The sequence below is a fragment of the Manis pentadactyla genome, chromosome X (assembly GCF_030020395.1).
Source record: "Manis pentadactyla isolate mManPen7 chromosome X, mManPen7.hap1, whole genome shotgun sequence".
Lineage (NCBI taxonomy): Eukaryota > Metazoa > Chordata > Mammalia > Pholidota > Manidae > Manis > Manis pentadactyla.
Genome location: NC_080038.1, coordinates 140,812,443 through 140,884,531, shown reverse-complemented (window position 1 = coordinate 140,884,531; position 72,089 = coordinate 140,812,443). Strand labels below are relative to the sequence as shown.

The window sequence follows — 72,089 nt, the reverse complement described above, 5'->3', positions numbered from 1 at the left end:
CATGGACTTCCTGCATGCTGAGTTCATCACTATTGGTATCGTTTAAAGACCACTTTCCAGGAATGGAAATCACACAAGAGATTTTAAATCATAAAGGAGACTAGACTAGATGATCTCTAAGATCCTTTCTAATGCTGAGCTTCTGTTATTTTATACATAAATTGCATATAATGGACTTTATGCCAGATGCTAAAATTAACTTTCAGACTCAAATAACTAAGAGACACGTGTTATTTTGAAGAATAAAAAGGGTAGAACAATTTTTATCATGTATAAGTATATCATTTTGTCCAAAGGGAGATGGACAAACGAGATGTGATCTCCCAAGCTTCTCTGCCAGTCTGACTGAAGGTTATCATTTTAATCTGCAAGAGATAAATCTTTTACAAACAGCCTAATGACAAAACGACAAACTATTACTTAGTGCGTAAGGGGAAAGAATGTTCACTTTCAATTATACAGGGAAGAAGTAAATTGGTAAAAGTATTTCACATTTTATGAACTTATAGTTATTCTTTTCAAAGGAGACAGTATATACATTTTATAAATATTTAATCACCGCTGTGAAAGATTTGAATCCGCTTAGGTCAGATGTTTCTCTTAAAATGGCACAGTTTGATTTTGTTGGGCCAAAATGTTATCTCCTACAATTGATTTTGACTCAATGCACCAGGTTGGAGGAATATTTTGGAAATGCAGATATCTTATTCAGACTATTTTTAAAGGTGGCTTCAGTGTTTATATAAGGTAGTTATTCAGGTAACTATGAAACAGTTTACATCTGCTATCTTCATGAGCTCTAAAGCTTAAACATCGTTTGTTGTTGTTTATGACCCACCTTTTCACTCATTGGAACATTTTGTCAGCTTTACAACACACCACCTTCTCAGGTTTCTCTTTCCCTACTCAATTTGACCATGGTAGTATTTTTTATCTATTTAAGGAATTCATTTATTTTGCTATTCTCATTGGTAGTAGGTATTACAATGCCTGTTTTGTATTTGATGAAACCAGTACAGAAAATCATGAAGAGATTTATGCAAGGTCACAGAAGGATTCAGTAGGAGAGCCTGCAATTAAACAATGGATATAATTTTGTGCTTATATATGTACATCGAATTTTGTTAGAATAAATTCTGCATTATTTTTAATAAAAGCTCCGTATTTGTAATTCGCATGTCAATTTATTTGAAGTTTCTCCTTGAAAGGGAACCACATGCTGTACAAAATGAAACGTGTTTATTTGTGGTTAATAATTCTCAGGAGTCATCATCATGTGCTTGATAAACACATTATATATAGAATCACAAAAAGACGATGTGACTTGAAACCTGAACTTTTTATCATTAAAACAGATGGGAAAACATCTGGCATATTCCATAGCACCAGAGCTACAAAGCACCTCAATTAATGCTACAGGAGACATTGATTCTTCAATACTGGGTCAGTGACTAAATTTCAGGCAGTGTCATTAAGCTGAACTGAGAAAGGTTTGTATATTTGTGAAGAAATGTATTTTATAAAGAGTAACAAACATTTATGGAATGACTTAAAAATACTGCTTCAGTTCATCCTTGCAATTCTTTGTGGTAAATATTTTCATTTTAAAGATGAGTACATTGAGGATCAGAAAGGTTCCTTGCCTAAAGCACAGGACAGTCAGGATTAAACTCAGGTCTGTCCCACTCCAAAGCCAACAGATCACACTGCCTCCTACATGTGACTACTGTCTTCAAAACAAGGACATTGGGATGACAGAAATCAAACAACTTACTTGTTGGAAAGAAAAAACTTGACAGAGCTTCCCTTACAGAAGTTTTGTCCAGAGGTCGTCCATTAGCATTTTGATTGCGCCACAGACTATATCCACTTGGAGGCGGAATATCCACAAACCCTTAAGGAAAAGGTGAAATTATTAATCCAACATATAAAGCATTTATCACTTTCTAAGACCCTTTAATAGTAATTACCTTTCCTTTAATTAATTATATATTGAGTCTAAGCACTAACAGATATTATACTTACATCTTATAACAGCTTAGGTCTCATTAATACTCAGAATGTGATTCTGCTGTGAAACTGAAAAACTGAGTATTACATTTAAAATATTTTAATTAAAAAATCAATTTTAAAATGCTTAAGCTATAGGAAGATGCATGCCATTGTTGTGCTATAAACTGATTAACAATAGCGAGCTTTTTCTCTGATGCCTCTGACAAACAGCATGGACATTCAGAGGTCCAATCAATGAACAATATGGGAACAATATGTATTTCAATTAATCAAAGCCCATCATAGAAACTCTTGGCAAATACATTGGCTTTTTTACTTGATGACCGTAACACCTTCCTTATACTTCTTCCTCACTACTTCAAACCTACGTTTAGTTTTATTTGCATGATTCCTTCCCATATAAGAGGATATCATTTTTGCTCCCATTGCATGGATTTGTCCATATCATTAAATATTTTTCAACACTATCTTTAATAACTTCACAGTATTCCATTATATGGCTCTATTACAACTGACTTAACCATTCCCCCACAGAAAGACATTTAGGTTGTTTACAATTCATTGATATTATAAAGAACACTGCACAGAACTCATAGATACAGAGAATAGATTGGTGGCTTGCGAGGAGGGGGCAGGGTGAGGTTTGGGAGGGAAGGGGCGGCAGTCAAAAGGTACAGACTTCCAGCTATAAAATAAGTAAGTCATAGGGACGTAATGTACAACATGGTGACTATAGTTAAAAATAATGTATTGCATATTTGAAAGTTGCTAAGGGAGCATATCTTAAAAGCCCTCATTAGAAGAAAAAAAATGTATGGGGACAAATGTTAACTATACTTCCTATGGTGATTATTTGCCAATATATACAAATACCAAATCATTATACTGTACTCCTGAGACTAATACAATGTTATGTGTCAGTTATACTTCAATTAAAAAATAGAAAAAAAACTAAAAAAAAAGAATACAGGAATGATTTTCATTGGAGCTATGTATTTGCAGATATTCATGAAAAATTCCTTAGACTAAATTCTTAAGGAATGGCTCTTGACTTTGGCCAAACTACCCTCCAGCAAGACTACCCCAAGTTATACTTTGGCCAGTAGTGAGGGCAAGTGCCAGTATTCTTGCACCCTCGCCTTTTCGTTGTTGTTTGCCAGTATGATGACAATGGTATCTCTTTATTTTTCACCTTCAGTTATCAGTGAGCTTACCTCTTTCATGTATTTGTTGCACAATAGAGAATTTAACCTCTAATCTGCCACATACATTGCAAAGATTTTTCAAGGTAGCCAGCTATCTTTATCATTTTTATGGTGTTTGGGAAGTTCAAAATTTTAAATATTTTATGTAATTGAACGGATCAATCTCTTCTTTTGCTATTTCTGCCCTTTATGTCATGTTTAGAAAGACATTTTACACTCTAATATTTCCTTCTACCACTTTCCTAGTTTCTCTTATTTACTTAAATGTTTAATCCACCTGGAATATATTTTTGAGTATGTTAGGAAGTGGGGATATACATTTTTTTCCAGTTGTCCAAATACATTTACTAAATCCATACTTTCCTACTTATGACATCACCATCATATTCTATTACATTTGTCACTATCATATTCTTAGTTATAGATCTGTTTCCTGACTTTCTATTCTGTTTCACTAATCTGTTCATGCACTAATATCACTGTTATATTATTACATGTTTTAATACCTGATCTGGCAAATCTATCACTAGTCTCCATTGTCAAAATTTTACTCTCAACTCTGAAGAATGAACCTTAGAATCATTTTGTCAAGTCAAAAGAGTCCTAATAATATTTTAATATAATTATGTTCACTCATTTATTGTTCATTCAAAAAATACTTCTGTGTGTCTCATATGCTAGGCATAAATTCAGTTAAATGTTGACTTATTTGAAGAGAACTGATAATTCTGTGAAATTTTCTCACCCAAAGCTTATTTCTCCCCTCATTCAAGTCTCTTTTATGTCTGAGAGCAGGGTTTATAGCTGTATTCATACAGGTCCTGTACCTCCCCTATTGCATTCATCCCCTTATATCATATATGTTTTGTTGTTGTGTAAATATAATCTGTGTCACCACAATTTCTAGCTGGGTACTGCTGGTATGTAAGAAAGTTATTGATTTTGGTTCATGTATTTTCTAACTTACTACTTTACTTGACACTGGTTAGCCCTCATTGTTCTTCACTTTTATTCCAGGTCTATTCAATCGATACTCTTTTGCCTCTTTTCTTCCCAGCATTAACAGCTCATTTCTTTTTCTTCTCCCATTGCATTGCCTAGAACTTCTGAAACTATGTTGACTAATAGCTATGATGATGGGCATTCTCAAGTTGATCCTGACTTTAATGGGAATGCACTAGTGTGTTTCATCATGAAGTAAAACTTTGGCTGCTGGCTTAACATAGACATTTTTTATTAAATGAAGGATGTATTCCTCTAGTCCTAGTTTACTACTAATTTTCTGTTATTTTTGTTTCATTTTTAATAAAAAATAGAAGTGGGACTTACCAAATGCTTTTAATGCTTTTACTGCCATGATGATATTTTCCTCTGCCTGCTAATTATTGAACATTAATATATTTTCCCACAGTGCTAATGCTTTCTGTGAGATCATGGATCAGCATTCGTAAGTGAAGTGTGTCCACAGTTTTCTTCTGTGTGCTGTCTCTCTAGGTTTTGGCATGTCTCTGTAGGTTATAACTACTTCACAAAATAATCTGGGAAGCTTTCCGCCCGTTTTCTATACTGAAGCAGTCTAAACAGCATAGGATCCATTAAAGATTGGGGAAGACTCATCCATACATAGTCTGAGTCTATATTTTATGAAGAGTGGTAGTTCTCTAACAACTTTTCACCTCTTCATGCTCATGAGTCAGTTTTACTTTTAATTTTCCTAGGAAATCATTTACTTACAAATAAATACTAGGATGGAATCATAAAAATGTTTCCTTACAATTTTTAAATCTCCTTTATATCAATGGTAATATCCTCTTTCTCACTTTAGTGAAACCAACTTCCATGTACACACACTTGAACGTGTATTCTCAACCTGCAGGGCACTTTACTATGGGATGAACTTTACTATGTGAATGTGAACTTTATTATATATGTTAAATCAAGCTAAACTGTATTATCAAATGCTCAATATCTTTATTTTTTCTGTCAAGGACTAAAAGATAATGTATTATAGTCTCCCACCACAATTGTAGTTTTGTCCATTTCTACTTGAATTTCTAAAACCATTTGTTTTCTATATTTCAATACAATGCACAAACATTCATTCATTGCAGCTTCATCTTCACTATATATTATATATCTTGACAATATTAAAAATAACCCATTTGGTCCCGTTTGTTTTCTCCTAACTCCTACTCTTTCAAAATATGTGTATTTAATCAACATCTAGTGTAATTCTAGGTTTGGGGCATACATTAGTGATCAGATAAGATCCCTGCCTTGTGGAGTTTACAACATAATGGAAAAAACAGACAGAAAAGAAGTAAATGAACAAATTAAATAATTACAATTTGTAGTGAGTCCTATGAAGAAAGTGGATACCAAGACAGTGTAAGGTAGGGGACCAACTTTAAATAGAGGATGGCCTCTCTGAGATGACATTTAAGCTAAGAAAACAAAGGTTAGAAGAAGCCAGCCACACAAAGGGCTCAGAAGAGTGCTTTTAGCACAGGGGACAGGAAACAAGATCAGTATTACTAGGCACACTTTGCCAGCTTAGAGGGCTCACTGCCCTACACCACACAGGACAGGAGCTACAGCTGGAGGTGTTAGGCAGAAAGAAAGAAATGAGTGGGATGAGAAGGAGAGGGGGCCCCCCAAAGATGACTCAGGGAGTTGATCAGATAGAGCCAGAGAGCCTGAAATGACTCGGAGAGTTAATCAGATGAAGCCACAGGGTCCAGGAGTGACTCAGGAAATGTCCAGGGTCCCCCCAGATAAGAAACATCAGAGGCACAGGCACAGCATAGCCCCTGTCCTCATTTCACCAATCAGAACAAGCCTGGAGGGCTGACAGCTGTCAGTCAAGGACCTCTGTGCACTGCCAAAACCACATGAAAGAAGCTTCAGAATGAGCAGTGAGGCCTGTCTCCCCTTAGGCAGGCCCGCTCTGTTACTCTCTGCAGAGGGCATTAAACTTACTTTGCTTTCTTGACTTTGGTTTCTTGCCTCACTATATCTGACTTCCCTGCGACATGGAGTCAAGTTCCTTCCTAACAGCAGTGGCTTTGAAAGGACGTGTGCTCTGTATTGCTCTCTGTTCCCTCGGGGACCCCCTTCCCCAGCTGGCTGTCCCAGGTAGCGTACCACCTGAAGGGCGCGCTGGCTGGCCATAGCAAACTGCAGCCCGCGACTGCACTCAGGGTTACCTTCTGCAGGTGGTGCCCTTTCCAGAGTCCTTCCAAGGGAGACACTGATCCCCAACTCAGAGTGCGCTAGCCTCCAGCCCCTACCAGACAGGCTAGGCCTGAGCCTAAGGGACATACAGGTTGCTGCAACTTCTCTCAGTAGTGTCTGGCCTGGCCTTCTTTCTTTCAGAAACCCCTCCAAACTTCTGGCACATAAATAGCAGACAGCACCCATCTTGGTCCTCTGCGTTTTCAGCCATTGTAGATCTTCTGGTCATTTCACTGGGCATTTAAAGTGGAGGACACAACCAGACACTTACTCAGACATCATCAGTGGCTGCCTGAACCAAAAGTCGCCAGCATGTTTTAATCTGCCCTCTGCCACGGGTTTCCTCCCTACTCTGAAAGAAAATTATTTACAAGTTACCCTGAACAGAATTTCCCAGTGTGGTACCACTAGTATTACATGAGATTATTCTAACTGGAACACAGTTGAATATTTATGGATGTATTTACTCTTTGTTATTTATGTATTTATTTTAAAAGGATAGAAAAAAATATGACTAGCATATCAAACCTACCGTGACACCAAACAAGGGTGACATCACTCACCACATGGCAAACCTTTATAAAATCCCCTTTAACATCCCTGTTATTTCATTCCTAGGAGCAACTGTCCTTTCCTCTCTCCAGAATCTCCCGTCAGCCAGTTCCCAAGTCTCCTCAGGATCTTCCTCTTCACCCTATTGGGCTTCCATCTCTTTCCCTTTCATATGCAGACTAATCCCATCCTCTATGTCTTAATTTGTATCTGTACACTTATTAACATGCTGAGCAAACAAAAGATTAGGAGCCAGCTTCCTTAAATGGCAGCAAGAAATGGTAAAGAACCAATTGTGTTTCCGTGTTACAAAGAATTTTTGTTTTTTTAATTTCCCTGTGCAAAAAAAAAAAAATGAAACTGAAATCTAACTACATTTCAAAGGGAAAAAGAAAACCAGACTCAAAGGTACAGGCTTCATGGACAATGTGACCTGTGCAATCTAAAGTCTGGCTCTTAGAAGGGTCCTAATCTTGGTTTAATGCTCTGCTATCATCTTGAACTTCGTAATACATTTTGAACAAGGGACCCTACACTTCCATGTTGCAAATTACGTTGCTAGCTCTGCTCTGCAGCAACTTCTTTTCAGATGAGGGACTGGATTAGACTGAGGAAACAGAGGCAAGCAGTTGCTAATGGTGTCAGCTTGAGGAGGATTCTGCTGGGGCTTTAGTAAACTGAGGATCTACCTATGCTGCAGTCATTCTGGACCCTGGCCTCAACTAGACCTGAATTTGTATGCTGGCTCTGCCACATCTAGGTGGTGAACTCTGGCAGGTCAATAAACTTATCTTTGCCTCAGTTTACTCATCTGCAAAATGGGGATACTATTTAATTTGAAAGATTATAAGGATTAAGTAAAGTCATATGTGAAGTGCATACTATAATGGAAAATGAATAACTATTTTGTCATATGACTTTCATTGTTTATTTTTATTACTTATAATTTTAAATGTAATATTCCTTTGTTCTCAGGATAATTATTTTCATAAATAATTCTCTGACGTGAGCATCCAACATGGAGTTGCATATGCCAGGCTTGCCTGCTTTTGTGCCAGCTGCCTTTGTGAACACACCCCACCCTAACAGGCGTGCCGGTGAACGCCCGACCTGGGTAACACGTGAGGACTGTCCCCTCTGATCTCCGACCCCCGGGTGGATGGACTGGACTGCATAAGGGACTGCACACAGAGCCCCTGTGGCAAGCTCGTCCCAGAGGTCCCTGACGCCGGACCACAGACATGTGCTCCGAGGCTTGCTCCTGCTCCTCTGCCTGCGCTCCTGGGCCGTCATGGATTCGTCACTCCGCTGGAACAGCCTCGGCTGCATCGCTTTCCCCTCGGGACAGACGAGAGGCTGACTGGGACAGCCCGGACCCGAACCATCCGTCATGACCGGTATGAGATGTACTGATCCGTGATATGTGTGATTTTCAGATGCTTTATTTCCACTTTGAACGTTGTGTGAAAGGAAATTGCAAAATCAACCGTGTGATTTGTGCAACCTTAAGGGAGTTAAGTTCCTTACTCCATCGCCCTGTGGATCCAACACTTCCTGACCAGTTCACGTCATTCTCTTAATAGCAAATATGACCAGTTTTCCATTTACAACTGTGCTACAGTTTCCTTTAAAATAAATACGTTTATATAAAAATGTGACATGCTTTAAAGAAAAGTACAAATAACCTGTAGCATTAAAATAAGCAGAAATTGTGAAGGTGTTATACAAACCACTGAGATGGAAGAAACACCCATCTGGTGAACTCTTCTCAATTTTTAGACAAGGTAACAGAACCCTGAAGAGGTACAGTGACCATCAAAGTTCACACAGCAAGTCAGTGGCAGCATAAAGACAACTTAGGTCTCCTAACTATTAGTTCCGGGCTCCTCCAACTACACCAGATGCACAAATGGTTACAACGACATCAAGCCTAATGCTTAATGAAGGACATGGCAGGCAGCCACAGACATTCTATCTGGGCACTGCCTCATTCATTCTCCGAGGACAACAGAGAAATCAAGTGTTCTAATATAATAATACAGACACTAGTCATGTGGTTTTTTCCATGGAACTAAAGCATTCTGAAAATATTACCTATTAGTCAATCTTTATTTCTCACTTTGTTTTATCTCCCTGAAAAGGATGTGCAGGAAAGACTAACGCAATAGGTTACAGAGAATAGGTGGAGGAGGTGGGATCAAACTCCCAGTCCCCAGTCTGCTCGTCTCTTCATCCTATATGCCAGTAGTCTGTGTGGCTTATGCAAAAATATTTCCTGAAAAGCAACATGGCTTGGGAGTCTAAATGACAATACAAACTGGAGATATCCCAGAGTACCCCAGATCCCTCAACCTCAATTCCCCTGGGTGGCATAAGTCTAAGAGAATTCAGAAGGGACCGTCTAGGAAGGAAAAGGGGAATTTCAGCTCTAGGTCCATGTGCCCTGCTTTCACCATAATACTCCAGGGCCAGGGCCAAGTTGCCTTACCTCCCAATGTGTATTCGTTTGCTAGGTAATCGAAACAAAGCACCACAAACTAGGTAGCTTAAAACAACAGAAATGTACTGTCTCACAGTTCAGTCTCACAGAAAGTCAAGATGTCAACTGGACTGGTTACTCTGAGGATGGCAAGGAAAAGGCTCTCTCCTTGGCTCGCAGATGGTTATCTACTCCCTGTGTCTAGTCATAGAGTCTTTCCTCTATGAATGTCTGTCTGTGTCCAAATTTCCCCTTTTAATGAAGACATCAGTCACGTTAGATTAGAGCTCACCTCTTTTTAACCTGATTATAAAGACCTTCTCTCCAAATAAGGTCAATTCTGAGATACAAGGGGTTAAAATTCCAACTTCTTTTTGGTGGGGAGACACAATTCAACCCATAACACAGTGCATTTAGCTACATGAAGTTAATAATTTTAAATGCAAAATGATATTTAATCCATCCAGTCACATATTACCTCCTAGGAATCTGGGAAATCTGACAATATAAAGAATGAATCATGAATTACTGTAGGAGAAAACATGTCAAACCTATATTATAGGGCAAAGTCCTCATGGAAATAAAGAAGTCACACTGAATAACCATATTCTTTTTCTGTAGGAGTTTTGCTCAAAATAGAAAAAGAAAATGAACTCACAAACTTTCAGAAAAAATATGTACAATTAAGTGTTTTGTTTTTTACTTTTTCAAAGAATGAAAAAGCTCTCTGTAAGGTTCTCAACTGTATCTGTACCTGACATTTACCAATGCAGCAGTAGTAATTCAGAAATACTTTGGTATTTTAGACAAATGGGAAAAATAAATATGAATAATTTGAAGCAATATGACCTGCAAATGATCATTAAAAAGTATCTTAAATATGTTTCAAAGGGCAGAAATCATATGTTTCTAAGTTCAGATAGTTGGTAACAAGAACGCATAGCATAGATTTTATTTAACTTTGAATTTCACCCCTCACACAGTTATAAACCCACCCAGTTATGGCATAGCATGTAGAGGTATCTGTTCCTTTTACTTAAAACAACTTTGAACTTTTTGCCTCCTCCTTTGACTGTGGGAGGACTTTGGTTGGGGGGATGGAAGGCCTTTGGGGAGGGCAGTGAGAGAGAAGTCATTAAGATTAGAGGTAGGGATGGCGTTAGGTCTCTGGGCTGGAAGCTGAAAGTGGAGGGAAGGAAGAAGACTATGGGAAAGCCAAGGCTTTTCTGCAAATGAGGACGTAGAATAGCACTGTGAGGGGTTGGGGAGGGAGGGCGGGACATGGAAGGTAAGGTAGAGAAGGTCCTTTGGAGAAGGCCATCTTGGCACTAAGGAGAGAGGGCTGTGGAGAAAGGAAAAGTGTTTGAGTCAGGATAAGAAATATTCAGATGAGGAGGTGGGAAAGACGTTGAATGAGGACAGTGAGGCAAAAAGACCAATGAGTAGGAGGCGGAAAAGAAGACTTTGAGGGAAGAAGGAGAGTACCTTTGGGTGGTGACAGAGAACAAGCTGTGAGTGAGGGCAAGGGAGGCCTTTGGAGGGCTGAGAGAGTTACCTGAGAGGAGGGTAAGTGAAGGCCTGGAGGAGGGTAAATGAGGCGGTAAGGGAAGGACTCTGGCTGAGGGAGGAAAGGCCTTTGTGAAGACAGGTTAGAGAGAGAAGGACAAGTGAGAAGAGATTGAAGGCATTTTAAAACGGAGGTGAGGGGGTGAAGACCTTGAATGAGGGGAGTAAAGGGCTTTATGAGATAAAGAAGAAATGCTTTTGAGTGAGGGGAGAAAAGGCCTGTAAGATGGGCAAGGGAGAATCATTGTGGAGGGGTGAAGAATGAAAGGACTTTGGAAGTTAAGAACTTCTGAAGTGGTGATGAGGGAGAGACAGCATTTGTGAAGTGAGACCACAGACAGAAGGTCTTTGTGAGTTTAAGTAAAAGAGGGAAGTTTTTTGAAAAATGAGGTGAAATCATTTGGTACTCTGTGAGAAGAGGGAGGTTTCTACTTTGTGAGAAGACTTGAGGGAAGAAGGCCTTTGAGGGAAGAGGCAAAGGAGGGAAGTTAATTGTTAGCGTAGTGGAGGGAGCAAAAGCAACTGAAAGAAGGGAAGGCCTTTGTGAGGGGAAGTGAGCAAGAAAAGCCTTTGTGAAGGGTGGTTATGGAGAAAGGAATTTTGGAGGTGAGGTAAGGGGGGTTAGTAAGGGGAGGTTATAGGTGAGAGAGCTTTAAGGGAGGAAGTGATGAAGGTTGGTACTTGGAAAGGTGAGGGAAGGGAAGTTAGTACCTTGTAATGAGAGGTAATGAAAAGAAGGCCTTGAGAGAAATGGGGGTGGGGAGAGTCAATCATGTGGGAATAAAAAGGCATTTGTGACAGTTGGAAAGAGAATTTGTTAGTCTGTGAGAGGAGGTTAGAGAGGAAAGATCTTTCAGAAGAGACCTGTAACAAAGAGATCGAAGCGCTTATCAAAATCTCCCAACAAAAAAAAGTCCAGGAACACACAGCTTCATTGATGATTTTTAGTAAATATTTAAAGAATTAACACTAATCCTTCTCACACTCTTATAAAAAACAGGAGAATGCTTCTTAACTCATTCTATGTTGTCAGTATTAACTTGATACCAAAGCCAAAGACACGGCAAGAAAACTACAAACTGGTATCACATATGAATATACAGTAGACCTTTGAACAATGCAAGGGTTAGGGGCACTGACCCCACACACAGTCAAAATTCCACATACAACTTTTGACCCCCCAAAGGGTAACTATTAATAGACTACTGTTGATGGAAAGCCTTACAAATAACAGAAAATGTCAATTAACATATATTTTGTATGTTGTATGTAATATACACTGTATTCTTACAATAAACTAAGCTAGAGAAAACATTTTTTCAAACTGCCAGAAATCTCCAAAAACTTTCCCATATATTTATTGAAAAAAATCCACATCTACGTGACCCATGCAGTTCAAAGGTCAACTGCAGATGCAAAATTTCCCCAAACAAAATGCTAGCACACCAAATGCAACAACATATTAATGATAGTATACACAACGACCAAGGGGCAGGGGGTGGTTGTCCCAGGAATACGTGGGCAATTCAACATAAGAAAATCAATGTAATATGCCACATTAATAGAGGGAAACGAGTGATGATCTGAATTAGTGCAAAAATGCATCTGACAAAATTCAACACCTTTCATGATAATATCACTCAGCAAACTATGACAAGAAGGGCTTTTCCTAAATATGATAAAAAATTATAAAAAATCAACAGCTACATTATCAGAACTAATAAGACTGCCTCACTGTGCCTAAACTGTGGAAGCAGTATGTTTTATGCTGAACATCAGCTTTCCTTGTGGAGCCTGGAATTTGGATGCACGCCAGATAGAGGGTGCTTCTGTGATCTGGCACTGAGTCTCTAGTGAGCTTATCTGGTTGGCAGCATTTCTTATATGCTGTTAGAGCTTGTCAGAAGAATGAAGCATGCCCTGCATGATTCTGTGGCTTCACTGGGAAAGGATCCTCGGAAGTGTGCACCTGGTTTCCCCAAGACACCCTACAGTGCTCCTTTCCTTTTTCTGGATTTGCTTTATATACTTTTGCTGTAATAAATCATAACTGAGTACAACTATTAATAAAAATCAACAGCTATCATCGTAATCAATAGTGAAAGAATAAAAGCTCTTTTCCTAAGATTAAAAACAAGACAAGAATGCTCACTTTTACCACTCCTATTCAACACTGTACTAGAAGTTCTAGCCAGAGCAATTAGGACATACAATTAAATAAAAGACATCCAAAATGTAAAGGAAGAAGTAAAGCTATCTCTCTTCACAGATAACATGATTCTGCAAAGAGAATATTTTAAAAGTCCATAAACAGGAGGAGAGGAAAAGATGGCGGCGTGAGTAGTGTGGCGGAAATCTCTACCAAAACCACATATACTTTGAAAATACAGCAAATACAACTATTCCTAAAAGAGTGACAAGAAATAACAGTATACCAGCCAGTCTACATCTGGGAGAAGTCAACATCTCATGGAAAAGGGTAAGGTAAAAAGCCGTGACCCAGCAGGACCCGAGCACTCTGCCGACCCCAGCTCACCAGCAGGAGGAAGAGAATCAGAGCAGGGAGGGAATGGAAGCACAGGACTGCTAATACCCAGCCCTAGAAATCTGCCCCAGGAGCACAGACCCACACTGCATTGTGCTCTGGAGATTAGACGAGCTGAAAAGCAAAGTCTGAGACTAACACTGTGAACAGGTTCCCACAACCAGATTCCCTGGGACAAAAGAAAAGCAGGCACTTTAAAATTCTTAAAGGGGCAAGGGTTTAACAGGTGGACAAAATAGTCCTGGCACACTCAGCCCAGCAGGCTGGGAACTTTCAAGAGCTTCAGGCTCTCTATCCCCCTGGTTGACAACGCAGCTATGAGGACCCTCACCGCGATAAGCAGATTGCCATTCCTCCCTCCACATCGGCACCTGTGTGTAAACGGGCTGTGCCCGCCATTGCTGCAGACCAGCAGGTGTTGCAGATCCACCTACAACAACTACACAGTTTAACAAAGAGGCTGCTCCCTACACGCGGATAACCAGCCCAGACCCAAAAACCACTCATTGTGTGCAGTTGACCGGCACAGACAGTGGAGACGGTACTGAGACTGTGAGCCTCAGAGGGGGTTTGTTTTCACAACAGAACACGTGCTGCTTGCCTGAGACCCCTGCCAGCACCCTAGGCCATCCCGAGGGCTGCCCGGCCATGGCAGATTAGGGGATCAACCCAGAGGTCACTCCCTGCACATGGTTAACCAGCACAGACAGCAGAGACAGGCACAGTGACTGGCAAGCAGGAAAGGACTTTGTCCTCCCAGCTGACACCCACGCCACTCACTGGCAACAACTCCCATTGCTCCAGGACCATGAAAATGCAGAAGAACCTTATTCAATCCAAAATCCCCCAGAAAGAGGGCTTGGTGAGAATGAAATCACCAATCTTCCTGAAAAAGAATTTAAAAGAATTCCATAAGCATGCTGATGGAGCTACACAAAATATTCAAGAGCTAAGGGATGAATTCAGGAGGGAGATAACAGAGATGAAACAAACAATGGAGGGATTTAAAAGCACATTAGATGAGATGGAGGAGACTGTTAATGGAATAGAAATCAGAGAACAGGAATACAGAAAAGCTGAGGCAGAGAGAGAAAAAAGGATCTCTAGGAATGAAACAATATTAAGAGAACTGTGTGACCAATCCAAATGGAACAATTTTCATATTATAGGGGTACCAGAAGAAGAAGACAGAGAAAAGGGGACAGAAAGTATCTTTGAAGCAAGAATTACTGAAAACTTCCCCAAACTAGGGGAGGAAATAGTCTCTAAGACCATGGAAGCCCACAGAACTCCCAACAGAAGGGGCCCAAGGAGGACAACACCAAGACATACAATAATTAAATGGCAAAGATGAAAGACAATGACAGAGTATTAAAAGCAGCCGGAAAGAGAAAAAAGATCACCTACAAAGGAAAACCCATCAGGCTATCAACAGAATTCTTAGCAGAAACATTACAGGCCAGAAAGGAGCAGCATGATATATTCAGTGCAATGAAACAGAAGGACCTCAAACCAAGCAGACACTATACACCAAGATAATCATTTAAATTTGATGGAGGGATTAAACAATTCCCAGATAAGTAAAAGTTGAAGGAATTTACTTCCCACAAACCATCTCTACGGCGTATTTTAAAGGAACTGCTCTAGATGGAAGTATGCTTAATGCTAAATAGCTGTCACCAGAGAAAATAAAACCACAGCAAATAAAGTAGACCAACTAAATACTAATCAAAACCAAAATTAAATCAGCTACCCACAAAGTTAGTGAAGAGATACACAAAGAGCACAGAATATGACACCTAACATATAAAGAGTGGAGGAGGAAGAAAAAGAAGGGAGAGAAAACAGAATCATCAGACTGTATTTATAATAGCACAATAAGTGAGTGAAGTTAGAAAGTTAGATAGTAAAGAAGCTACCCTTGAACCTTTGGTAACCATGAATCCAAAGCCTGCAATGGCAATAAGTACATAACTATCAATAATCACCCTAAATGTAAATGGACTGAATATACCAACCAAAAGACACAGAGTTACAGAATGGGTAAAAAAGCAAGACCCATATTTATGCTGCGTACAAGAGACTCACTTCAAACCCAAAGACTAAAAGTGAAGGGATGGAAAAATATATTTCATGCAAACAATAGAGAGAAAAAAGTAGATGTTGCAGTACTTGTATCAGACAAAATAGACTTCAAAACAAAGAAAGTAACAAGAGAAAAAGAAAGACATTACATAATGATACAGGGGTCAGTCCAGCAAGAGGATATAACCATTATAAATATTTGTGCATCCAACACAGGAGCACCTACATAAGTGAAACAAACACTAACAGAATTAAAGGGGGAAATAGAATGCAGTGCATTCATTTTAGGAAACTTCAACATACCACTCACTCCAAAAGACAGATCAACCAGACAGAAAATAAGAAAGGAGACAAAGGCACTGAGCAACACATTAGAACAAATGGGCCTAACACACATCTACAGAACTGTACACCCAAAAGGAACAGGATACACATTCTTCTCAAGTGCACATAGAACATTTTCCAGCATAGACCACATACTAGGCCACAAAAAGAGCCTCAGTAAATTCAAAAAGATAGAAATTCTACCAACCAACTTCTCAGACCACAAAGGTATAAAACTAGAAATAAATTGTACAAAGAAATCAAAATGGCTCACAAACATGTGGAGGCTTAACAACATGCTCATAAATAATCAATTGATCAACAACTAAATTAAAATAGAGATCAAACAATATATGGAAACAAATGACAACAACAACACAAAGACCCAACTTCTGTGGAACGCAGCAACACCAGTTTTAAGAGGAAAGTATATAGCAATCCAGGCATATTTAAAGAAGGAAGAACAATCCCAAATGAATACTCTAAAGTCACAACTATCAAAATTGGAAAAAGAAGAACAAATGAGGCCTAAAGTCAGCAGAAGGAGGGACATAATAAAGATCAGAGAAGAAACAAATGAAATTGAGAAGAATAAAACAATAGAAAAACATCAATGAAACCAAGAGCTGGTTCTTTGAGAAAATTAACAAAATAGATAAGCCTCTAGCCAGATATTAAAAGAAAAAGAGAATCAACACACATTAACAGAATGAGAAATGAGAAAGGAAAAATCACAATGGACCCCACAGAAATACAAAGAATTATTAAATAATACTATGAAAACCTATACGCTAAAAAGCTGGAAAACCTAAGAGAAATGGACAACTTCCTAGAAAAATACAACCTTCCAAGACTGACGCAGAAAGAAACAGAAAATCTAAACAGACCAATTACCAGCAATGAAATTGAAGCAGTAATCAAAAAACTACCCAAGAACAAAACCCCTGGGCCAGATGGATTTACGTCGGAATTTTTTCAGACATACAGAGAAAACATTAATACCCATTCTCCTTAAAGTTTTCCAAAAAATAGAAGAGGAGGGAATACTCCCAAACTCATTCTATGAAGCCAGCATCACCCTAATACCAAAACCATGCAAAGACCCCACCAAAAAAGAAAATTACAGACCAATATCCCTGATGAACATAGACGCAAAAATACTCAACAAAATATTAACAAACCGAATTCAAACATACATAAATAGGATCATACACCATGACCAAGTGGGATTCATCCCAGGGATGCAAGGATGGTACAACATTCGAAAATCCATCAACATCATCCACCACATAAACAAAAAGAAAGACAAAAACCACATGACCATCTCCATAGATACTGAAAAAGCATTTGACAAAATTCAACATCGATTCATGATAAAAACTCTTAATACAATGGATATAGAGGGCAAGTACCTCAACATAATAAAGGCCATATATGATAAGACCACCACCAACATCATACTGAACAGAGAGAGGCTGAGAGCTTTTCCTCTGAGATTGGGAACAAGACAAGGATGCCCACTCTCCCCACTGTTATTCAACATAGTACTGGAGGTCCTAGCCACGGCAACTAGACAAAACAAAGAAATACAAGGAATCCAGATTGGTAAAGAAGAAGTCAAACTGTCACTATTTGCAGATGACATGATATTGTACATAAAAAACTCTAAAGACACCATTGAAAAACTACTAGAACTAATATCGGGATTCAGCAAAGATGCAGGATACAAAATTAGCACACAGAAATCTGTAGCTTTCCTATACACTAACAATGAACTAATAGAAAGAGATATCAGGAAGACAATTCCATTCACAATAGCATCAAAAAGAATAAAATACCTAGGAATAAACATAACCAAGGAAGTGAAAGACCTATACCCTGAAAACTACAAGATACTCTTAAGAGAAATTAAAGAGGTCACTAACAAATGGAAACTCATCCCATGCTCCTGGATAGGAAGAATTAATATCGCCAAAATGGCCATCCTGCCCAAAGCAATATACAGATTCGATGCAATCCCTATCAAATTAACAACAGCATTCTTCAATGAACTGGAACAAACAGTTCAAAAATTCATATGGAACCGTAGAAGACTTGAATAGCGAAAGCAATACTGAGAAGGAAGAATAAAGTGGGGGGGATCTTGCTCCCCAACTTCAAGCTCTACTACAAAGCCACAGTAATCAAGACAATTTGGTACTGGCACAAGAACAGAGCCACAGACCAGTGGAACAGATTAGAGACTCCAGACATTAACCCAAACATATATGGCCAATTAATATTTGATAAAGGAGCCATGGACATACAATGGAGAAATGACAGTCTCTTCAACAGATGGTGCTGGCAAAACTGGACAGCTACATGTAAGAGAATGAAACTGGATCACTGTCTAACCCCATACACAAAAGTAAACTCGAAATGGATCAAAGACCTGAATGTAAGTCATGAAACCATAAAACTCTTAGAAAAAACATAGGCAAAAATCTCATGGACATAAACATGAGTGACTTCTTCATGAACATATCTCCCCGGGCAAGGGAAAAAAAGGCAAAAATGAGCAAGTGGGACTCTATCAAGCTAAAAAGCTTCTGTACAGCAAAGGACACCATCAATAGAACAAAAAGGTATCCTATAGTATGGGAGAACATATTCATAAATGACAGATCCTATAAAGGATTGACATCCAAAATATATAAAGAGCTCACACGCCTCAATAAACAAAAAGCAAATAATCCAATTAAAAAATGGGCAGAGGAGCTGAATAGGCAGTTCTCTAAAGAAGAAATCCAGATGGCCAACAGACACAAGAAAAGATGCTCCACATCTTTAATCATCAGAGAAATGCAAATTAAAACCACAATGAGATATCACTTCACACCAGTAAGGATCGCCATCATCAAAAAGACAAACAACAACAAATTTTGGCGAGATTGTGGAGAAAGGAGAACCCTCCTACACTGCTGGTGGGAATGTAAATTAGTTCAACCATTGTGGAAAGCAGTATGGAGGTTCCTCAGAATGCTCAGAGTAGAAATACCATTTGACCCAGGAATTCCACTTCTAGGAATCTACCCTAAGAATGCAGCACGCCAGTTTGAAAAAGACAGATGCACCCCTATGTTTATCGCTGCACTGTTTACAATAGCCAAGAAATGGAAGCAACCTAAATGTCCATCAGTAGATGAATGGATAAAGAAGAGGTGGTACATATACACAATGGAATATTACGCAGCCATAAGAAAAATACAGATCCTACCATTCGCAACAACATGGATGGAGCTAGAGGTTATTATGCTCAGTGAAATAAGCTAAGCGGAGAAGGACAAGCACCAAATGATTTCACTCATATGTGGAGTATAAGTACAAAGGAAAACTGATGGAACAAAACAGCAGCAGAATCACAGAACCCAAGAATGCACTAATAGTTACCAAAGGAAAAGGGACTGGGGACGATGGGTGGGACGGGAGGGATAAGGGCAGGGAAAAAGAAAGAGGGCATTACGATTAGCATGTATAGTGCGTTGGGGGCACGGGGAAGGCTGCCCAATACAGAGAAGACAAGTAGTGATTTTATAGCATGTTACTATGCAGATGGACAGTCACTGTGAAGGGGTATGTGGGGGGGACTTGGTGAAGGGAGGAACCTAGTAAACATAATGTTCTTTCTGTAATTGTAGATTAATGATACCAGAATAAAAAAGAATAAAAAGAAATTAAAAGGAAAAAAAAAGAAAACAGGAATAAATCTTCATGACTTAGGATTTGTTGATGGATTCTTAGACATAACACTAAAAGCACAAGAGGAAAAATTAGAAAATTTTTGATTAAGTTTGACTTAATCTAAATTAAAATCTTCCATGCATCAAAAGAGCATACTCACTAAACTGAGGACAGCCTACAGAATGGGAGAAAATATTTACAAATCGTGTATCCAGAATATACAAAGAACTCTTACAACTAAATCCAAAGATTTACAAATGTACAAAAGCACATGAAAAGATGCTTAATATTATTAGTTATTACAGAAATACTATCAAAACTACAATAAGATAGCATTTACACCCACTAGGAGGGCAATAAACAAAAAAGGGAGGGGGTTAACAAGTGTTAGTGAAATTGGGGCCCTGGTACATTGTTAGGGGGAATATAAAATTGTTCAGTCACTTTGTAAAACAGTTTGGGACTTCCTAAAAAAATTCAACATGCAATTCCCATATGACCCAGCAATTGCACTCCTAGATACATGTGCAAGAGAACTGAAAGCATATTGACACAAAAACTTGTACATGAATATGCACAGCAACAGTATTCATAATAGTCAACAACTGTAAATAACCCAAATGCCCATTAACTGATAAACAAAATGTAGTGTATTCACACAATGGAACACTATACACCCCAGAAAAGGAATGAAACACCCCAGACATGTTACAACCTGTGTACATCTTGAAAACATTATGTTCAATAAAATAAGGTGGGCTCAAAAGTACAAATAGTATGTTACCATTACAGAAAATGTGCAGAATAGGTAAATCCACAGAGACAGAAAGTAGACGGTGGTTGCTAGCTGCGGGCCAAGGAGGAGTAACTGCATTATGAAAGGGTAGAGGTTTTAATGTAGGGTGATGAAATCCTCCTGGAACTAAAAGTAAACGGTGGCTGCAGTTCCAGTACACTAAATGCCACTAAACTGTTCACTATAAAACAATTGATTTTATCTCCTGCCAATGACTCCTGCATTATTTTTTCTGGAGGCAGGGGAAGACAGGGAGAGAAGGCCTTTCTGGGGGAGCTGAGAGGGGGAAGGCCTTGCTGGGGGAGCTGAGGGAGGGAAGGCCTTTCTGGGGGTCACTGGGGGAGGGAAGGCATTTCTGTGGGATCTGAGGGAGGGAAGGCCTTTCTGGGGTCACTGAGGGAGAGAAGGCCTTTCTGTGGGAGCTGAGGGAGGGAAGGCCTTTCTGGGGGAGCTGAGGGGAGAGAGGGAGGGGCGGGGAGGACTGGGGGTGGCTCCCGGATGGCTCAAGGACTCCCCCCCACGCAGGCCGCCCGCCATCCGTCCTGGGCCCACACTCACTGGGATCCATGGAGTAGCCCAGCAGGGAGATGCACATGGCGGCCACGAGCAGGCAGAGGCGCCTGCGGGCCGACATCTGCGACAGACGGCGTCGCGCCAAAGCCCTGAGGCGCTGCCGTGCGGCCACCCCCATGGGCTGGGGTCGGGGCCCCTTGCGCCCCATGTGCGGCCTGGGGCCGCGCCGCTCGGCACTGCCGGTCGCCTCAGGGTTCATCTGCCTGGAGTGCACTTCTGCCTGGGCGTCCCACCAGGAGTTGCCCTTCCACAGCTCTCCGTCAGAAGGCATGGCTCAGGGGCCCCTGGGTGAGGTGCCGCCTCAACACTAACGGTCGACCTGTAACCCAGAAGCCCCCGCGGCTGGGACGCCTACGTGGCCCCACCTCAGCGGCAAGTGCCAGTAGTTGGCCCAGGCCCCACCCTTTTAAACTTTCACCTCGCTCTCGTGCTCCCCCGCCCCCACTCAAGGCCCGGCCCTTCTAGTGCTTGTTAAATGTCGTTGAATGAATGAATGGGGCCTGAATGAATGAACGGGCCAGTAGCCCAGTAGGGTGACTTCTTGTCACAGACCAATAAAAAGTGCTTACTGGAATTCAGATGTAAACCATGGCTGCTAAATCCTCCTCAGATTCAATCCTACGACAGGAACTGTAGCGTTATGGTCACTGCAGTCAGTCACTGGGTGCTTCCCACAGGAGGCTCTACCCAAATGTGGTTAGTTAGATGCAAATTTTAAGTAAACTTAGACGGAATTAAGGAATCAGTTCCTCAGTCACACATGTCAAGTCCTCAACAGCCATACATAGCTCATGGCACCACATTGGACAGTGCAAATAAGGAGCACTTCCACCGCGGCAGAAGGCTGTGTTGGGCAGCACCGGATGTGCACAGTGACTAGGAAATGTGGTAGATGCTCAAATGTTATGATGAAGTAGGAGCTTTTAAGTGGATCAAAATGGTATTTGCCTTCACAGACCTTAAGGTTGAGTTACAGTTAAATGAAACAATAGGACACTCTGAGAACAAAGAGCATGTGAGGAACACTCAAGAGTGACTCAGAACATTTAGGTTGTGTTCCCATCATTTGCCAACAATGAACTGGAGGGGCCTTCAGTGCTTTCCTCCTGTTGAGTGTTGGGGCTGCATGGGTGACATGAGAGTTAGCATTAGCTGACTACAGTTAACTAACTTTATTCTAGTGTTCTTTCCATATTAATTCCACAGGGGGAAGGAGGAAGATTTCCTATGCAAATAATTCTTGAAACTTAGCACACTCCACCCCATGCCCACATCCAGAAGCAATTCATAATGCTCTTGAGTTTATTAAAGGATCTGACAGGAAAAGAACCTACTTTCCTTTCCTTTCCTTTCCTTTTTTTAATCATTCCTTTTTTTTTTTACCTCAGCTTTTTCAAAACTAATTAGACCGAGGACACCTGTCCCACAAAACACTAACAGCGTCGGAAACTACTGCTTGCCACCGTGAGAAACTGTGAGGTATTATCTGAGATTTTACTCTACTTGCTGGTGACAAAGTAGCCTGCTGCAGTTTCATAGATGCTGGCACTACTGGGTCAAATGCAGGACTACCAGGTCAGAGACAAAGGACAGAAGCTCCCTGGAGACATGCAAAAACTTGAGAGACCCATGAACAATTGCCTCCCCACAGCAACCTTGTTCATGCTCATAGCACATGTGGAAAATGCTCATGGTCGGACACCATGCAATCACCCCTAGGGCCCATGGAATTAAGCCAGAGCACAGGAACTGGGGACTCAGCTTCCAACCACCTCATGGGTTGTACTCTCTGAGCCTTAGTTTCCCTTTCTGCAAATTGTGGACCGAAGAACCTGACAATGAAGGTTCCTTTCAGCTCTGGCTTTCTATGACTTACACTTAACTGTGGCATTTGGGGTTGCTCTAAACAGGCAAGGCATGGCAGTCTACAGCAGTGCAATAGTCCTGAGCAAGCTACATTATGCCATTGGAAACCCAAAATACTAACAGGAACTCGGGGGCACAAAATCCCTAAGGTTAGACCTGAGCACTCCCTGGATTACACAACACTAATTTGAGATTGCGGCCGCCAAAAGCTCTGTGAAGTGTTTATTGGTAGATGAGCAGATGCAGATTTAAAATCCTGCACTGGCTGTCTTCTTTTATCCTATATCCTTTAAGGGAGCTAAATTTGACACTGACCAGCCTAGACCTAATTCGGGAGGAAAATCTGTTGCATGGGCATGAATGCAAGAACTGCTTCATGAGATGGTACATAGCACTGTTCAGAATGGAACTACTGTTTATGTGAAAAACTGGGAATTGACAAAATTTTTTACATATCGTTACAGACATGAAAAGGTGCTCACCCTCAGGTAATCAGGGGAATGCAAAGTAATCAAAAATGAGGTGTTTTATGCTTGTCAGATTGGCAAAAACTAATAAATATTTACAAGAATGTGCAGAAATAGGAATTCAATCACTGTTGGTGGACGTGCAAATGGGTACAACCACTTTGGGGAGCAATTTGACAGCACTGTAAAGTTAAATATCCACATACTCTGTGACACAGAAATTCCACTTTTAGGTATCTATCTTGTCACCCACGAGTACAGGGAGACATGCGCAAGGATGCTCATTGTTCACCATTATAGTGAAAGCAGTGTAAATGATGCCTCCGTAGAGAAATGGAAACAAACTGTAGTTCATTCCTATAGTGAACTAATACATGGTACTTAGTCATGCTCGGGACCCATCACTCTAACCAACATAGTAACTCTTTATTTTGTTGATTTGCATGCAGCGGCATGAGGTGGCCGTCTCAGCTTCTAGTTCAGTTGTTGTGTCCCCTGAAAGAAATATTCTTCTCTTGGATAATAAGTTTCCAAAATAGCAGAAACCAGAGTTATAAGAATGAGAAGCAAAATGAAGGATGTCTGCAAGTGGGTCATTACCTACCATCCTCCCCATGGCCTCTTAGTTCTTAGCCCCATGTATCGTGGCATGGGAGAAATTAGTTCGACCAAAAGACACCTGTCCCACAGAACACTTTTTAACAGCTTTGCAAACTACTGCTTTTAACTGTGAGGAACTGTGAAGTGTCTGAGATTTTACTCTACTTGGTAGTCACAAGGTACCCTGATGCAGTTTTGTGAATGCTGTCAGAAAATGCAAGACTTACATGCTTTATGCTGATTACTGACCCGAGTTCAGAGTGCACAACACATCTTGTGGAACAGTACCCCAAACTCATAGGGCGTTTTCTCCTTTGTGGTGTCATAACTAGGTTATCAACAGAGGGTTTCATCGTTCTATTAAGTCAACCTCTTTTGAGTTTTGAGGTGTGATTGACCAAAAAAAGATATTTAATGTGTATATGTAGTGATTTGATATGTGTATACATGGTGAAAAGATTCCCCCCACCTCATTAATTAAGACATCCTCCTTAATTAATAGATAAATATATTCATCTATCTTTTTTATGAAAACATTTAAATTCTACTCCGCTAACAAGTATCCATTATACAATACAGTGTTATCAGCTAGAGTCACTATGTTTTACATTAGATCCTCACACTTTATTCATCCCATAGCTGAAAGTTTATATCCTTTTACCAACCTCTCCCTGTGTCTCCCATCCCAAACTCTGGCAACCACTTTTCTACTCTGCTTCTATTTCTATGAGTTTGACTTACTTTTTTTTTTTATGTTCCACATATAAGTGTATTTGTCTTTCTTGGTCTGGCTAATTTCACTCAGCATAATGCTTTGAAGGTCCATCCATGTTGCTGCCAATAGCAGGATGTCCTTCTTTCTAATGGCTGAATAATATTTCACTGTAGCATATATACACATCCTTCTATCCACTCATTCCTTGACGGATACTTCGGCTGTTGCCATGGCTTGGCTCTTATGTATAATGCTGCAATGAACATGGGGGCGCAAGTATCTCCTCAATACTCTATCTTCATTTCCTTTGGATATGTACCCAGAGTTGGGATTGTTGGATCATATGTAGCTCTGTTTAGGCCAACTTTTTCTGGGTGCTGTGGCGCATGGTAAAACCAGTGAAACCAGCTGGCCTCAGTCCCCTGTTTTACTTCTACTGGAGTAATGTGAGTCCCCTTCATGGAGGCCATGTTATGTGACATACAGTGGTGGCACATAAGGTATTCAACAAACCTATGGATAGTTAGGCTAGCAGAGGTGTGGGGGGCAGGAAAGCAAATCCAATCCAGAGGGAGAATCTATTCCAGTAAAGAAATAAAATCACTGCCCATTACACAATAGAAGGGATCCAATGTGATCCGCCTGTCTCAAGGCATCTGGATGCTACCTGTAGGTCATGATACCATTTCAGGGACCCAGGGCTGGAGGCTGTTGCTGGCAAATTGGGTACTCACACAGCAGCGATCATCAGTAGCCCGTATTATGGAGCCCTACATGGCTTTCATCCCTGCCCCCATGGCCAGGACACGTGGGCCCAGCAATCAAGCACAGGATGATGGGGAAAGTCTTACGGACCTAATCATTTAGCACATCTTCTATGAAAAAGAGAAACTTTCAGTGAATATTCACATGCAAGACAGATGTTATCAAAAGCTATTTTATGTCAATTCACCTACTTCTTTCCCAAATTTCCTTGTTGTCAATCCTGCAAACCTGCTCCTTCCAAGACCCTGACCATCCAGCTCAACAGCAGCCTCTGCCAGGTATCAGCATAGAGCCTTGCCACAGCCTCCCTTTCCTTCTGGGCAAATGGAATGACTTTCAGGCCAAGGGGACAGTCAGTTCTGCTGCTCAAAGTTCTGCCCACTAAGAAGACTTCCCTTGCCTCCTATCCTGTTCATCACTTGTGAGTGGAGCTAGAAAGCTGCAGCACTCCCCTTACTCTGAAGAGAGAAATATTGTCTTCTTTTCCTCAGATCACTGATGCTTCTGGATGAGCTGCAGGCTTCTCGCTACCAGTATAAGGATGAAGTCAATACAGAGGACGGCAGAAGAGGGGCACAGGAAAAACCTGGGTTCCCCAATGACATCACTGAGCCAACCACAAACTTGACCCATATTTGAACTTCCGATTATGCAAGATAATTATTTTCCTGATAGTTTTAACTGCTTTGCAGTAGCGTTTCTGTTTCTAGTAGCAAAATGCCTCCTAACTAATACAGTTGTCCATCCTGTCTCACAACGAAGGATAACGCAACGTGTACCATTTGATCACATAGCCCAGATTCAATGCTAGCAATAGAAAATGCCCTAAATTTGAACACAACACAGATATAACTATATTACAGAGATCCATGTTAAGCATTTGTTGAACGAATGAATGAGCAAATAGGTAAATAAATGTTTTCAACGGCTATTGCTTTAAGCACATATCTCTGTTCCTCACTGTGTTAGTTAGGGATTAGCTGTAGATAACTGGAACTCATTCTAGTCAATTAAAGCAAAAACAAATTAAATACAGGGGAACAGGTGAGTAGGAAAGAGGAATTTCAGCAGACTTTGCTGGGCTCCTCCCTGTCTACCACCCCAGTGCTTCTTGTAATGGAGTCTTCTAGAGCAACAGCTGTCTTGCAGGGGCAGTTCCTCTAGCTAAACTCTTTTCGGGCACTCGGGGAAGGTCAAAGGTTCTTTCTCAATATTCTGGGCCTTCCTGTTTTCAGCTCCTAAATAATCTGCATGCCAAAGTGGCACATTTCAGGGCAGCCTGCCCTTGGCCACTCCGCGACTTCCTAGATCACCCCGTTTGGTCACAGCAGCCCGAGGGACTTAGGGAGGGGGACAAGGGCGCTGCCAGGAGGCGGACACTTGGAGAGGGTCTCCACGTCCAAGCAATGTCGCCCAGAAGCTAGGGAAGTGGCTTGAACTCTTAGAAGCACAAGGCTGCACCTGACCTCTTTGTGGCCGGTGCGGGGTGAGGTTTGCTGGGGTACCCAGAGCAGGCAGGCTCTAGGTGGCCAAACATCTGCTATTCTGTTTGGAACACTCAGACGTGGGAGAACGTGAGGTGGGTGCCGACGGGTCTCTGATACAATAGGACTGAGCCTGTGGTGAAGCAGCCAATGACTCCGACACCCACGAGCACAGGTCAGCTTGGGCCCATTTGGATACCATCACACGGACACTGCCTTTTCCGTTCCTCAAAATCCATCTCCACCTGGAGCCTGCCTCTCTTTCCCAAGTGGTCTTCCTTTCCCCGGGGGCTCCGCCAGTCACAGACCATCAGGAGCCTTGCCCTGTTTCTGACACACCAGGTTACAACAGACAGACAGATTGGGCACGACTGTCCAGAGCACCATGATGACTACAGGGATGACTTCCCTAATGGGGACTCTTCCAGCGCTGCCAGAAAGGAACACCCGTGGGAGCCCAGAGAACCCAGGTCTCCCCGTGTGCAGCCAGGGAGGGAAGCTGGTTGTCACAAAGGTTACTTGTGGCTCCTCTAGAATGGCCAGTTTGGCCCCATGGCCCCATGCCCTGGTTAGCCTCTAAGGGCACGCCTGCCGGCACAACCCCCAACCCCAGCCTCGGACACGTATAGACTGAGACGTCACCACACAGGAAAGACTCTCCATCGCTGCTTGTCCCTGCAGTTTGCTGGTGGCTTTGGGGCAGACGCAGGCCCCCTCTCCGGGGCCAAGGCTGTGGGTGCGAATCTGGCTCTGCTACTGGTCCAGGGTGGAACCTGGGCCCTAGACTCCACCTTTTGTGGCCTAGGCTGAGCCTTTGCGGCCTTTCCTGGGACCTGCGCGAGGGCCAGTGGGGCAGAGTAAATGGCGCAGACCCCCGGAGCTCTTGGCACAGCTGCTGTGACCCAGATGCCCTTGTCCCCTCTGCTCCCACTGTCGCCATTACGGTGTAGAGCCCTTTGCAAGGACCCCGACCCCCAGCTCTGAAGACGCAGAACTTTGTTCATTCCAAAACGTGCATACCTGGGACGGGGTTCACACTGCAGTCTCCACCGCCCTCGGGAACCTCCTTCCTCACTGGAGGAGACACGGACACAGCCAACCTACAGGGGGACATGAGTCCCCCAGTGGGGACTGGACATGGCAGCTGAGGTGGGGGAGCCACAGGGAAGGAGCCGTGAGCGGAACTGGGAGAGGAGGAAGGCCTCACCAAGCACGGGGCCATGGAGCGGGGCCCCACACCGGATGGAGGAGGCCGTTGCCCACACACAGGTGGCACAAGGACAGTTCCGGCAGTGGCGTGCCACAGACAGGCGCCAGGGGCTGACTGGGGACCCTGCACCCAGCACGTGGTGAGTGACTGTGGTGGGAGGGTACCCGAGGGGGTGAGGCGAGTGCAGTGGCCGGCAAGGCTGGAGAAGGCAGGCCTCAGATGTCAATAGGGCCCCTGTCCGTGCAACCGGCATGCCCAAACCCTGGCTGAGGAAGGCCCCATGGCCCCCTCTGTCACCCACCCTGCAAAACCAACTGCAGGGCCATGCCTGGGGCCCGGGGGGAGGGGGCCCAGCAAGGGGGCTGTTCTTGTGGGCACCCAGGGCACCAGGACGGAGGGCCCGAAAGAGGGGACAGCAGGCAAGGACAGCTGCCCACGCAGGCCCCGAGGCCCAGGGCTGGGTGCTTTCTCGATGGCTGCAGGGCTGTTCAGAAGTCGTGGCAGGCCAAGACCGACATCGCTTTCCCCTCGGGGGGCTGTCCTCAGAGCCCAGTTGGCAGTGCTCTGCGGGAGTCGCCTGGCTGGGGGTTGGGGCCCATGCGGCGGTAGCACACACGGAGGGTCATCTCTGGGACCTCTACAGCACTGAAGTGCAAACCAGTCTCCTCTGTCAAAGGGCCCTGCGTTCGGCAGGTACCTAATAAGGACCATCTGACTGGCGCCCACAGGCCCCAGGGTGGAATTCTGGGACTGAGGAGGCTTGGTAGAGGGAGGCTGAGACTACATACCGCCTTGCTTCAACTAGATGGAAGACAGCGCCGTGGACAGACACACTTCCTCTTGGGAGGACGAGAGGAGCCTGATGTCCTGGATTCTCAACCCCATCGGACATTCAGTGACTCTGGAAACAAAGAGCATCAGCCAACAGCCCTGCAGAAGACTTAGGCCATCAGCAGGCCTAAACCAACTCAAACCAATTCCTGCTCTCTGCGGAACGCAGGGCTGTGGTTTCTCGAGGCGTCCCCTTACTCTCTCGTTTCCCTCCCGCCAAGCGGTCGAATCCCTTTTTATTTGTCATCAGCTGAGCTCACAAGCTAGCAGAGGCCCCAGCAGAGGGCCTCGTCCTACACGACCCCACCCAAGTCATGGGCAGGCCCCAGCAACACTGCTGAGGGAGGGTGACAGGTACCGAGGGGCCCCTGCAGGGGACAGGCACTCAGGTCCTGAGCACTTCCCCAGGTGACATGGAATCTCGGGGGGGCAGGGGACATGGTGCGGCAGGCTGTGGGGCTGGGGCAGGCATGTGGAGCCAGGCAGGAAGCAGCCTGGGCCAGGAGGCACCTGGACCCCCTCTGTGCCATGCTGCTGCACGTGCACACACACAGAGACGGAGGCAAACGCCATGTGCACACACGGACCTGGCCCTGCTTCTCAGAGCTGCACTGAGTCCCAGAGCGGAGAAAGGGCTAACCCGAGCTCCCGAGCTCATGGAAGCCCAGCTGCACCACCCGCAGCCCGGGGCCAGGTGCATCGCCACTTGCCAGCTACCACTCCACGGCCGTACTTCTCCCCTTCCCGAAGCAAGGCCTCGAGCTGAGCGGGGGTCACCCCCAGCCTGTCCACCAGCAGCTTCCTCCAGGTGGCATCTTCCCAGTCCCGGACAGCAATGTGGATGGCGATGGTACAGTTGCGGTAGCCGCTCAGCAGTGGGTGCCGGTGCGTCTCCACTGTCTTGACCCCGTTTAACACAAAACCTGCATAAAGCTGCCGGAAGGGCAGGGAGCCGAACTTCTTCTTCCCAGAGCTCCTCGGACCTCCCACGCCCTGTGGAAGCACAGAACCATGGATGTCAACGAGCATTGTCCAGCAGCCCTCCAAGCTCACGGCCCATGGGCCTGACCTCTCCCCAACGTCCCCCAGGTGCCTAAAACCCCACTGACCAGGACGGCGGTGGAGCGGTGAGGGTTGGCTCTATAAATGACATTTCTGCTCCCTGGCTCATTTGTTAACCCCAAATTCCCTGAGCTTTTGCTTGCTGGACGTCACTGCATTAGCGGTGGGGCACTAGGTAAGCAGGAGAACAACCCATGCACCTACCTAAGAGCCATAGTCTAGGAGCTGCTGGCCTATGAGGAAGGTGGGAGGTGTGACCAGGACCTACAGAACCTTTAGTAAAGGAAGGGGTGAGCAGGCACAGCTGCAGGGGAGTGCATGCAGTCCCCATGCCCCGAGCTGGGTCATCTGTGGCTTAGGGCACTGCTGTTCCTCCTGTGGGATCCAGTGCAGTGAGGCTGCATGGGAGCAGAGGCAGACTGGCGGATGGTGAGCTTAGGGGTGAGAGGCTAGTCTGAAATGCAACGTTGCTCTGATTAGTCCCTTTCAGGTCTCAGGCAAAGTTGGTGAGGTCTCCTTGGGGGCAGCAAGGGGGTGCCCTGGGCTCTTGCCCCAGTACCATTGAAGACAGCGCCCGCTACACTAGCTGTTGCATAGCCATCATCTGCAAGCATTTGCAGAGGCATAAGGGTCCCGCCCCTTGAAGTGATGCCCAGAAGTCAGTGGTGGGCTGTCTTCTCCCTGGCCTGGGAGGGCGAGTACTGAGTCCCTGGAAACGACACTATTATCAGTGGCCCTGAGTTCCCTTTAACCAATGGTAAGCAAGGGTAGAGGTCCATGGGGATGAAATGAATCAAAATCGGTGATTTGAAGGAAGAGAAGCTGCCCGAGAGGGAAGAAGTGGGAATTGGACTTCCGTTCTGGGAGCCTGTAGGATGTTGCTCCAGCTGGGGAAGCGACCTGGCCCTGCAAAGTGAGTAAAAAATGCTCCGGGAGGAAGGTGGGGGCAGAGCTGCAATTTGGGGTGAGTGCATGTTCAGTGGCCAGTTGAGCTGCAGCTTCCCCAAGGTGTCACGGGAAGAAATCCTTTCCCAAGGAGCAGGTGTTAGAGGCTGGGGTCCCAAGGAGACGAGAAAGCGCCACCCCTAGGTAAAGAGCCCATCTGTGCCGGGGTCTGTGTGTTCAGCTGGGGCACAAGTGTGTGGGCCCACAGCAGTGACTCTCAGGTTAAGACTGTGACCTTGCGTGGAAAGCAGGGCCTGCTGAGCTATTGGAGGTTATTGCCCTGGGAAGTGCAATAGGGGCCCTTGGGGGAAGGGGGTGTCCCCCTCTGCTGAGATGCAGAGAATAATGTGAATCTTAGATGTGAGCCTGGACTTGAAGGACCTGCCACAGAAGGTGGGCGTGTGTGTCCTAACAAACGGGCACAGCTGTGTGTGCAAGGCATCTACTGTGCAATGGTGAATAGCATGGATGTCAAGGGCTCGTGCACATCCGGGTAGTTCTGTGCACACATACAGCCATTTGAGAAACTGTGTAGCTCCACATGGATCAGTACAAATCTACATCGTTGTGTGTATGAGTGTGTGTATGACAACGTGTGGATGCATATATGTGTGTGCACGCATATGAAAGTGTATGACTTTGTGGCTTCTCTATGTGTGTGCTTGTGTGTTCTGATGTGGGTGTATTGTGTGTGTGTGTAGTGCACGTGTGCCTAGATAACTCCGTGTTTATTTATCTGATTGGAGTGGGTATGAAAGGAAATACACCTGAAAGCATATATATTTCCTGTCGGTGGCTCTTCTAGAACCACCAAATTCCCTTGGCCTGTTCCCACATACATGGGGGGGCCCTATTGGCCAGGCTGGTTAACTGTTTCTCTCCAATTCCTCTTCCAGGGAGCAGTATCTCCCAGTCCCCATCCGCTCCTCTCCTCTCCCCTCTACCCACGTGTGCTGAAGTGAATGTAGTCCTAAGAAGTGATCATTTAGTGCCTTGAGGTAGAAAGCACTCAACGGCCTGGTAAGCTGGGAGCACACAGCATTTTGCTGTGTCCTGGAAAGACATGTTTGGGAATAACAAAGGCCGGGGTGGGGAGCCTTGAAGCTGCATTGGGAACAGAGCTGTGGTACAGACCATGCAGTGGGAGACGCATTGCGTGTAGCCTTTATAGCTCAGTCCCTTGGTGCAGCCACCTTGGAAGCCAGAGCAGCTGCAAGCAGGGTGGCAGATGTGAGGGCCCAATCCACGGGATCGGCTGCAGGCAGCAGAAGGGAGAGAACCGAAGGTGCCTGGGAGGCAGCCGCAGGCACGGCTGTGGTGGGGAGCCTATGTGGGGCCGCTTTCTTAGCCCATCCCACGATGGCCGCTGGCTGAACTTCAGCCTTAGGTTTGGAGTCCAAACTCCCTCCTCCCACCTCTTCCAGGGGAAGAGATGGTCAGAGGGGTGAGAGGGCAGACCAAGGAGAGCCTGCATCAGCCCAACGTGTGGTCTCTCTTGTACACACAGCATGCAAGTAGAGCCTCCTACACTCACGCCCACAGAGCTGCACCGCCACCCATCTGTGTATGCACACGTGGGCGCTCACCCTCTGCAGCGCATCCATGTATACACACACACGTGCACCAGCACTCACATACAGCCATGCATACATCCACATGCACGGCTGCACACTTACTCTATTCACACACATGCACACACACATACGCCCATCATGGAAGACAGCTAAAAACGAAAGTTACTGATGGAACGTCTAAGATGGCTTCTTTCTTTCTGGACATCCCGCACAGAAAGATTCAGGTTGTGGGGAGAGCAGTTGACCCCACATGTGAACCTCCTGTCATGGCTCCTGAAGCGCTTGCTTCCTGGGGCCCAAACATTAGTTGGTTGATTTGGATTTGGGTTTCCAACACTCTGGAGGGCCTTTGGGCCCCGTGGGACACAGCAGTTCATTTGGGGTGATGTCAAACAGAAAGACTGGAACAGTGGGGACAAAAAGGGCTTTTAAGGCATGCCCGGCAGCAGTGCGCCGGAAAGCTGCGGAGCACGGGGGAAGGGCAAGGAGGCCAGCTGTGCGTGCCTCTGTAGACCCGCGCAGCTAGACACATCACCACACCTTCACAGGAGCGTCTTGCCCTAATATGCTGCAGTGAGAGCGGCTGACTCCGCTGCGACTCGCACCGTGTGAAGTGTCAAGATGAGGTGGAGGTTTGGCAATGACACCTTTCCACAAACTTGACCCTTCTGAGTTTGCCATGGCCTTGGTCATGTTAGCCTGAGAATTGCCAGATCTCCCCTTCCCGTGGTGTGTGTGTGTTCGGTCGGCCTCAGTATTGTAGTTGAGCCCCATCCTCAGCGGTCCTCAGCTGAGCAGGCACACCCTCCCCCAGCTAGCTGCCTATGCTCCCTCCCACTCCTCACCCCACACCAAGTGACTGGATGTGCAGAGCACGAGGGGGACGCTCCTGGGGCTCTGCCCATGGCACCTTTCTCAGCCCCAGCCCCTCAGAGAGTGCTTGTGGCGGCAGATCGCTAGGAGCCTGGGCAGAGGGAAGGGTCTTGCTGAGTCGGGGATGGAGCAGCCCCCATTTTACTCCTTTACCCATCTTCCCTTTCTTTTCCTCACAAGGGCTATCCCATCAAGGGCTTTCCCCCTGGAACCCCTCCTCCACCACTCCCACAGAAAGGACACCCTGGGTCTCTCCAAAGCATGATTTTGTTGTGAAGCTGTGGGACGTGTTTCCTGCAGAGTTCTTGCCTGTACCACCTGCCGCGGTGGGGTGCCTTTGCAGAGATAATGGACAATCTGTTGGGTCTTCCTGGAGCCTGTCAAATGTGTTCTTAAAATCGCCATCAACTTGTCAATAGCAAGGCCGCAAAGTCAGTGCATATTTAGAGCTGAGTTTTCCTGAGACTGGCTATTCCCAATGAGGTTTCCTTATTCTGTACATAAAAAAGCCAACCCTTTAAGCTATGCATTCGCTAAGCTACGCACCCACATGGCGCTGTGCTGTGGTGGCACGCAACACAGGAAACTGTGGCTTGTCCTACTGAGAGTGCAGTCTGCTCGTAGTTGTTGTATCGTGTCCTGTGATCAATATGAAATCTCTGTTATCTGTGTTGGGTTTGGGGGGAATGTTACAGTGTCTCCCTGATATACTTCAGTTAGGAAATAGCCTCAGTTGGTCAGGGTCACCTCTGCTGACATAACGTGTGCACGACTTTGAGGTCAGCAGTCCTCAGCGGAACCGAAGGCAACTCTTCAGAGGGTAGCTGAGGCACTGCCATCCTGCAGACAGATGACATACGGTACAGCCGGACACACGCAGGTCTTTGGGAGCGGAGCCGGGCCCAGGCAGTGAAAACCAAGAGGGGAGGAGGAGGACCAAGACCCACGTGTCCTGGATGGCCTGACCCGCAAAGGGCACAGAGCAGGAGATATCCCCCAGGATGACCCGGTGCCCAATTTGTCCTCGTTAAATGTACATTTTTGCATGAAAAGGACCTTGACCAGTCCTGAGTTCAAAAAGGAAAACGTGAAGAAACATAAAATTACGCTTCTGAAAAGTAGGCTGAAACAAACATTTGTAAATAGCCAAAAGAAGAAAATAAATGCACATAATGGTAAATAAACTTATGGTAATTGTGTTTCCTGTCTGTTGGGTTGAGAGGGAACCCCACCTGGATCCAGAGAGCCTTGGGCTTCCGTCACTCACCTTTGCTTGCTCATGACTGTGCACATCGATCTCCTCATGCCCTGGGACATTTGAGTCGTGGTTTTCAAGTGGAGGGAGAGTGGTAATGTTGCAGTTGAAATTAACTTCAGGTTTGCACAAGCCATTCTAATCACTTGAAACAAAAATCTTAAAATGTCAAGCTATTGTGTCAAAATACAATATAGACATATCCATTTGGGGGAGGGAAAGGTCAATACAGACATTTATATCCATCTGGGGTAGGGAAAGGTCTTCATAAAGAATGTTTTAAAAATTCTCCTTTGCCAAGGTGGATGTCAGAATAAAGAGCAAGACCACCCTGTGGGGGTGGGAAGGGGGCAAGCTCCAGTTTTTAAAGGTTTGCAGTCATTTTAAGACATCCTGCTGATGGTGTAGAAAGTGCTTGTCATGGCCCACATTTGCCACTGCACTGGCCTCCAAGCCCCATACGACAAAGACCTTGGAGTTGCAACGGGAACCCTAACCTAATGGCTCCTCGTCTGTGGCCTCTCTGTGCAAAGCTCAGGAGAAGCGTGACACCCTGCCGGGGCTGCTTTGCTGAGCAGCCCATGCTGGGTGCAGGGCTGGTGTCATCACAGATGCATGCAGGAGGAGGAAATGCAGGTGGGTTGGGGAACATTTGTACAGGACATCTGGAGCCCACCCTTAGCTATTGAGTTATTTTCTACTGCCTCAATTCCTGCTGACAGGGGACATTCTGAAGGTGGCCCGTGACCTCAGGTGGAGCCTGTGGCCCTTGAATGGTTCTACTGTCACTTGCTTCCCACTGAATATACAAAGACCCTAAGGGACTGGGTGAGAGACAGGCCAGATGAGGCTTCCCTTGCCTCCTGCAACCTCCCTCACCCGCAAGGTAGAAGAGCCCTTGCCACACACTGTCCAGGCTGTCAGCAAGGCCTCTCTTCCCGCCTCCCACAGTGGCCCAGCTTCGTCCAAGCCCTGGCAGGGCCTCTCAGGGGCCTGTTGGCTCTTCCATGGTGCTGCAGACCCAGTCCAGGTCTCTCCCAAGCTGTCCTCTGAAGCAGAGTCTCAAGGGAATTAGCAAGGTATACAGGACTGAGGCAGAGATGTTTTATTTTTTAATAACCTCAAGGGCATTTTTTGTACTGATATGTTTAAAATCATAGGGGATAAGGCCCTTGCCATCATGGATTCAAGCAAGTTTCTGTCTAATGTTCTGGAATCAGCTCAGTGACTGTACAGTGATCAAGTGTCAGAATTTGAACCTGAACTCTTCTGATGGCCAGGCTAAGGTTTGCTGCAACAGAATGCAGTTCTTTGTCCTCTACTCTAGATTTCTCAGTTTCAGTTACAAATTAGTTTCTTAGAAAACCTCCCTTCAATATCACATGGGGGAATGAAGGTTAAAAATGTATTAGGGATATTGGGCCCCAGACCCCTTCTCTTTGAAATACTCTGCATACCCTTGGGCGAGACCCTATTCATTTAGGGGTCTCTTCCAGTCCTCTCCTTTCCCAGCCTCTGACAGTGACCCAGCCATTGTCACCCCAGGCCAGGTGCACTGCTCAAAGCTCTCCGCATTAGGAAGATTTTTCCCTTCCCACTCTCTTTCAAGACCACCCCCAAGCACATCCAAATCTCAGGGCCACCCTCAAATGTTCCAGAACAGGCAATTTGGGAAGCCAATTCTGCCAAATGGTCAGGGAAAACTAATCACCTTTATGTCAACTCACCCAAACATAAAAAGATGGGCAGTTGTTCTACTCTCATTCTCTGAGGCTACCTATTCCAAAACGAGATGTGGACATACCACAAAAAGAATACTTGTGCCAAATTCACTCACATAGCAGCAAATGCCCTAAAATAATTGTGTATTCAACAGAGCAGTGAATTCAATGAACAGCCTGTGCCTGAGGATTGAAAATATAATTTAACATTAGAAAATACTTTCAATTATAATTCCTTACATTAACAAATTAGAGGAATTTTTTTTAAGTGTCTGCTCCAGTTCATGGGTAAAGAAAAAATTTTTAAAGAAATCCAAGACAAGCTCATACTTAAACATTTTAGCAAACTAAGTTTGGAAGAACTTCTATTTCCTTAAATAGACGGTCAAAATACTTCAGTGTGAAATGCTAGAAGCGTGCCCATGAGTCAGGAACTGCACGCAGGTATGCACTCTGCCCTCCACCAGTCACAGCTGCACTGGAGCTCAAAGCCAGAGCGTGGATGGCTGGGAAATCAGATATATGAATATCGAAAATAAAGTGGGGATAATCCGATCATCTGTTTTGAAAATTCAAAGGAATACACATGGGATGTTCAAGCAAATGAGACTTCAGATAGTGTACAACTATAGTGAAAAACTAACTGCCACACAAAATCAGTAACTAATAAGAACGTGTAATAGAAAGGACCCCATTCACAACAGCACCAAAATCCAAAAATTACCTATGAAGAAGCCTAACAAAAATGTAGAAGATCTACATAACTGTATGTAAAATTACAAACCATATTATAATGTATATTATCACATATACATACGATATATATCACATATATAATTATATATATACATGTATTTGTTTGTTTGTTTATAAGTATACAGGTAAACTATACAAGTTCACTAAAAACTCAGGTAAAAACTTCCAAATAAATGGAGCAGTATATCATATTCATCAATGAGAACAAGAATATTGTAAACAGACTAATTCTGCTGAAATGATTTACATATTTTTAGTACCTTACCTATAGCTGCCAAAATGACAACCAAGCTCAGAGTGCCGACTGACTTCTCCCCAAATCAAACCTGGAGAACTATTGAGGGAAGCAGAGGGGAAAAAGGCATCCAATCTAAATCACAAAACATGAGGTAGCCCAGGGGGAGCCTGAGCACCATAAGCTGGTGCTTGGGTTTGAGATGAGGTCTTGGGGAGCATCAGGGAAGGTGGAGGGGCTTGGAGGCAGCAGGGATGCGGGGCACAGGGAGGAGGAGAGGAAATATTGTAACCTTTGGCCCCCGCTTCACTGCACAGATCTGAAGCCTTCCCTCAGACCGCACCTGTCAGCCGCCCTTAAGAAACACTGGGGCAGCAGGAAGGACGGCGTTGAGACATATGAATCTGGAGTGTGTGTTACGGCCATCTGAAACCACCTTTGTGGGTAAACACGGATGTGTCAAGAAACTATTTTACTGGAATGTAATGAATGGACTAGTCATAGAATAACCAGTGAACTACAGATGTAAGTGTAGGAATTCTTTCAGGAAATTATATATATATATACTATTCCAGAAGTCACAGTGCCTGTGAAGAGACTCCAAGCGAAGTTATCCTTCTTCCCGGACCCTCCCCATGGCCAGGGGCCCTGCAACTTCCCAGGAAGCCTCTGTTCTGGGGCTGCAGGGCTGCTCTGCCAGAGCTGAGGACGACACCCCTCGGTGAGGAGTGGGGGGCCACGCGCGCCAGGACGCCGGTGGTCACGGAAGCCAGCTCCGACGATGTGCCAGCAGCCCTGAGGCTCCGGGATGGTCCTCGGGCTACAGAGTCTTCGGACTGGGCACCGACGCAACCCAGCCCACCTCACTACTAGCCCTCTGCAGCGCCCCTTCCCCCCCACCTCCCAACCCGCCTTCCCCCACCCACGGAACTTCCCACCCCCCAACACCCTCTCCAACACCCCTTCCCTCCCCTTGCCCCTGACCTCCTCCACCCACTGAACTTCCCATTCCCCAGAACCCGCTCCCGCTTCACACCACCCGACCTCCCGCCACCCAACTTCCCACACCTCACCTTCCTGCACCCTTCCCCCACTCCTCCACCTACCACCCCCCCACCCCCACACCACCTCACTACGACACCTCTCCACCACTACTTCCACCCCCCACCCCCCACCACAGTGCCCCCACACTGGGCCCGAACTACCCCGTCCACTGACTTCCCAACACCCCACTCCCACACACCTTCATCCAAATGCTGTTTGGGAGCTCCGGGATGCTAAGAATCTATGCAGCTTGCCCTGACGTCCTTCACCCCACCCCACAGCTCCCCCAAATCCCCACTCCCCCACATCCCGACACCCACCCCCACACATCCCTCCATGCACCCAATAACTGACCCCCACATCCCCCCTTCTTCTCCCCACTGCCCCACCTCCCCCTATCCCACCGCCACACCACCTCCACCAGGGACCTGGGGAGGCAGAGCCCTGGGACTCGTGAGCCGCGGCAGGTGGAGCAAGGCGGGGTTTAAGGGAGGCCCAGAGGGAGGAGCTAGGACCCCCCGGAATCCTTGTGCGCTCCTCCTGGCAGCCTCCAGGGAACGGTCCGACCCGGCTTCCGGATGTGATGTCATTAATCTCCGTCCCGGGAGGCCTGAGGGACGGGAAAGCCTCGGGGTGTCAGACGCCGGATTCAGGTCACCCGCAAGGACTCCAGGTAGAACCGCGGGGGTAGCCTGAGGGCCCCCACCCAAGAATTCAGGGAGCCGTGCCATGGCTCAGAGAGGCCCTGGGAGGGTCCTCAGGCCGGGCACCCCCACCCACATGCCACGCCCATGTCCCCGCCCGCCATTTTGAATCGTGAGCGTGAAGGCCTTGGTCTGAGGAGGGAACCCAGGTGGGCTGAGGGCGGGGGCACAGACGCACCAGGGGTCAACGGGAGGCCAGGAGGGAGGGCCGAGGGCGTCCCCGGAGCCCACCTCAGGCCCTGCCTTCCATCGCCCTGGGAACTCCTGGGCCTAGTGACCTGTTGGGACGGCCGCAGACGTCACCCAGGAGTGTCTCAGGGGCAGGGAGGGCCTTGGTCTCAGGGTGTGCCCTGACTTCCTCCTCCGGGCCTCAGAGGGACTGGGGACTGGGACTGGGTTAAGGAGCAGGGCCGCCCTTGGGCAAGGGACCACCCCTCCTGTCGGCACTGGGAGCCCAGAGCTGGGATGGCAGAGTCCTGGCAGCGAGGTGCCCCCTCATGACCTCTTTCAGGGAATCCGGGAACCGGCAGGTGAAGAAGGCCTTGGTGTGAGGCACCTGTCCTGAGGTCGCAGACCCGCAGAGGCCCAGGCCAAGCCAGGAGTCAAGGTGGGGCCCCCAATCTGTGTTCCCAGGGCTCTCCTACCCCAGACAGAGGGTCCCCGTTGCCCAGCACCAGAGCCTCGGGGTGCACCTGTAGCAGGGGAGACCCCTGGGAGGCAGGTGCTCACCCCCAAAGAGGAGCCCTGGAAGCAGCCTGTGTATGGGCTGCCAGGGGCCTGTGTCTGTGCCCAGGCCTCTGACGCTCCCTCTCCCCCCAGGCGCCAGGGTCCGCAGCACCCACCTCCTGCTGTTGCTCCTTCCCTCCAGCTGCTCAACAAGTCATGCCTCGTCGTCCCACGAAGCGACGGCGCTACATGCCTGAGGAAGGTCTTCCGACCCTAACAGAGACCCAGGGCCTCGTGGGTGCACAGGACCCTGGGGCGACAGAGGAGGTTGCTTCCTCCTCCTCCTCCAGGTCCTCCGCCTCCGCCACGTCCTCCTCCTCCCCCTCCTCTTCTTCTTGCTTTGCTCATATCTCAAGCGGTGAGGAAGAGGTTTCTATGGTTTCACCCACCCCGAGTCCCCTCCAGGGCCCTGAGCGTGCCTGCCCCTCCCCCACTGCCTCTGCCTGCGTGCCATCCACACCATCCGATGGTGGCTCCGGCAGCACAGTGGAGGCGGGTCTGGGCACTTCACAGGTCCCTCCAGAAGCCAGATCCTTTCCCAGTGTCGTGATTATCGACAAGGTAGCTCACCTGGTGGCCTTCCTGCTCCTCAAGTACCTTGCCGTGGAGCCGGCCACCACGAGGGCGGAGATGCTGGAGGTGCTGGGCCAGGATCACGAGGACTACTTCTCTCTGTTCTTCAGCTGCGTCTCCGAGTGCTTGCAGCTGGCCTTTGGCATGGACATGGAGGAAGTGGATCCCAGCGACCACTCCTACAACCTGGTCATAGCCCTGGACCTCACCTACCGCGGGAAGCTGCACAATGAGGAGACCCTGCCCAAGAGCAGCCTCCTGCTATTGCTCCTGAGCATTATCTTCCTGGAGGGTGGCTCAGTCCCTGAGAAAAAGGTGTGGGAAATGCTGGGTGTCTTAGGGATATTTCCCGGGAGGGAGCACGTCATCTTCGGGGACCCCAGGGAGCTCATCATCGGGGTCTGGGTGCAGGAGCAGTACCTGGAGTACCAGCAGGTGCCTGACAGCAATCCTGCTCGCTTCCACCTGCTCTGGGGCCCCAGGGCCCACGTGGAGACCGACGCGGTGGAAGTCCTGGAGTTTTGGCCCAAGGTCAAAAATAGCACCGCTAATGCCTGTCTTCCCTGGTATAAGGAGGATGTGGGAAATCAGGGAGGGCCAGGCCAGGCTAGCATTGCCACCGCAGACGATTCTGCGGCCATGGCCAGTGCAAGTTCTAGTGTAACGTCCCCTGGCTTCTGCCCTGAGTGACGTCAACACACCCTGTCCCCTCTGTGTTGTCAAAGGCCAGTCAGTGAACGAAGCGGTGGAGGGCCAGGCCAGAGCAATTTATTTTCTTTTATTTTTGGTATTTTCAGATGTTAACTTGTTTTGGAAAGTTTCTTACCATCAGAATTGAATTGTAGATTGACATTGCTCACATATTTATTGCTGTTTATCTGGTTGGTTAGAAATAGCTTTGATATTTTGTAAAACAAGATGGAAAACCTATCATACTCTTTGTAGCTTGTAACTTCCCGTGACATTAGAATAAGAATTTCCTTGGGAATGGGAACAAATTTAGCAATGAAATAGAGAAATTAATTTAAATGGTTAATTTTTGTATTCTCTCATAATTATTAGTCTATAGTTGTAATAAAAAAAGATATGTATCTAGATTTTCTTAGCTTGCTCAAGTATGTCGAAGAAATTAAATAGTAATATATGACATTCCTGCTCCCTGGCTCATTTACTCTCCCAAATTCCCCGAGCCTCTGCTCACTGGAAGGCCCTGTGTTAGCGGTGGGCCACTGGGTAAGCAGGACACCCACCCCCCTGCACGCACCCACCTAAGAGTGATAGTCTAGGAGCTGGTGTCCTGTGAGGAAGGTGGGAGGAACCTTTAGTAAAGGAAGGGGTGAGGCGCGGCTGCAGGGGAGGGCGTGCAGTCCCCATGCCCTGATCCTGTGGGATCCAGTGCAGCGAGGCTGGGTGTGAGCAGAGCCAGACTGGTGGATGGCGAGCTTAGGGGTGAGAGGCAAGGCTGAAATGCAACGTTGCTCTGATTAGTCCCTTTCAGGTCTCGGGCAAAGTCGGTGAGGTCTCCTCGGGGGCAGCAAGGGGGGCGCCCTGGGCTCTCGCCCCAGTGCCATTGAAGACAGCGCCCGCCACCCTAGGTGTTGCATAGACATCATCTGCAAGCATTTGCAGAGGCACAAGGGTCCCGCCCCTTGAAGTGATGCCCAGAAGTCAGTGGTGGGCCGTCTTCTCCCTGGCCTGGGAGGGCGAGTACTGAGTCCCTGGAAACGACACTATTATCGGTGGCCCTGAGTTCCCTTTAACCAATGGTAAGCAAGGGTAGAGGTCCATGGGGATGAAATGAATCAAAATCGGTGATTTGAAGGAAGAGAAGCTGCCCGAGAGGGAAGAAGTGGGAGTTGGACTTCCGTTCTGGGAGCCTGTAAGATGTTGCTCCAGCTGGGGAAGCGACCCGGCCCCGCAAAGTGAGTAAAATATGCTCTGGGAGGAAGGTGGGCAGAGCTGCAATTTGGGGTGAGTGCATGTTCAGTGGCCAGTTGAGCTGCAGCTTCCCCAAGGTGTCACGGGAAGAAATCCTTTCCCAAGGAGCAGGTGTTAGAGGCTGGGGTCCCAAGGAGACGAGAAAGCGCCACCCCTAGGTAAAGAGCCCATCTGTGCTGGGGTCCGTGTGTTCAGCTGGGGCACAAGTGTGGGGCCCACAGCAGTGACTCTCAGGTTAAGAGTGTGACCTTGTGTGGAAAGCAGGGCCTGCTGAGCTATTAGAGGTTATTGCCCTGGGAAGTGCAATAGGGGCCCTGGAGGGAAGGGGGCGTCTCCCCCCTGCTGAGATGCAGAGAATAATGTGAATCTTAGATGTGAGCCTGGACTTGAAGGACCTGCCACAGCAGGTGGGTGTGTGTGTCCTAACAGACGGGCACAGCTGCGTGTGCAGGGCGTCTACTGTGCAATGGTGAATAGCATGGATGTCAAGTGCTCGTGCACATCCGTCTGGGCTCTCGCTTGGCCTCGCGGGTTCACTGCACTGGCAGTCCGCTCGTACTTAGGGGGTCCAGGTGACAACTCCTTGCCACTCCAGTTTGAGCAGAAGCATTGTCACAGCCCTTACTACAAGAGGCACCCCAGGGGCCGTGCATTAATTCTCAGGCCATGAGGCCATGGAACGCAGGGCCCACTGGTTCCCGCATGCCCGGGACTGCAGTCGTGGCCATTGGACCCTTAGACGAGACATGCTCTGCGGGGGGGGGTGGAGGCCTTCAACACAGGAGCCCCCGCACAGGAAGCTGGCTGCAAGGACTCCTTCAGGGGCCTGCCCCCTTCGGCTCCTGAGTTACCGGGAGGCAGTTGGCTGGAATCAGAGTCCTGCTGCTCTGCAGCCCAGCCTTCCGTGAACTCTCTATGCCTCCCTTTGCTGATCTGTAATTGGGGTCGGGTGTTGGGGTGTAGTGCTGGGAGGTGGGGGGGAAGGAGCGCTGCAGAGGGCTCGTAGTGAGGTGGGATGGGTGGAGCCGGTGCCCAGCCCAAAGACTCTGTAGCCAGAGGACCATCCCGGAGCCTCAGGGCTGCTGGCACTGCGGAGCTGGCATTGTAACGGATGCATAAAATAAATCTGGCTAAAGCACAGATGATCAGGGACACAGTTCAAAACTATGGAGGCTTGATGCTGAGGTGCTGAGTGTAGTTCCTAGGGAAGGAGCTTGGGGTGCTGTTCTTGCTACTCAGCGTGTGCAGTGCCCTTACGGTGGCCCCATGGCCAAAAAGAATGCTGAATGCTACTTTTGCTTTCTCCCTTTGTTTAAAAAAGCAAAAATTCTCTTTGGATTTCTTCCAGTTGGTGAAAACAGGTACTAATGTAGGTCTTTGGTAAAAATTAAGGAGTGTGATGCGAGCTTTCGAAAGCAGGTGATACCTGAATGAGCTTCACTTCCTTGACACACACATCAAGGAGCAAGTGTTTACTGACTTGTCAAGGAACAAGAAACTGTTCGTCTTTTTACACCATTTGTGTTCAATTTTTCAACTACATTACTATCACCCACTGCTTATTTATCCTTTCCTCGATATTGAAATTCAGTTCTCATCAGAATTCACTTTTTCTTAACCAGGGCTAGCTCTCAGAAATCACATAAATTGTTTCATAAAAAAACATTTCATTGCAATACCTAAAAGCAACAGAAATCTGTTCTCTCTAAGAGTTAATAGCAGAGAATGTTTGCCAAGTGTTTAAAAAAATGTTCATTTTAGAAAATAACTATATTTTCCACACCTAAAAAAATCTAGTTAATTATTATTCTATCTACACAATTTCATTTTTCCCTTTTCACTTAATATTTTCCCATGACATAAAAATCTTTGAAAGAACATTCAATTCAAAGTGAGTTAAAATGCCTCAGAGGACTTTGTATACAAATTCAGAGTAGCAGAAAGAGTATTGGTGGCTCTCTCCCACACATATACAGTGATTTAAGATACTGGCTGCTTCAGGGGTATGATGTGAAAATTTGGTTTAAAAATAGAGATTATTAAAAATGACAGTTATGTTCATCGAAAATAAATAACTCAAACGCCTCCACACCCAAAAGGCAAACAACCCGATTAAAAAATGAGCAGAGGATATGAACAGACAATTCTCCAAAGAAGAAATTCAAACGGCCAAAAGGCACATGAAAAGATGCTCCACATCACTAATTATCAGGGAAATGCAAATTTAAACCACCATGAGATATCACCTCACACCAGTTAGGATGGGCAACATAGAAAAAACTGTGAACAAGAAATGCTGGCAAGGATGCGGAGAAAGGGGAACCCTCCTACACTGCTGGTGGGAATGTAAATTAGTTCAACCATTGTGGAAAGCAGTATTGAGGTTCCTCAAAAAACTAAAAATAGAAATACCATTCAGGGAATTCCACTCCTAGGAATTTACCCTAAGAAAGCAAGATCTGAGATTCAAAAAGACATATGCACCCCTGTGTTTACTGCAGCACTATTTGCAGTAGCCAAGATATGGAAGCAACCTAATTGTCCATCAGTAGATGAATGGATAAATAAGAGGTGGTACATATACCCAGTGGAATACTATTCAGCCATAAGAAAGAAACAAATCTTACCATTTGCAACAACCTGGATGGAGCTAGAGGATATTATGCTGAGTGAAAGAAGTATAAGGCAGAGAAAGACAAATACTGAATGATTTCCCTCATTTGTGGTGTATAATGATGAAGCAAAACTGAAGGAACAAAATAGCAGCTGACTCAGAGACTCCAAGAAGGGACTAGCCATTACCAAAGGGGAGGGGTGGGGAATGGTGGATGGGGAGGGAGGGAGAAGGGGATTTAGGGGTATTATGATTAGTTCACATGGTGTGGGAGAGGGTCATGGGGATGACAGTGTAGCACAGAGAAGACAGGTAGTGACTGTGGCATTTTACTGAGACAGGAACCATGGGCTTAGACACAGTAGGGTGAGGGCCTATAGAAAAAACAAAGCAAGATAATCCATTGTGGGATTTGCTTTAGCCTGCTGGGGGCCTGAGTTTTTCTGACTTTACCCAGGTGCTGCTTTTCTTCCTCTAGCCCTAAACACATGACTTGCAACCTGGGCAATGTAGCAAGCAAGCCCAAAACAATGTGGTAAAAACAGGAAGGATTCCATCTTGACAATAATCTTAAAACCAAATTAGTTAAAAAGTAAGTTTCTTAACAAACAGACAATAACTCAGCCCACCTTGGGAGCAAGCAGGCACTCTGGAGTGATACCTCCCACGAGGAAGCTAGTATCCTGGAAATCAGAGCAGTAAAATTCTTGTAGATAACCAGGAAGACTAATTAGAAACTTAATGTCTCTTCAAAGATAAGCATTTTGGGATCACTTAGCAGGTGTATATTCCTAGCCCTTTGTCTCTCAACTGCCTATAAAACCCTGTAGACAACACACCACCCCGGGACTCTCCTGTCCCCTCCTGGCCTGAGCCAGGAGCTCTGTCCTCTCGCTTTCTCTCTAAATAAAAGTCTCTGTCTTGCTTTCCTATCTTGAGTGTTTGCGAAGTTCATTCTTCGACTCTGTGAACAAGAACCCCAGCATCATCACTACACGGATGGACAGTGACTGCAATGGGGCATGGGGGGAACTCGATAATATGGGTGAATGTAGTAACCACACTGCTTTTCTTGTGAAACCTTTAGAAGGGAGTGTCAATGATACCTTAAAAAAATGGCAGTTATGTTAAAATATATTCTGGTTTGATCTTTGTTAAATATGAGCTTTAAAAAATAATTCACCTTGAAAATAGTCTGACAAGATTTAGTGCTAGGTAGATAAATCCTGGCATATTCTTGGTGGGAGAGACAGAACCAGTAATGGTGGTTCTAGAAATAAAAAGTATGAAGGAAGCTGAACCCATGAAGTGCCTCATCCTCTATGCCTGAGTGTCAGACTATATTGGAATTTATATTCCTCAATGAAATATTCAAGAATTTCTTCAAAGATTCAGAGAATGGCAATGATGGAAATAAAACCAAAAATGAAATCTACATTTTAAAATCAGTCTGTTGTTATGCTTTTTGGAGGGATGGTAAAATACTAAGAGGCATTTCCTCTACTACTTTGTGGGGAAGAACAAGACTATCTAATTAATGAGAGTACTAAGTCCAGAAATGACCCTTGGTCACTCAGGTTGGGTTGCACTCCAAGGGATACAAAACACGCAGAGCACAAAGTCAAACTCTGATAGGTGACCTACCCAGCGACGATGATTGCTTGTAGGGAATGAGCGCTGGAGACAGGGGCGGGACGATGCTGGTCTTCTGAGCGCTGATTGGCTGATGGCGCTCGTCGCCCGTGCCATTTGTTGTCGGAGCTGAGCTCCTGACGCAGTCTGCGTCGCCCTGCACGTGCAGCCGTTGAAGCGGCGTTGGCGCCATTGAGAACCGCCGGAGAACAAGCCGCGGAGAGGTGAGTAAGCCGTCTGCTTTATCTGGGAGACGGGCCTCAACCCAACTGTGTGGGCTTCCCAGAAGCTGGAATTTTGGGTCAGTGAAGAGCGCGAGGAGCCGCCTGGGTTTTGAAGCCGTGCTTTGGGGCCTTTCCGCCTCCCGGCCGAAGGTCCTGAAGCCCGCTGGGCGACCCAGATCTGGGCTCAAGGCCTGAGGAGGAGGGGAAGGCGCCTTTTCGCCCGGCCCCCGCGCGCCCTTTTCTCTGAACAGGGAAGGCTGTAGTACCATTGGTGTAAACGCGCCTTGGTGAGACCGCCCTTTATTGGAAGACTTTGGGCCACCTAACCCGTCGCCTTTACTCGCCAGACTTAAAGGCCGCAGTCCCCAGCTTCTTGTGCTCCCAAGAAACGATACAAAACCTCAAACCAAACATTTTTACCTTTGAAGGAGGGGCGCGAAGGGAGAAACCTCAAACAGTCCCTGAAGGACTTCTCCCCTTACTATCCAATAAGCCGTTTGGGGACGTTTGGATGGGGCATAGGAATTACATGAACAGATTTCGGGGAAAAGCCTCAGCGTCAGGGCGGACAAAGTGATTGCTAGAGTGATTAGCTAAGTGGTTCAGCTAATTTTTAAAGATTAAAAAGGATGGATATAAACGCTGCCTCTAGGTGAGAAACAAAACTTGCCTCTTTTTACAAAAACTTTTGGGCAAGATCAGCACGTAGCTGAGTAGTTTCAAGAGGTGTATGTGAAATGATGATAGTTTATGCTTCTAAAGGTATGAGTCTGGTCTAATTGATTTGTGCGTCTATTTTTTTTTATAAAAATAGAACTGGAAGCCACAATGGGAGATGCAGACCGGGAAGCAGAAATGATCAAATCTTCTATGTATTCTCATGTTCCTGTATTTGAGAAGGTAGTAAATTTAAAGTTTGCAAACCTAAAATTTAAATGTTACAAATTTGATCGAAGTTGAAAATCACAGTGGTGGCCAAGTTTTTAATTACAGTTTGTTTCCGTGTGTCGTGCTTATCTCCATCTGATTCTTACTAGTTTATGGGGAACGAAGAGGAGGCACTCTAAGCCTCAAATAGAATAAAATAGTCTGAGGTAATTTGATAATTAAAAACTAAAATTTATGCCATAATTAACTTGATTTAAACGTAAATGGTTCAGAACTTATTGTGGGTGAAGGCAAGCTTGTACAAATATAGTTGAATGTGTCTGAGAAACATACTGTAAATTGAAAAATGTAATTTGGTTCTGGGTGAGATTTAGAATCCTGAACACTGGTTTCATATAAGGGGGCTTTCAAGATAAGTATGTCAGGCTGATTCAGATGGTATTACCAGTTGGTGTTCAAATGTACAAATCATCAGACCTTTTTCCTTAATGTCATTTAGAGAGGTACGTTATACTTCAGAAGGGGCCCTGGAGCAGGTTTCTGGGTTTCTGACTGGAAAACTGACCTAACAAAACAGTGAGGATTCTACTTTAGAAAATAATATATTTGAGGGAATGTTTTTGCATGTTATCGGCCTGCAAATGTCTCCCAAGAGATTTATTTTTCCTTTAGACTTTACAGTTTGCATTAATGTTAGTCAATTCTAGCACTTTCTGATTCCAAGTGATGTCTCAGTGGAAGTTCTTATTCACACACAAGTAGAAAATATGCAGTCCTTTGTCTTATTTTCATTTCATGTGTATGTAAAGTTGACTTTAAATTATGTAAGATGTTAATCTGAATTTATTATGTTTCTTGTTTTGGAACTTATTTTAGGAATAACACCTTTTGTATGGAGTTTTTAAATAGTTGCCTTCCCATCATAAAAATATTATAACAGTATCGGGAAAAGAGGAGAAAAAAAGCACCTGAGAATCTTGCTCACTAGGAAAAACACTGCTGTTAAATTCTTGTTAAGTTTTCTTCTGTTTCTGCCTAAGATAATAAACAGTAGTTTTTAATTCTGGCCTTTTCACTCTTCAGCACTATTCCATATTCCCACGGACATCCTAAAAATAATTTCTTACAGTTACATAATATGTATTCGACTGGGTCTACCATAATACTGATTTTCAGCTGGTTGGGAATTTAGGGTGTTTTTAGCTTTTCACTTTAATGTTGTCATGCATATCTATGGCTTATTTGTTTTAATTAGGGAATTTTTTTTCAAAAATGGAATTAGTTGGTCAAAGGATATAATATGGTGTTACACCCCCATCTAGTTCTCGATAGATTTGTTATAACACAAAGTTTAATCACAGATACAGACTTTCTTCCGCTTGGCCTTTAATAATCAATCACCTGTCTTAATTTTTATTTTTTCTTAGTCTAAGATTTTTGACTTGTTATTCTTCAAGTAGTACACTGCACTGTTTCATATGGTACATATTTGTTGTCTAAGGTGTTTGAAATTGAGGGTGGCCAATTATAAAATCTTTAAAATTAACTTGTTTGGAATCTTTGTGCTACTCAGTAATATACCTTGTTTCGTGATTGGGAATATGAATATTAATTTATGTTAACAATTCTACATTATGACTCTTAATACATACATGCGTGGGGCCAATTCGTAAATTTTTTGCATTTGTCTCCAAACTTAGCACTTGGTTCTGGTTGTTCAGTTAGTTATTTGGCTTATTTGACTTGAAGGAACAGGGTGCAGTCAACAGCTGTGTTTTTCTGCTGTGGTTGAATAAAAAGGACAGAAACTAAGGAAGAATATGTGACATTTTTACGTAGGGGAAATTTGGGGTCTCTTAAAGCAGCCATTTTGGTAGGTTGGTCCAGTTGAATTTCCACTTCAGGGGACTGCTGGGCTTCTGCATTTGTGTGACTCTGAGATTGTCTTTGATTGGTGTAGCTTAAACAATTACCTGTCACAAGCCATTTCTGAATGCTTTTCAGGATCTTTATTTAGAGATTTAATATTTTTAACATATGTTCACATAATCTTGAACTAATAAGCCATGTCTCTGGTAGCTGCTGGAACCTTCTAGTTCTAGATTTTGAAGTGAGTTCACAATCTACCTAGGGTTAGAGCAATGAAAGATGTGTGGTTAAGAAACATCTCATGATCAACAATTATGTAGTGCAGACATCCCAGTGTTCAGGCATTTGTACGTTGCATCAAACTTGCTGGGATGGGTATTGGAACGGGTGAGTATGGTGAGTGTACGGGGTTTGCTCACTAACTGTAATGTGTCTTCTTAGACGACCATGAGACTAAGTCTACACAGCGATCACTTCTGACCTGACCTGTTTGCCTTTTTTTTTGGTGGCATTTTTCAGAGGGTAAATACTCTTCTGATGAAAGTGGCAACAGCTTGAGATAATTAGTCCATCCTGAACTGTAATTATTATTATTATTATTATTATTATTATTATTATTATTATTATTATTATTTTGTTACCATTAATCTACAATTACATGCAGAACATTATGTTTACTAGGCTCACCCCTTCACCAAGTCCCCCCCACAATCCCCATTACAGTCACTGTCCATCAGCATCAGCACAGTAAGATGGTGTAGAATCACTACTTCTCTTCTCTGTGTTGCACAGCCTTCCCCATGCCCCCCCCCACATTATACATGCTAATCGTAATGCCCTCTTTCTTTTTCCCTGCCCCTATCCCTCCCTTCCCACCCACCCTCCCCAGTCCCTTTCCCTTTGGTAACTGTTAATTCATTTTTGGGTTCTGTGATTCTGCTGCCATTTTGTCCCTTCAGTTTTTTCTTTGTTCTTATACTCCACATATGAGTGAAATCATTTGGTACTTGTCTTTCTCTGCCTGGCTTATTTCACTGAGCATAATACCCTCTAGCTCCATCCATGTTGTTGCAAATGGTAGGATTTGTTTTCTTCTTATGGCTGAATAATATTCCATTGTGTATATGTACCACATCCTCTTTATCCATTCATCTACTGATGGACACATAGGTTGCTTCCATTTCTTGGCTGTTGTAAACAGTGCTGCGATAAACATAGGGGTGCATCTGTCTTTTTCATACTGGGATGCTGCATTCTTAGGGTAAATTCCTAGGAGTGGAATTCCCAGGTCAAATGGTATTCCTATTTTGAGCTTTTTGAGGAACCTCCATACTGCTTTCCACAATGGTTGAACTAATTTACATTCCCACCAGCAGTGTAGGAGGGTTCCTCTTTCTCTGCAACCTCGCTAACATTTGTTGTTGTTTGTCTTTTGGATGGTAGCAATCCTTACTGGTGTGAGGTGATATCTAATTGTGGTTTTAATTTGCATTTCTCTGATGACTAGCGATGTGGAGCATCTTTTCATGTCTCTATTGGACATCTGAATTTCTTCTTTGGAGAACTGTCGGTTCAGCTCCTCTGCCCATATTTTAATTGGATTATTAGCTTTTTGTTTGTTGAAGTGCATGAGTTCTTTATATATTTTGGATGTCAACCCTTTATCAGATCTGTCATTTATGAATATATTCTCCCATACTGTAGGGTACCATTTTGTTCTATTGATGGTGTCCTTTCCTGTTCAGAAGCTTCTCAGCTTGATATAGTTTGACTTGTTCATTTTTGCTTTTGTTTCCCTTGCCTGGGGAGATATATTCATGAAGAAGTTGCTCATATTTATGTCCAAGAGATTTTTGCCTATGTTTTTTTCTAAGAGTTTTATGGTTTCATGACTTAATCCAGGTCTTTGATCCATTTTGAATTTACTTTTTTGTATGGGGTTAGACAGTGATCCAGTTTAATTCTCTTACATGTAGCTGTCCAGTTTTGCCATCACCATCTGTTGAAGAGAGTGCCATTTCCCCATTGTATGTCCATGGCTCCTTTATCTTGTATTAATTGACCATCTTTGGGTTAGTGTCTGGAGTCTCTATTCAGTTCCACTGGTCTGTGGCTCTGTTCTTGTGCCTGTACCAAATTGTCTTGATTACTGTTGCTTTGTAGTAGAGCTTGAAGTTGTGGAGCGAGGCCCCCCCCTCACTTTATTCTTCCTTCTCAGGATCGCTTTGGCTATTTGGGGTCTCTGGTGTCTCTGTATGAATTTTCTTTTCTTTTTTTTTTTTGAGTGTCAATTTTTTTTTGCTATTTATTTATTTACATCTTTGTTTTGTTATCATTAATCTATAATTACATGAAGAACATTATGTTTACTAGGCTCGCCCCTACCCCAAGTACCCCCCACAAACCCCATTACAGTCACTGTCCATCAGCATAGTAAGATGTTGTAGAATCACTAGTTGTGCTCTCTGTGTAGCACAGCCCTCCCCTTTCCCCCACTCCCCACATTATACATGCTAATCATAATACCCCCTTTCTTCTTCCCCGCCCTTATCCCTCCCTACCCTCCCATTCTCCCCAGTCTCTTTCCCTTTGGTAACTTTTAGTCCTTTCTTGGGTTCTGTGATTCTGCTGCTATTTTGTTCCTTCAGTTTTTCCTTTATTCTTATGCTCCACAGATGAGTGAAATCATTTGGTATTTGTCTTTCTCTGCTTGGCTTATTTCACTGAGCATAATACCCTCTAGCTCCATCCATGTTGTTGCAAATGGTAGGATTTGTTTTCTTCTTATGGCTGAATAATATTCCATTGTGTATATATACCACATCCTCTTTATGCATTCATCTACTGATGGACACTTAGGTTGCTTCCATTTCTTGGCTATTGTAAATAGTGCTGCGATAAACATAGGGGTGCATCTGTCTTTTTCAAACTGGGCTGCTGCATTCTTAGGGTAAATTCCTAGAAGTGGAATTCCTGGGTCAAATGGTATTTCTATTTTGAGCTCTTGAGGAACCTCCATACTGCTTTCCACAATGGTTGAACTAATTTACACTCCCACCAGCAGTGTAGGAGGCTTCCCCTTTCTCCACAACTTCGCCAACATTTGTTGTTGTTTGTCTTTTGGATGGTAGCCATCCTTACTGGTGTGAGGTGATATCTCATTGTGGTTTTAATTTGCATTTCTCTGTTGACTAACGATGTGGAGCATCTTTTCATGTGTCTGTTGGTCATCTGAATTTCTTTGGAGAACTGTCTGTTCAGCTCCTCTGCCCATTTTTAAATTGGATTATTTGCTTTTTGTTTGTTGAGGTGTGTGAGCTCTTTATATATTTTGAATGTCAAGCCTTTATCAGATCTTTCATTTACGAATATATTCTCCCATACTGTAGGGTACCTTTTTGTTCTATTGATGGTGTCCTTTGCTGTACAGAAGCTTTTCAGTTTGATGTAGTCCCACTTGTTCATTTTTGCTTTTGTTTTCCTTGCCTAGGGAGATATGTTCATGAAGAAGTCACTGATGTTTATGTCCAAGAGATTTTTGCCTATGTTTTTTTTCTAAGAGTTTTATGGTTTCATGACTTGCATTCAGGTCTTTGATCTATTTTGAATTTACTTTTGTGTATTGGGTTAGACAGTGATCCAGTTTCATTCTCTTACATGTAGGTGTCCAGTTTTGCCAGCACCATCTGTTGAAGACACTGTCATTTCCCCATTGTATGTCCATGGCTCCTTTATCAAATATTAATTGACCATATATGTTTGGGTTAATGTCTGGAGTCTCTAATCTGTTCCACTGGTCTGTGGCTCTGTTCTTGTGCCAGTACCAAATTTTCTTGATTACTGTGGCTTTGTAGTAGAGCTTAAAGTTGGGGAGTGAGATTGCCCCAACTTTATTCTTCTTTCTCAGGATTGCTTTGGCTATTCGGGGTCTTTGGTGTTTCCATATGAATTTTTGAACTATTTGTTCCAGTTCATTGAAGAATGTTGTTGGCAATTTAATAGGGGTTGCATCAAATCTGTATATTGCCTTGGGCAGGATGGCCATTTTGAGTATATTAATTCTTCCTAGGCAAGAGTATGGGATGTGTTTCCATTTGTTAGTGTTCTCTTTAACTTCTCTTAAGAGTATCTTATAGTTTTCAGGGTATAGGTCTTTCACTTCCTTGGTTAAGTTTATTCCTAAGTATTTTATTCTTTTTGATGCAATTGTGAATGAAATTATTTTCCTGGTTTCTCTTTCTATTAGTTCATTGTTAGTGTATAGGAAAGCCACAGATTTCTGTGTGTTACTTTTGTATCCTGCAGCTTTGCTGAATTCTGTTATTAGTTCTACTAATTTTGGAGTTACATCTGCAAATAGTGACAGTTTAACTTCTTCTTTACTAATCTGGATTCCTTGTATTTCTTTGTTTTGTCTAATTGCCATGGCTAGGACCTCCAGTACTATGTTGAATAACTGGGGAGAGTGGGCATCCCTGTCTTGTTCCCAATCTTAGAGGAAAAGCTTTCAGCTTCTCGCTGTTCAGTATGATGTTGGCTGTGGGTTTATCATATATGGCCTTTATTATGTTGAGGTACTTGCTCTCTATGCCCATTTTATTGAGAGTTTTTGTCATGAATGGATGTTGAAGTTTGCCAAATGCTTTTTCAGCATCTATGGAGATGATCATGTTGTTTTTGTCATTCTTTTTATTTATGTGGTGTATGATGTTGATGGATTTTTGAATGTTGTACCATCCATGCATCCCTTGGATGAATCCCACATGGTCATGGTGTATGATCCTTTTGATGTATTTTTGAATTCAGTTTGCTAATATTTTGTTTAGTATTTTTGTATCTGTGTTCATCAGGGATATTGGTCTGTAATTTTCTTTTGTGGTGGGGTTTTTCCCTGGTTTTGGTGGAACTGTAAGTATTTTAAGCAGTAGTAGCAAAGTTTGTAATAATTGTTTGGGTAAGAAAATAAAGTTCACTGTTTCTCTGTTTACTGCATACTGTGATTCTAAAGTAGCGGGAAAAGATGTGACCTTTGTACATTGCTGAATTGGCAGACCTAAGGATGTTGAAGTGCTGGAGCCTGGGAAAGATTTTGAGCAACATCTGTTTATAGTCATCAGTGAGGTGCAGGAGGATATTGTGTCTTCTGCTAGAGAGCATGGAAGAACATTCTATGCTGAATAGGGGCAAGTTGTGGGAGATGGACAATATGTTCATGCAAATAGACTCATCTTCAAAATCTAAGTAATGGAATCAAGGACAGGGTGACAAAAGTATGTGAGAAGGCTAAGGAGAAGTCTGAAGAGACTTCAAAGATGGCAGAGATGTTGGTTGAGCTAGTCTGGAGGATAGAGAAGTGAATTCTTTTGAAGGAGGATTGGAGGTTTATAGCCACTGAATTCTAGTCAACTGATGGAGATGGGCTGACACCTGGGAAACTGAAACAAGAGTCTTTTATTGTCTCTCTTTTTTTCCGTCTTAACTGTATTCAATCCTCACATTATGTTTCTGCTATAATCTGTGGTCGATAAACTCAGGATGAGTTTTTTGTTTTTTGTTTTTGTTTTGGGATCATTACTCTACAATTACATGAGGAACATTATGTTTACTAGACTCCCCCCATCACCAAATTCCCCCCACATTCCCCATTGCAGTCACTGTTCATCAGAGTAGTAAGATGTTGTAGAATCACTACTTGTCTTCTCTGTGTTGTACATCCCTCTCCATACCCCCCCACATTATACATGCTAATCATAATGCCCCCTTTCTTTTTTCCACCCCCTTATCCCTCCTTTCCCACCCATTCCCCCCCACCAGTTCTTTTCCCTTTGGTAACCGTTAGTCCATTCTTGGGTTTTGTGTCTTCTGGTGTTTTGTTCCTTCAGTTTTTCCTTTGTTCTTATACTCCACAGATGAGTGAAATCATTTGGTACTTGTCTTTCTCCGCCTGGCTTATTTCACTGAGCATAATACCCTCTAGCTCCATCCATGTTGTTCCAAATGGTCGGATTTGTTTTCTTCTTATGGCTGAATAATATTCCATTGTGTATATGTACCACCTCTTCTTTATCCATTCATCTACTGAGGGACACTTAGGTTGCATCCATTTCTTGGCTATTGTGAATAGTGCTGCAATAAACACTGGGGTGTATTTGTCTTTTTCAAACTGGGCTGCTGCATTCTTAGGGCAAATTCCTAGGGCTGGAATTCCTGGTTCAAATGGTATTTCTATTTTTAGTTTTTTAATATTTTTTAGTGTTTTTTTTGGTATCATTAATATACAATTGCATGAGGAATATTATGCTTACCAGGTTCCCCCCTTCACCAAGTCCCCCACACAAACCCCATTACAGTCACTGTCCATCAGCATAGTAAGATGCTGTGGAATCACTACTTGTCTTCTCTGTGCTATACTGCCTCCCCATGTCCCCCCCTCTACATTATACATGCTAATCATAATGCCTCCTTTCTTCCACCCACCCCCTTCTCCATCCCGTCCCTCCCATCCTCCCTAGTCCCTTTCCCTTTGGTAACTGTTAGTCTATTCTTGGGTTCTGTGATAGTGCTGCTGTTTTGTTCTTTCAGTTTTTTCTTTGTTCTTATACTCCACATATGAGTGAAATCATTTGTTACTTATCTTTCTCTCCCTGGCTTATTTCACTGAGCATAATACCCTCTAGCTCCATCCATGCTGTTGCAAATGGAGGATTTGTTTTCTTCTTATGGCTGAATAATATTCCATTGGAATATTCCTAGGAGTGGAATTCCTGGGTCAAATGGTATTTCTATTTTGAGCTTTTTGAGGAACCTCCATACTGCTTTCCACAATGGTTGAACTAATTTACATTCCCACCAGCAGTGTAGGAGGCTTCCCCTTTCTCTGCAACCTCGCCAACAATTGTTGTTGTTTGTCTTTTGGATGGTGGCGATCCTTACTGGTGTGAGGTGATATCTCATTGTGGTTTTAATTTGCATTTCTCTGATGACAAGCAATGTGGAGCATCTTTTCATGTGCCTGTTGGTCATCTGAATTTCTTCTTTGGAGAACTGTCTGTTCAGCTCATCTAAGAATTTTTTAATTGGATTATTTGCTTTTTGTTTGTTGAGGTGCGTGAGCTCTTTATATGTTTTGGATGTCAACCCTTTATCAGATCTGTTATTTAGGACTTTATTCTCCCATACTGTGCCCGCTCGCAGATTCTACTTTTCCATTTCTCTAATATCCAGCACACTATGCAATGTGTGTCTGCGCTCCAGGTGCGGATTACTGTAGCTGGTTATTCAGCAGTCCTGCACTTCCACTCCCTGCCCGCTCCGACTCCTTTCTTCCCTCCGGGAAGCTGGGGTAGGGGGAGTGCTCGGGTCCCGCTGGGCCGTGGCTTTTCTCTTACCCGCTTTGTGAGATGCTGAGTTCTCGCAGATGTAGATGTAGCCTGGCTGTTGTACTGTATCCTCTGGTCTCTCTTTTAGGAATGGTTGTATTTGTTGTATTTTCAAAAATATATATGGTTTTGGGAGGAGATTTCTGCTGCCCTACTCATGCTGTCATCTTGGCTCCTCCTCTCTTCAGTATGAGTTTTGATGGTAAAATGTTTTTGCTTGAGGAAAAGAATGTAACACTTTTATTTCAAGAATGCTCTCATATACAGAAATTTGGGCCAGGATGTAAACTCTTGGAGCAGTCACATTTGTTCCTGGCTTAATTATTTCTGAATTTTGAGGTGCCTTGCTCTTTTTTGTGTGACCTGATAGCTTCCAGGGTTTGTGTGTGACACATGTGACTCAGAGGTGGAGTTCTGCAGCTCTGGAGGTGCTGAAGGAGTTGCATTAATTTTAGAAGAGGACTCCATGCCACAACGCTGGAGAAACTGATGAAGGGACCAGACTTCAGCTGGTGATGTGAATGGGGCTGATTTCTAGGTGGGACTGGCTACTCAAATGCAGGGATGAAGGAAGATACTGTTTGCATTTTAGGACTTAAATTTCTGGGTGGGACTGAAGGAGGAAAGAGCGATTTTGCTCATAATTCAAATTTTATATGACACACTATCTCATGTAAGCTGTCTGATCAGTTTATTTGGACAACCTAACTCAGTTTTATTTGACATGGATCCTAGAATAGGAGACGAAATCTTGGTATTCTGTAAAAGTTGATGAAATACTCTGATACATTTCAGAGGATTCTGAGCATAAAATGAAAGAGATAGTAGTAAAATCTTTTAAGGGCTAGGGAAGGAAAATGTGGAAGTGTCTGAATGGTACCCTAAACTGGACAGTGAAGAGGCATTTTCAAGGTTCATAAATTGTCCGGTAAGTTCATTTGAATAGCAGACCTGACAGATATTTGAGCAAATCCCTACCATGTTAAAACAAAAAATACTCTACAAGTATTCATTTCCTTGAGAAGATAAAAGACCAAAAGAAGTGTATTCTAGTATACCCTAACCCTAACCCTAAGACCTTTCTTTTGTCCCAGAGCACCTGGATGTGGATCCCTGTTTTCCACAAGCAGCTAGAATCTCAGTCTCTCCACGTATTCCACCTGTCTTAGCTTTCCAACCCCACTAGTCTCCAGAGCACCATGCAATGTAGGTTCCTGCTTCCTGATCAAACCTCTAGGGCTGAGTTTTCAGTAGTCCTAGGCCTCCACTCCCTCCCCACTCCGTTTCTCTCCCTCCTGCTGGTGAGCTGGGATGGGGGAAGGGCTTGGGTCCTGCCAGATCACAGCTTTGGTATGTAACCCTGTTCTGTGAGGTCTGTTCTTTTCTCCAGGTGTATGCAGTCTGGTGCAGCTTTCATTCCTGTTGCTCTTTCAGGATTACTTGTATTAACTATTTTTTCATATATGTGGTCTTGGGTGGAGGTTTCTGTCTTACCTCTCACGCCGCCATCTTTAATCCTCCAGAACAAGCACGTTTTTAAGAACCAAATAATAATATAAATAGTGAAAAGGGCTGTGAAAAAGAAATTAGAAAATGTGTGTGTGTGACTAGAGTGGGGTGGATTTAGATTAGGTAGAGAGGAAAAGCTTCCCTGAGACAATGACTAATGATCCCAGACATGAAGGAAGCCCAGCCAGACATCATGTGCAAAGGTCCTGAGAAGGGAGCAAACTTAAGATATCAGGATAACAGGAAGAAATACAATGTGTTAGTTTCTTACAGTTGCTGTAACAAATTACCACAAACTAGGTGGCTAAAAGCAATAGGAATTTTTTCTCTCACAGTTCCGGAGGTCAGAAATTAGAAATCAAGGTGTCAGTAGGGCTGTTCTCTTTCTGTAGGCTCTAGGAGAGAATCCATGCCTCTTCTTCTAGCTTATGGTGGCTGTTAAGTATTCTTTGGCTTATAGCTACATCTCTTTCTGCTGTCTTCATCTGGCCTCCTGTGTTCCAGTTTTTACTGTATGCCTGTCTTAGAAGGGCATTTGTGATGACAGTTAAGGCCCATCCAGATAATCCAGAGTAACTACATTTCAAAATCCTTAATTGTATCCTGTAAGACCCCTTTTTCCAAATAGGATAATATTTATAAATTGCAGGACTTAGCGTCCTATCTTTGGGTGACATTTTCAGCCTACTACAGTTAGTACGGCTAAAAAACAGGGAGATAAGATGAGTGGTAGACAATGAAGGCAGAGAAGGAATGGGAGAAGGAGAAGGAGAGGAACCTGGAGGCAGTTGTGGACAGAGTTAATAGGACTGGATGTACTAGATAAGGGGGGGGAGTAAGAGTAATCAAGGGTGATTAACATAAGCAACTAGATGGACGATGGTGCCAGTAACTGAAATGGGGCATCAGTGGAAAATGAACAGATTTGGGAGGGAATAAAAAAATGAAGAGATCTGTATTTGCTATGTTTGAGATGCCCATGAAAGCAAGTGAAGACGCCAGTCAGTAGGTTTTATGATTTTTTTGCTTAGGAGAGGGATCAGTGCCATAGATATAAATTTGGGAGTTTTCTGCATGTTAATAGCTTTAAAGTTATGAGATTAGGTAAAGTCAGATGGTATAAAACAGACTTAGAGGGCTTTGCCATGAGTTCTGGGACACTCCACCTTAGAGGTCCACTAGAGGAGCTAGCAAAGGAGTTTGAAGAGGGGTTGGCTGATGGGGAGTATTTCTTAAGCCAAAAAAAGAATGTTGTAAAGAGGAAGGAAATAGTCATTTCTGATGTGGCTGAGAGCTCTGGTTGTATGAAACATAAAAGTAGTAATTTTATTGCATGATTTCCTTACTAAATGCGTTTTCAGTGCAGAGCTGAGGATAGAGGCTAGACTAGAGTGCCTTGAAGGAGAAATGGGACATGAGAGAGAGGAGGCAGCAACTGTAGACGTTTTGTTTTCAGAGGGGCAGAGAAGTGGTGCAATAGCTGAAGAGAATATGAAGTCATTTTTAAGGTAACGAAAAAGGTTAAGAATTTTTTTATGGTGAATTGTGAGAAAAAAATTCAGATGTTTTATTTCAAAATTTGACTTGGAATTTATAAATTCCATGTATGTGGGTTGTTAAATTCCACAGCTTGAAGATCATCTAATAATAGTAGGTTTTCATTTTTTTAGTGCCAAAGTGTTTTGTTACCTTTTGTCAGCTTTATAACACTTAATAAAACCAACCCTTTTTGGTTCTATTCACTCAATGATACTTTGGCTACTAGAAAAGAGAAAGAAGTCCCCAGGGTTTCACTTTAAATAGGGAAACTGGGTTACTCTTCTTATTTGTCTTATTAATGTCTATGGTCACCATAAATTGGAACTTTTAACTGTAGTAATTAACAAAATCCCAAGGCATTTTAAGGATGCACTTTCTGTTTATTATAACTCAGAAAAGTAATTGGGTGACTCTAAACCTTTATAAAAGTGGTGGTGAAGTCATTTTAGTGTCTTTTGTGAAAGAAATTTTAGAAAAAAATCTTACCTGAAGATACCTACCTTAGTGCACTCCCTCCAGCTTTGGGTTTATTTAAAGGAAATTATTTGAAGGAATATCATGACCTGCAATATAATGCAGTCAGTTAATTATAAGGTATCATCTGTAAATTTTAGGACACTTTTCATTCTTAAGTTATTGAATTCTGATTTTCATGTGCAAAAATTTCAGAGTTCTATTCTGAAAGTTTTGCCCTAAATAGAAGCTTATGTGAAGGGAAATAAAGGAGTAGATTAATGATGATAAGGACACCATAGGAGGTAAAAGTGAGAGAAAAAAGTTACTCAAGGTTTGTTAACCCAGACACACCCTAAGAAATGTTGGAAGAGTTCAAAATTAAGTTGACATTTAGCTACTGATGCTGTTCAAGTTGAATTTTCTGAGTCCAACAGCCATTTTACTATTGTAAAATGCATAAGCATTAATAACAAATAAATTTGGAGGGGGGACTAAAGAAGAGGAAAAGGGCCAGTCAGTATTTAAGATCAAGGGCAACCTCCAGCTATTGCTGCAAAAAGTTTGATTGAAATTAACCATGAGTTTCCTGACCCTGTAGGTGACATACACCACTTCACTGCTTTTGTAGTGCACCTACAACATGCATACACACATACATGCACACACTCAAACACACATAGTTTTTAGCGCATGTGTGAGGATTTATTTTAGAGTGAATTCCTTCTATAAAAATGTGAACACAATTTGTTTCACTTTATATAAACACAACTGAAAAGTTTTAGGAGTAAATTTCTGTAGTACTTTACTATGGAAGTTATCTGCTATTCTCCTGTGCCGTACTTTCTGTGCAGTGTTGATGAGTATGCTGTGAAATACCAAACTCTGTAAACTGTGTTGCATATTGGCAGGCGTTGATTTATTCATGTATTTCTTTGGTCATATTTTACTTAATAATAATATTTGCTAGTACTTTTCAGGTTTTTGGGTAGCTAAACCTAAGTCAAGTGTCAGCAAACTCTTTCCAGAAGGGCCAGATTAGATTTTGCAGGACTTATGGTGTATGTTGCAACTTTGGTATCGTAGTGAGAGAGCAGCCTTAGATATACTGCGGGTGGCAGTGTTCTAGTAAAACTTTATTTACAAAAACTTGTGGCCCACCAGATTTATCTCATGGCTGCAGTCTGCCGACCACTGTTTTCAGTGATATATTAATATGCTATACATACAATGTTAAAGTTAATGAGTGTTAATTTCAAAGTTAGTTATGTTAATAAAGGAATATCCAGTGACCCAGAAGATCTTCACTCTGCTATTTTGTTTTGAATAAAACCCAGTTGTTAAATTTTTCTAGTATTTGTGAGTTAGATGACCCATTCTCACTATTCAAAGATATACTGGTATTTCCTTCCTTGTTACAGGACACATATTCTTCTGGAGCAAATGGAGGCACTTCTAACAGGACTGCAGCCTCATCACCAGGTATGTGTTAAGCCAAAAAGGTGGAACCCTTTCTAGGTTAAGGCTTCATCTAGTTAATGAGCAGAGTAGTAGACATTCATTCTGACGTGGATGTTTAGGGATGGGGGCCACTTCTAGCTAGAGAAAGGTACAGTGGAGAGAGTGTAGTACTATAAACTATGTTATTTGATTTAGTGGGTTTCCTGTAAACATCTTTGCCCAGCTAGGAAGTTGCGTATTTGGCTTTCAGGTTGCTAGGGAAATGTTAGGGTTCCTGACACAAGGGAGGAGGAGATTGGACTCTAAGTTTGATGAGGCAGTGGTAGTGACCTGTCAGGATACCTGTTATTTAAACCAAACCTGCCATACCATCGAGATTTCATGACTTCTTTGGGATCTGAACACTGATTTGGGAAATGTCCTAGGAGAATAAGAGAAGCAAGTCAGGATAAGGGAGCCACTGGTTTTCCCCCACCTGTTTCCACTGGGTTGCCTCAATATTTTATAGAGTTGATGTGGATGGGAAGAAGGGTGCAGGTGGTAAGACTTGGACTAGGAAGTTAAACTCATGGCTTAGTCTTTCATTTTGTTGAAGTCCAAAGCAAGCTGAAATGCTATTTCTACTATATATTTTCAGTTTTTTTTGCTGTGGCAAAATTCACGTGAAATTTATTAACCATTTTTAACTATACAGTTCATTGGCGTTGTTTATTCACATTGTGTAACCATAAACACCATCCACCTGTAGAACTTCTTCTTCTTCCCAAACTGAAACTTGACACCCGTTAAACAGTAACTGTCCATTCTCTTCACTCCCCAGCTCCTGGCAAGCCGCCATCCTACTTTCTCTAAATTTGAGTTACTGATGAACTTACTACGAGTCTCTGAATTTGAGTCACTACTACTATTAAGTGTTCCTAGTGCGAGAGAGAGGGCCTGGTACACCAGGTAGTTTCATCATTTCCTTCATCCAAAGGTAGTGAATGAAATAAAACATGTGATAGTCAGGGGAGCTACTGGCTCACTGAAGCCTGTCTTAAAGTGAAAAAACCTGTGGAAGGTAGTTTCTAAATGTGAAGGGGGTTTGAGAATAGAGTTCATTAGGTTAAAGCAAATTTCATTCCCGTGCTCACCTTAATTTCAGAGTAATTCTCTTGATAGAAGTTAAGTTTACAAGAGATGCTTTTGCTATTGTCAAGATGCATTTAACTTTCATAAACACTTAAATGAAGTGGTTTAATATGGAATATTAAGATTCTGAAAAGTTCCTTCAAATTGCTGCCTGCTGAAACCTCAGTAAAAGGCTAAAAACCCTCAGTAAAAGGTTCTACCATGTGAACCACATGCACATGTGTGTAGCTGAAATACATATGGGTGAGAGTAATCCACACCTTTTAACATGCTTATCTGTGTCAGGAGAAACCTTGTTCTTTGAGGTGTCAGAGGCCAATTTTTGTAAAGGAATGAAAGTTTAGGTCTATAGTATATTAAAGCATAACATTGTTTTGTGGCGAAATCTTCAAGAAGCTAGACTGAAATTGCCACCAACCAAGAGCCAAGGCTTAGCATTAGATCTCTGACTGTTCAGGCTAGTGAAATGAAGTCAGGTAATGAAAAATGTAGATTGCCTGCTTACCTTCTTCTGGATAGCAACTTCTTTAGTAGCTTGATTGATTAATTGTTTGACTTATATTTATTTATATTTCTGTTTGTTTATTTATTTATTATTTTTATTAACGTATGATTGATATACTCTCTTATGAAGGTTTCACATGAAAAAACAATGTGGTTACTACATATACCCGTATTGTCCAGTCCCCACCCGTACCCCAATGCAGCTACTGTCCATCAGTGTAGTAAGATGCCACACATCCACTGTGTGCCTTCTCTGTGCTTGTGACTCCTTTTTAATTAAAAGTTTTTTCCACGGAAATATATTTTGTTCTTAAAGAAATACATAGGAAAGCCACAGATTTCTGTGTGTTAATTTTGTATCCTGCAACTTTGCTGAATTCCGATATCAGTTCTAGTAGTTTTGGAGTGGAGTCTTCAGGGTTTTTTATGTACAATATCATGTCATCTGCAAATAGTGACAGTTTAATTTCTTCTTTACCAATCTGGATTCCTCGTATTTCTTTGTTTTGTCTAGTTGCCGTGACTAGGACCTCCAGTACTCTTGTTAAATAACAGTGGGGAGAGTGGGCATCCCTGTCTTGTTCCCAATATCCGAGGAAAAGTTTTCACCTTCTCGCTGTTCAGTATGATGTTGTCTGTGGATTTATCATATATGGCCTTTATCATGTTGAGGTTCTTGCCCTCTATGCCCATTTTGCTGAGATTTTTTATCATGAAATGGATGTTGAATTTTGTCGAATGCTTTTTCAGCATCTATGGAGATGATCATGTGGTCTTGTCCTTCTTTTTGTTGATCTGGTATATGATGTTAATGGATTTTTGAATGTTGTAACATCCTTTCATTCCTGGGATGAATCCCACTTGGTCATGGTGTATGATCCTCTTGATATGTTTTTTAATTCAGTTTGCTAATATTTTATTGAGTATTTTTGCATCTATGCTCATCAGGGATATTGGTCTGTAATTTTCTTTTTTGGTGGGGTCTTTGCCTGGTTTTGGTATTAGGGTGATGTTGGCTTCATAGAATGAGTTTGGGAGTATTCCCTCCTCTTCTATTTTTTGGAAAACTAAGGAGAATGGGTATTATATCTTTTGTGTATGTCTGATAAAATTCCGAGGTAAATCCATCTGGCCCGGGGATTTTTTTGGGGGGTAGGTTTTTGATTACCACTTCAGTTTCTTTTCTGGTAATTGGTTTGTTTAGATTTTGTGTTTCTTCCTTGGTCAGTCTTGGAAGGTTGTATTTTTGTAGGAAGTTGTCCATTTCGTCTAGGTTTTCCAGCTTCTTAGCATATAGGTTTTCATAGTAGTCTCTAATAATTCTTTGTTTTTCTGTTGGGTCTATTGTGATGTTTGCTTTCTCATTTCTGATTCTGTTGATGTGTGTTGATTCTATTTTTCTCTTAATAAGTCTGGCTAGAGGCTTATCTATTTTGTATATTTTCTCAAGGAACCAGCTCTTGGTATCATTGATTTTTTTCTATTGTTTTATTCTTCTCAATTTTGTTTATTTCTTCTATGATATTTATTATGTCCCTCCTTCTGCTGACTTTAGGCCTCATTTGTTCTTCTTTTTCCAATTTTGATAATTGTGACGTTAGACTATTCATTTGGGTTTGCTCTTCCTTCTTTAAACATGCCTGGTTTGCTATATACTTTCCTCTTAAGACTGCTTTCGCTGCATCCAATAGAAGTTGGGGATTTGTGTTGTTGTTGTCATTTATTTCCATATATTGCTGGATCTCCATTTTAATTTGGGTGTTGATCCGTTGATTACTTAGGAGCGTGTTGTTAAGCCTCCATGTGTTTGTAAGCCTTTTTGCTTTCTTTGTACAATTTATTTTTAGTTTTATACCTTTGTGGTCTGAAAAGTTGGTTCGTAGAATTTCAATCTTTTTTAATTAACTGAGGCCCTATTTGTGGCCTAGTATGTGGTCTATTCTGGAGAATGTTCCATGTGAACTTGAGAAGTATGTGTATCCTCTTGCTTTTGGGAGTAGAGTTCTATAGATGTCTATTAGGTCCATCTGTTCTAGCGTGTTGTTCAGTGCCTCTGTGTCCTTTCTTATTTTCTGTCTGATGGATCTTTCCTTTGGAGTGAGTGGTGTGTTCAAGTCTCCTAAACTGAATGCATTGCCTTCTATTTCCGCCTTTAGTTCTGTTAGTATTTGTTTCACATATGCTGGTGCTCCTGTGTTGGCTGCATATATGTTTAGAATGGTTATATCCTCTTGTTGGACTGAGCCCTTTATCATTCTGTAATGTCCTTCTTTATCTCTTGTTACTTTCTTTGTTTTGAAGTCTATTTTGGTTGATACTAGTACTGCAACCACTGCTTTCTTCTCTCTGCTGTTTGCCTGGAATTTGTTTTTCCATCCCTTGACTTTTAGTCTGTGCATGTCTGTGTTTGAGGTAAGTTTCTTGTAAGCAGCATATAGATAGGTCTTGCTTTTTTATGCATTCTGTTTCTCTGTGTCTTTTGATTGGTGCATTCAGTCCATTTACATTTAGGGTGACTATTGAAAGATATGTACTTATTGCCATTGCAGGCTTTAGATTTGTGGTTACCAAAGGTTCAAGGTTAGCCTCTTTAGTATCTTACTGCATAAATTAGCTTGCCTATTGAGCTGTTATATACAGTGTCTGGAGAGTCTTTTCTTCTCTCTCTTCTTATTCCTCCTCCTCCATTCTTTATATGTTGGTTGTTTTATTGTGTGCTCTTTCGTATTTCCTTTGACTGCTTTTAGTGAGTAGTTGATTTTATTTTTTGCCTTTAGTTAGTATTTGGTTGGTCTGCTTTTTTTGCTGTGATTTTGTTCTCTCTGGTGACATCTGTTTAGTCTTAGGAGTGCTCCCATCTAGAACAGTCTCTCTAAAATACCCTGTAGAGGTGGTTTGTGGGAAGCAAATTCCCTCAGCTTTTGCTTGTGTGGGAATTTTTTAATCCCTCCTTCATATTTAAATGATAATCGTGCTGTATACAGTATCGTTGGTTCAAGCCCCTTCTGTTTCATTGTATTAAATATATCATGCCATTCTCTTCTGGCCTGTAAGGTTTCTGTTGAGAAGTCTGATGATAGCCTGATGGGTTTTCCTTTATAGGTGACCTTTTTCCCTCTAGCTGCCTTTAGAACTGTTTCCTTGTCCTTAATCTTTGCCATTTTAATTATTACGTGTCTTGGTATTGTCCTCCTTGGGTCCTTTCTGTTGGGAGTTCTGTGTATTTCCGTGGTCTGTTCGATTATTTCCTCCCCCATTTTGGGGAATTTCTCAGCAATTATTTCTTCAAAGACTCTTTGTATCCCTTTTCCTCTCTCTTCTTCTTCTGGTACCCCTATAATATGGATATTGTTCCTTTTGGATTGGTCACACAGTTCTCTTAATATTGTTTCATTCCTGGAGATCCTTTTATCTCTCTCTGTGTCAGCTTCTATGCGTTCCTGTTCTCTGGTTTCTATTCCATCAATGGCCTCTTGCATCTTATCCATTCTGCTTATAAATCCTTCCAGAGTTTGTTTCACTTCTGTAATCTCCTTCCTGGAGTCTGTAATCTTCCTCTGGACTTCATCCCTTAGCTCTTGTATATTTCCCTGCATCTCCGTCAGCATGTTTATGATTTTTATTTTGAATTCTTTTTCAGGAAGACTGGTTAGGTCTGTCTCTGTCTCAGGGGTTTATATCATATACTTTTGTTTATGGAGATTTTTCTTTTTATGTTAATGATAATTACCTTTTTTAAATATGTTCTGATGTTATAATATTTAGCATACTGGAATAAATCCAACTTGTTCGTAATGTTTCATGTATTCAGTTTTACTGTTGGGATTGGTTTGCTAATATTTGTTTTTGAGATTTTACATCCACTGGTAAGGAAGAGAGGTTTTGTCTGTCTTGTCACATGAAGGTTATATTGGCCTTGTGGAATGAGCGGGGTACAATTCCACTGCCAATTTCCTGGAAGATTTGTATGATGCTGGTATGATTAGTTCTTTGACTGTTTGGTAGAACTTACTTGCAAAACTGTATCTAGGCATGATGCAGAGATTTAAGTACTGATTCAATTTCTGAGGACAATTTGGTTTGGTTTGAGTTTATTGCTTCTTGAATCAATTTTGAGTTAATTTTCTTGGAATATTTCCACTAATTTTGAGTTTTAATTTTCATAGATTACAGTTTGAGTTTTTATTTTCCAGTATAAAAATCTTAGTGCTGGTAAGTAACATTTTTGTCAGACAATTCTGAGTGTTGTTCAAGTTCCATTGTAATTTTTTTCATTGATCCATGGGTTATATGAAATATTGTAAATATGCATTTCCAAATGTAAGAGGATGTTTAAATAAGAATTTTTTTTGTATTTAATGACTTCTAATTCACTGAATTATTTTGATTAGAGAATTTTGTGGTTTGGATAATTGATTTTTGAAATTTGAATTTACATTGTGGTCTTTCACGTAGTTTTTATAAACATTCTGTCTGTTGTTGAAGAATGTCAGTTCTTTAATGTTGGATGCTATATAGTTTTGTGAAAATCCACAGTAATTTAAGGATACTACAGTTTACTTATTCTCCTTTGATCATTTTTTTTGCTATTACAAAGAGTGCTTATAACAACCTCTTGATGTGTATCTTTGTTACTATCTGAGTATATCCAGAGTGGAAATGCATTTGAGTATACTTAAAAAATATGTATTCTTCTAAATGTGACCAAGATCCAGCTTTTATTTCTTCTTTTAAAATAATTGGAAGTTGGTACCATTTTATGCCTTTACCTACTCCTCCCTTCTCTCTGCCTTCACCCCTCAGGCAACCAACAGTTTGTTCTCTGTATTTATTATTAGTCTCTTTCTATTTTTTGTTCATTTGTTTTCTTAGATTCCACATGTAAATGAAATCATATGGTATTTGCCTTCTTTGTCTTATTTCACTTAGCATAACACCCTCTAAATCCATCCACTGCAATAGCAAATAGCAAGATTTCATTATTTTTTTATGACTAATATTCCTTTGTGTATATATGCCATATCTTTATCCATTCATCTATTGTTGGACACTTAGGTTGCTTCAGTATCTTGGCTATTGCCTGTAAGCTACAGTAAGCATAGCGATACATATATCTTTCTGAATCAGTGTTTCCAGTTTCTTTAGGTAAATACCCAGAAGTAGAATTACTGGATCATATGGTAATTCATTTGTCATTTTTGGGAACCCTCCATACTGTTCTCCATAGTGGCTGCACCGATTTGCATTTCCACCAACAGTACACAGGGCTCCCTTTTCTCCACATCATCGCCAGCACTTGTTATTGTTGTCTTTTGAATACTAGCCATATGACTGATGTGAAGTGTTATCTCATTGTGGCTTTGATTTGCGTTTTTCTGATGATTAGTGATGTTGAGCATCTTTTCATGTGTCTGTTGGCCATCTCTGTGTCTTCTTTGGGAAAATGTCTATTCAGGTTCTCTGCCCACTTTTTAATCAGATTTTTTTGGTGTTTATATATTTAGGATATTAGCCCTTTATTGAATGTATCATTCGCATAGATCTTCTCCCATTCAGTAGGTTGCCTTTTCATTTTGTTAATGGTTTCCTTTGCAAAAACTTTTTAGTTAGTTGTAGTCCCACTTGATTATTTTTGCTTTGTTTTCCCTTCCCAGGGAGATAAACCTCCCCCACCACAAAAAAGTACCTGGTAATGCCATTTTCAACAGTTCCCTGTGTAGGCTTTTTTTTAGGAGTTTTATATTTTCAGGTCTTATATCTAGGTCTTTAATCCATTTTGAGTTTATTTGTGTGTATGGTGTAAGAAAGTGGTGTTCTTCTTTCTTTTGCATGTAGTTAACTGTCGAGTTTGATGATACTGTCTGATATGGAAATGTTGTATATATATCTTGCCTCCTTTGTTAAAGATTAATTGACTATGTAAGTTTGGATTTATTTCTGGGCTCTCTACTCTGTTCCATTGATCTGTGTGTCCTTTTTGTTGTGCTGAGATTGATGCCGTTTATAGCTTCAATATAGTATATGATTTGTGCTTCTTGTCCTATATCCTGACTGTTCTTGGTATTATCAAATTGATCACTGTTTTCCTAATAATCCAAGGTTCAAAAAAGCCATCTCCTTCTTTTGATTTCCATTTTCTTTACTTATGAGTGAAATTTAGTCATTTATTTTTCTTCTGGCAAAGTACCTATTCTTACAGCCCATTTTTCTACAAGAACTATTTGTTTTTCTTATTGTTGTATAGCATTTCTCATTTGTCATGTGGGTGGCACATTGAAAAGGTTTAAAGTTCACTTACCATCAAGATACTGTTATTTTGATTTGCTTCAAAATGTTATTTCCTATATTTAGAAATGGATGATGGACCTTCTCAAAGAGATCATCTCATGAGAAGGGGATTTGCCTCTGGGAGGAGTTTGGGAAACAGAGGTTAAGTATCTTTGTCTTCTCAACTGTTGAATAGTGGAATGACTAGACGCTTTTATGGCTCTTTACTGCAAAGCTGCATCTCATACAACTCAAAGCATTGTAGACTTTGGGATGAGTTCATCATTTTTTTGAATGGTGGTATTGTTTTTGCTTTTTTACTCTAGTAAAAAATAGGATAGTAGGAAGTAGTTAAATTGATTAGATTGGTCAGTTAAAGATAGTTGCTTCAGAGAGCTGCTGCTTGATGTGCTTTTGATTATTGATTTCCAACAATTGTGATGGGAAGAATGTAAAAGCCTCAGAAATTAGGGTGAGAAGGACCTCTTTTTTGTTTTGTATTTTTGAAAAAAAGGCAGAACAGGAAGCTTTTTACTTAGATCATTAGTATTAAAAGGTTATTTTCCTAGGCCTGAAATTTTTTACGTTTAGAAGAACCCAGCCCTTGATTTGACTGGATAATGGCATAGCAAAATACTTTCTACAGTGCATTTTTAGATTTGATACTAAAAGGCTGAAAGTATTCTGCACTATGTTTTATTATAATGCAATCAAATATTATATAGAACCTCAAATTAAATTTGAAAATACATATGACCATTTGTCTCTCTTATGGGATGTCATAAGCTAGGGCCAGTTGGTAGTTGTAAGCATATATAGCACTTATTCTTGAATTTATTAGATGTTATTCTTGGAAGAATTTTATTTCTAGATATTTTTATTCATTAGAAACTAAAGGTGTTGTTGATGTGTGGTATTTCATTTGATATTTGGAAAACTTAATTTCTTATTTAGAGACAGTTGATACAAATGTGAATTTTGTATTTTGACACGTTCCTGTTTTTCTCAGTGTGCATATGCATTTTGTTTTTTAAGCCTGCATAGTAATAAGTAAGAAGCATTAATGATCTGGATCATGTAATTGTGCTAAGAGCTTCAAGTGTGGGTTTGTTTGCTACTACTAACATTAGAAATAATAAATGTCTTAACATTATACTTAAGGGAATGTTTAATACTCAGGTATATTCCTGTTTTAGAATAGGTTAAGTGATTTTTCTCATGTGATACATTTTGTTACAGACTTGTAATAAACGTTGAATTACAGTGAAAATTATTTCTTTTTGTAATAGCAAAAAGAAAATGTAATTTTTAAATGAGAAAACCATCACCAAAACAGATTTTACTGCAAATTGTTAATTTCAAATGTTATAGATGAAATACATATTAAACTTCTGATCAAAACTTTGTTGTAAGTTAACACTTGAGAAAGTTATCTTTATATTGCATATAATCCTGGAAATTCACAGACCCATGAGTATAACTTCTTTCCGTTTTGATTCATCCAACATTTTAGTTTCAATCTCTATGATATTTTTTCTTAAAACTTGCGTAGCTGGTGATGCCTTTTTGAAATTGATTCTTAATTGCTTGTAACATAATCTTGATTAGCAATTCATGTTCAGTGAAGTATGGCCTAAATAGCCTTAGCTTCTTGAATCGCACACAACTAAGAAGCTGATGAAAATACTGAGAGTTGTTCATACACAATTTTGCATGTGACTTTAAAGTGTCACAGAGTCCTTAACTTCCCTGTATTAGGATATTACAGAGATAGTAAGACAGTTTATGAGGATCACAAGAGCCTCGTAAATTTGCTTTACTTTTTTGTAGAGGACGGTGTTAAAGTGGCAGTTTATGCGATTTTGGATGTTCGTTCTAATTTTTTGTTTTAAATAACCATGGCCCTTGCCATAGCTACTATGCCCTCAAATTCTTAATCTAATGGTAGAGAAACACACGGAAAGAAATACTACTAAAAAGATAGTGTGCTGTGGGAATGTGAGGAAGAATTGATGAGGACTGGAGGACTGAAGGAAGACGTCAGACAAGAGGTGGTCTTGGAACCCGGCTTTTTGAAGAATGAAAAGAATTTTGATAGGAAAAATAGGAAAGTAGGGAATGCCATTCTGAAGGAACAGCTGGTAGGAAGGTACAAAATGTTACAAGTTCACAATGTGGAGTAT

General features: G+C 43.0%; 1 long non-coding RNA gene and 1 pseudogene across 1 annotated transcript; both read left to right on the top strand.

Moving 5' to 3' along the window:
• The first annotated feature begins 39,128 nt into the window (after nucleotides 1–39,128).
• LOC130681873 (uncharacterized) lies at nucleotides 39,129–40,344 on the top strand. Its single transcript, XR_008995098.1, has 3 exons — nucleotides 39,129–39,168; nucleotides 39,711–39,806; nucleotides 40,068–40,344. It is a non-coding gene; the product is annotated as an uncharacterized LOC130681873 (long non-coding RNA).
• Nucleotides 40,345–54,683: 14,339 nt separating this feature from the next.
• On the top strand, nucleotides 54,684–55,020 carry LOC118923997 (MORF4 family-associated protein 1-like; annotated as a pseudogene).
• The last annotated feature ends 17,069 nt before the right edge of the window (nucleotides 55,021–72,089 follow it).